This window comes from Mya arenaria, chromosome 6 (genome assembly GCF_026914265.1).
Source record: "Mya arenaria isolate MELC-2E11 chromosome 6, ASM2691426v1".
Lineage (NCBI taxonomy): Eukaryota > Metazoa > Mollusca > Bivalvia > Myida > Myidae > Mya > Mya arenaria.
In genome coordinates, this window is record NC_069127.1 from 28,551,402 (window position 1) to 28,612,543 (window position 61,142).

Below are 61,142 nucleotides of genomic sequence, written 5' to 3' on the forward strand. Positions count from 1 at the left end.
GATCACTCAACTTCATCATAGGCTGCAGATTCCGCTACCTGTGTGGCTTCATTTTCAAATTGTTCTTCAGGTATGGGTGTGATGTACATATCATTCTATGAAGACCCATTGTTGTACATTGGTCGTTTGTGGAAATGCAGTCTGTATAGCAACCAGACTACGACTAATGTTAAGATAATAACAGCAGATACCAAAATGGCACAAATTATGATAAAAAGCTGCCTAATGTTTGTGTTTGCACCATCGTTTGTCTCAGATACTGATGTGTTTAATATGTCATCCAAACAAATGAATGCATTTTCATTCGAACAGTTTTCCGTCTCCAGGTATATGGTTCCATTGTATTTTGTCATAGATAAACATGCCCGAGTAGCTTTGACATTGTTTCCACCATCATCCTCAATAGCTTTGAAAGCTCAAAAACTGCCAAGCATTACTGAATAAATTAAAGGTACTGTTCTGCCTGAAATAAACGGCATTAGGGTTCCATTGTATAACCAACATTTTCGGTAATGCTCAAGAAATGTATTTTCTTTGTTGAAGCAAAATTCTCTATACCTAGGTAGACATTTGTTACTCAGAACACTATCAACACGTTCTTTACATATGCTGTACATGGTAGATACACATTTAGTTGTATAGTACGTTGTTTTTCCACTGCCCTGAAATGAAGCTCCAAGGCAGTTGAAATTTGTTGATTTTGACTGGACATCAGAAAGGTGATATCCCGTTAGTCTGAAAACTGTTAGTCCCTTTTGCGTGTCCATAAAAGCATTGCCTAAACATTCCGATATATAAGGAAACCTGAATGAATCAGAAAGACAGAAGCACGAATCTTTGTAAATCCCAAGATAGCCTATCGATCGTAAAATATGATCACAGGACACGCTGCATTCGTAAAGTATGTTAGACTGAAATGTCCTGTTTCTGACAAAACTGTATATATCCTGGTTCCTAAACCTCATGCAAGTATGGAGAGCTATATAGGGTCCAGTTTGAGCTTGCGCTTGTACCCATACTGATTCCCCGTCCTTTAACACACTGTCGTTTACCTCAAGTTCACATGTTATGTTTATTAATCCGTCGAATTTAAGCAATTTCTGTGTAATAAGACCTCCGCGATTTTGACAGCTCACTTTTGCATTTGTGTACTTGCTTAAATGCTCTTTGTTCCCTTTAGCAATAATGAATAAATACGCATTTATAACCAAAACGAGAATTTTACTTGGCTTAACCAACGTAACCATGATGATCTGCTTCATTAATGCCGCAAGGAAATATGGCATGTGGGCACTGAAATACGTTTTGCGGTTGAAAATGTTTTCACAATGGAAGGATAGTACGTCACAAGCACCTGCACCGATGTTTCCTCGCATGCTTGGTAAATGTAAAGAAAACCGGTAAATCTCACCTTTTTGTTTTATTTCATTTTGGTTTTGGTTTAAGAAAAGTACATGCGCAATTAATATCTTTCTTCATTTATCGACGACGAATGTCTACTTTGCAAGCATAGTTTTTCTGTAGTTTTTCACATAAATATAGCCTGATGTAGGCCTGAACGCCGAATACGCTTTTGTCCCAAATAGGGACCTGGCGGACGATAAATATTTCATAACAATGTTTGCTCAGAAAGTTTATTTGGCGTATTTAAGAGAGGCTAGATTTGAATATGTCATTAGATAGCGATTACGTAGCTGTTAATTTAAATCATCCGTATGTCGTAAATCCGTTAACTGTTTAATTCAAAATTCTGGAATGAAAATATTTATTCGGACCAAAGCAAATAAACTAATGCAATCAAAGAAAGTGATTAATATCCCCGTAAGCAAAAGTGTTGGAATGCCAAATGATTTAACGTGACTTTATATGACAAAGATATGGAACGGACACAAACTGCCACCAGTCAGGCGTATATAGCAAATATATTAAGTTCAAAAAGGTCGCTGTGACCTTGACCTTGACCTCGAAGATAAGGACACATGTGTTGTGCGCGACACATCTCTTGCTTTGGTGGTCACCTGCCAAATAGTTTTTAAAATCCGACATCGAATGAGAAAAATATTGACCGGACACAAACTTTGATCGAATGTATTTATACCAGTCTTAAATGAGACATGCCTTTATACTATGGTGGTCACTTCTGCCGAATAATTTCATAATACGTGCATGAGATTGAGAAATATATGGAACGGACACGAATTATTATCAGAAAGGCGTTGCAAACTTTGCAAAAAATACTAAATTCAAAAGAAGGAAGACATGGTTCTTGTGAGCGATGCTTCCTTCCTGTGGTGATCTGCAAAATAATATAAAGATGCGACCATGAATGAGAAAGAAATGGACAAGTCAAAACGGGACGGACCGACCGACCGATGGACTGACAGATTGTTTTAACAATCGTTGAATACTAGTGCAATTGTTGCTTAAGTCCTATGCAAAACAGGTGTATCTGAAAGGATTTGGCACTAGTTGTGTTTGCAATAATTGTGTTGTGAAAGATATTGATTGTTTTATTAAATTGTAGAAATTTACTGCTGGCTTTGTCATTTACCTCTCTGGATGGCCATTCTATTTGAGGTAAAATGTATGTAACTAAACGTGTCAAGGACATCAGAATATTAGATAATGGGTTTGAGTACGGCCTTGTGTCTGCTCCATGATTCTTTCATGTGTTGAAATATTCCAATGAAACTTGAATAACTTGTTCAACTAATAAATTCAACATGTAGAATCCATGTTAGAACCTCAACAGGTGAATGTCAAGGTCACAGCTTGTGCGTTTATTATGTGTCTGATTCATAGGTCCTACATCAGGCTTTTGACCATGTCCATTTCCTAGCGTTTATCTAAGTATATTGCTGAGACGAAGATCAAGTGTTTCACCCATAAAGTAGGTTACGTGTTGAATATATGTTGCTTACACGAGATTCGCTTTATACCTCTATTTACCATTGAAAGTATTAAACAAATATTACGACACGTCCTCATTGAAGTGAAGTGCAGAATAAATTTTGTAAACATAACGGCTCAATATCACGGTGATAATACTAGGTCAACAGGTTGACAAAGCTTAAGCCTGGTTTGAAAAATGTGGTTTTTTTCTACTATCAAACTTCGTTTCGACAATGGTTATTAACAAATGGTTTAAATAGTTATTTAGTCAAGAAACAAACGTATATACACAAAAATTTCAATGTGATACACCCACATTGTTATTAATCAACAACTCCATCTCTTCATTAGAACACAGGATGACACAATTTGTTCACTCCTTCTGTATAAAGAATTGCAAAATGACTGCAAAATAGTGTCTAAATCTCTAAATTTAACTGCAGAATCACACAATGCGTCCGTTCCATCTCTTTATTTAACTGCAGAATGACAGCACTGTGTCCACTTTATCATAACATTAAACATCACACTTGCACAATGTGTCGACTATATCTCTACATTGAACAGCAGCATGACAACAATATATCCATTATATCACTACATAGATTTTAGAAGGGCAACACGACGTCCATTTCATTTCTTGATACAACTGCAGAATAAAAGTATCCACTCCATTTATACATACAATTGCAGGTTGCAAACATTATGTCCACTAATCACTACATAGAAATTAACAATGCCCACATCTTCACATTGAATTGCAAAATGACAACAATACGTCAACTTCATCAGCACAATATAAACTGTATCATTTACAGGACGGCAGAATGATATAAATGTGTCTTCTTCACCTCGTCATGTTCTCCATTCAAACCTCAATCTTTAAAATTGTAACCAACAAGCTCAAGTTTGTATACGCACATGAAATGTTGTTGTTTTTGGTGAAAATTTATGTACTTGTCTAACGTAGTTTATAATGAATATCATAACCCTGTTAATCAATTTATAACCTCATTATTACCTAATTATAAAATATGTTTACATCTGGATACCTAATATCGTAAACCTACATGAAACGTTTGTAACCATTACCATTATCGTAAACATATTATTGAAACTTGTAACAACACACATTTAGTTACTATCGGTTTCTTCTCGATTTTTTTTCGATCGCTTGGAACTCATTAACTGTAGAACTCAAGTTTGCAAACACCCTACGCGGATATCATCTAAGATGAACATAATTTACGGGCACAAAAGTTGCCTGCACCCATAGCCCCTGGTACGGCTGAGAAGTAAAAGAAAACAAATGCGATCTTGTCGTCATCCCCGAGAACGTTTTGTCAACTTAAATACAAGTAGGTGCATTCTGTCATGTTTTATGATATCTTTTTCTTCCATCCCATCTCAAATTACACTTAGGACACACTGGAACTGCAGCCTCTCCTAAGAACCACTAATGAATACATTTACCATGTGGTAGAGTACTATCAGCAATAAAACATTGTAATGGTAACATTCGTTCATTCAACAACATACTCTTCACACTCAAGTAAGGAGTATAAGAAATAATGTATGTAGCAGACATTTGATTAAAAGCTAAATAGTCAGCGTGTTTTTATCTGTACACAATCGACATATAAAGCATGTGCCATGCATATCTTTGAGTTAATTAATTAATACATGGGAGCTTGGCTTTATTATGCAAATATCACGAATACTTGCCATGAAATTCGTGTCTTTAAATAACTCTTTGAACAGCGTTTCAACACATGCGTACCTGACTTCAAAGTTCTTAAAGGTCCTATGACCACGGACACGGAGTTTTCTGGGGGCAAGTAGCCGAACTGTTTTTTTACAGGAAATTATCAGTATTATAAGTATTCATAAGATAATTTGATAATTAAGATAACGACATTGAATATTTTACACGAAGTCCCATTTTATCGTTTGGATACTTCGATGCTTCGAAAAACAGGAAATGTTTGTTCCCTTGCCCTTACCCTTACTGTTTGGAAAGCTTTAAGAACATCATTTATTTAAAACGGGTCAGTTTCGAGATCGTAACTTTACAACATGTTTACTGCAAAGAAGCCTGACTAGCGAAAATCAGAAAACAACGGAGAAAAACAGAGAATTCATCATGGCACCGTGTGTTAAACACATAATGAATACATTAATTAAAATTTGAGTGCGTTCAGTAATATACATCTTTGATGTTGAATTCGGTGCTCACACACCACAATACCTTAGGAGTGCCGACGTTTTGGAGGGGACGCCACTGTCACAAATTGTACTTCCCTATGTACGCTTGTAAGTAGTAAGTAGATTACTAATTTTCGATCATGATCTATTTATTTTACTGCCAGACACTGAAATGTAAAATACTGTTAAGACAGTTCACATATCATTCCAAGCTGTCGGTGATGATTTGATGTGCATGCATATAACAACACACACTATCTTTATACTGAAGAATCATGAGCATGTATCGTTTACATTATTAAATACCAGTTAACGTTATCGCTTACATGGATAAAACGTCTGGGGGGACATGGCTATGTACCGGTATACTAGGTATGTAACTGTGACAATATGTCTGGGGTAAGTATGTTTATGTACAGATACACTGGCTATGCTCTGAGATAATCATGTTCCTATCGTTTATACTGACTATGCAACTTAGAAAACAAGTCAGGAAAACCTATTGATGTACCTGCTTTCTAGTTATGCCAATAGGTATGGGAGAAAAATGGTCAAGAACCAGTTTACTGCCTTTGCAATTATACGATTGGTCTTGATTTGAGTTAATAATTCTGGGTAAATCATTTGTATGAGCATGCTTACTAGCGAAGCAACGGAACCACATTCATATACCGATAAAATAGCTAGTGTAGACAAAAGGTCTGACAATACAAATTTGAGAAAGGTTTATATGAACCGATTTACTACCTATACAACTGAAACAAGAATGTCTTGAAAAAGCATCTACTTCCGCCGCTCATCCTAGTTTACAAAATTGCTCGGCTTGGTAGGAGCTATATACCTGAGAAGCTAACGGGATATACACGAGGCTTACGGCAGGGTTTTAGAGACAGTTCTGTTTTTATCAGTCAGGATTGGGTTCTTAATAATGTTGATGTAGAACTCAGATACCAGAAGCATTTTGGTCTTTTTATATGGTCTTACTTTGGCTGTACGTACGTGTATGACTGTTTTAAAGGTAAAACATATGTATTTGAAATGCTTAATATTTGTCTATTGGAAATGTTACAGATAGCTGACGGATTAATGATTTTTAAAGGAACAACATTGTCATGATCAATCTGTATAATTAAATTATTTAACAAAAATGCATATATTCATTCTCTATCATTTGTTATCCATTCTTGTTTTACATAAAAAAAGATCGTGAGCTGAAACCAAATGTGTAAATCAGAATCCTGTCCGTTGGGTAAAGATTGAAGTGTAGTTGGTTGGGGCTTAAATGGGGATCTTTCCCAGTGGGATATTGAGGGCTTACTGGGACACAGCTCGAAATAATGGATTCATGGGTCGCTGAAGTGGTTGGTTCAAGTATTATACGAGATCATCCAATGTTACATAACTCTTAACGTTAAAATTATGTGGTTGTGTTATGGACTTAATAATATTTCCCACCCATTAATTATTTAGACTAACTGGGTGAGTTCTCTGTGCCACGGTTGTTGCCTCGCCCATTGATGTTGTGAAAACGAGCTACCAGGGCCAGTACAGTAATTTGCTGCAGTATGCCAGACTCCTTGTGTAGAAGTGTGTGCTTAAATTCGCGTCTCAGCAATCACGTTCTTATTATCAATGGAAATTCAATCATATGTAGAGCATCATGAAACATTCTAACGTCCGTGTGCTATGAACACTTGTTGAGAGTTTTGTCTGGGAAAAAGAGAATATTTAGTATTCAAATACATGAAATGTCACACACGAGTTTGGGCTTTCGGACATAATTCGTTATAATATGTATTACAATTGTGCTGATGATTTCCATTTTTCACATTTCACAAAAAATCATGCGATGTTTATTCAAGTCATGACGTATAGTAATTTAAGAGCAATATTGGTTTTAAATGGTTATACTTAAATTCACATCTTTGACGATTAATAATTATTATTTTGAACTTAAAGTCTTGTATCATTTTATATTTAATTGAGCTTCATTAAAATTACCTAATCTTTTTTATTATTATTAAACAGACAGTTAAAAAGAAATGGTGCGATGTTGCGCGTGACTCATGTGGCCGGTTTGAACGGAAATTTTCAGCACGGCTAAGTTCAACGGAAGTTCCGGTGTCTACAAGAATAATGTATAAGTTGTGCACATAATGTTGCCATTTAATTGAGCAGTTAGATCAATTTAGAACTCATTTAATGTTTATCTATATTTTACATTAAAACAGGAACCTGTTGGCAGAGCTGATCTCTAGGTCATACTGCTGAAAGTTACCTGTGATGAGAATGTATTGTCAATGGTATTCTTAGCAAAGTAATCTTACGCAATGAAATGTATGTACATAAATGCTAAATGCCTCGATCTTCAAACTAGAAAGTATTATGTGCTGTTCTTATACAGTGTCATCTGGGCTATTCATGTTTTTATTGGTAACCAAATCTAAGAGGGACGAACAGACAGACATATAATATTTTAAATAAAGATCGTTTGATCTATAAATACATAACTCCACATATTGAAGTATCATAACACAACTATTATTAAGCTTTAACCTTAACAATATGCAGTGTATCTTAATAAAATTACATTAGTATAAAAAGAGCACTTATGTTGCTGTAAATTGAACATGTCCTTCATGGATGTTGAAAATAAAAAGACAGTTACGGCGTGTCTGTTTTTTGAAGATTGTTACTAATAAGTGTCCATCGTTTAAACACGATCAAATATTTATCACATTTAAGTTCCAACGTATTATTGGAAAGAAAGCATTTCTCTCATATGTCGTGAAAATATACACTGCTTTCTAATATTGACATATCGTTTTCCCTTTTCTTATTGATAACCGTGTTGGTGTCTTTAAATAATGTTGATTCTAGTCGTATCGTAATTATGGGCAATAAGTTGGTCCCTGATTTCAGACTTTTTTGGCGAATAGAATTTTAGATACCGGTATCCGACTAGTACATCAACACCATTCATTTTAAGGGATTTTAATATTTAACGTCAGCCTTATCGCTTGCTGCCTGTTAAAGTGAACTAATAAGTTGTTCCTTCTCCATGTAGATTTTCATTGATGACAGCCCCTTTGTGTGACGGAGCTCTCTTAACCAGATACGGTATTTAGTATTTTACTTGACAAACGTTTTTCTTATTGAAGACTAAGTACTCGATTCCAACATTTCTACCAATGTCTTCTGTTGATCGCAGAACTTAGTTTTCTAAAGCTGTATTTAGAGCACTGCAAACTTCAACTATTACATCATAGACTACAAATCACCGTACTACAACTTCATCGTAGGCTGCAGATTCCTTTACCTGAGTGGCATCAAGTTGTTCGTCTGCTGTGGCCGTGATGTACATATCATTCAGTGAAGTATCGTTGTTGTACAGTGCTGGATTGTTAGAATGATGTATATATAGTGACCAGATCAGTGGAAGTGTTAACATGATAACAATAGATCCCAAAGTTGAACATATTATGATGAAAAGCTGCCTCATGTTTGGGTTTGTACAGTTTTTTTGTCTCAGATCCTGATGTGTTAAATAAGTCATTCGTACTAATGAATGCATTCTCATTCGAACAGTTTGCTGTCTCAAGATAAAAGGTTCGATTGTATTTTGTGATTGATAAACATGACCAAGTTATATTGTCATTGGTTTGGCCATCATCCTCAATGGCTTTGAAAGCTCGAAAACTGCCAAGCATTACTGAATAATTAAAAGGTTTTATGCCTGATATAAACGGTATTAGGGTTCCATTGCGAAGCCAACATGTTCGGTAATGCTCAATAAATGCACTAATATCTTCGTTGAAACAAATGTGTTCTCTTCGTAGACATTTGTTACTAAGTTCACTATCAACACTTCTTTGGCTATATATGCTATATAACGTAGAAGCACATTTAGCATTATAGTACGATGGTTTTCCACTTACGTTATTCCAAGCCCCAAGGCAGTTGAAATTAGCTGATTTTGATCAAACATCAAAGAGAAGTTCAGCCATAAGCCTGAAAACGATGACCCCCTTGTGTATGTCCATCTTCTTGACATTCCGGTGTATTTGGTTAGCGAAATGAATAAGACATGCAGACACATGAATTATTGTAAATCCCTAGATATCCGATCGAGCGTCTTATTACAAAACCACGCTTCATTCATAAAGAATGTTTGAATAAAATTATACATAAGTTATCATTGTAGTTATTGTATTGTGAACAATAATAATTGTTTTATTAAAGTGTAAACATTTGTGTAGTAAAATAAATGTTTACTAAAAGTCTCAATGTCTATACTAGGTGATTGGGTTGACCATGTCTTTGGTGTCTGCTCAAAGATTCATATATATATTGAAACTTGAATCATATGTTCAACTAATAAAGTCAACAAGTCGAATGCATGCTAGAACCTCAACAAGAAAATGTCAAGGTCACAGCTTGTGCCATTATTTTGTATCTGATTTATAGTTCATACACCAGCCGTTTGACCATGTCCAGATCCTAGTGTTTATTCAAGTATATTGCTAAGACGAAGATCATGTTTTCATTGAAGTGACATGCAGAACAAACGTTGACACAGCTATGACCTGGTTTGAAAAAAGTTTCTTAACAAATCGGCGTCATGCCTTTGATCATTTACAAATGGTATATAAAGTCGTCTGGCAAATAGACAAACGTATATATACAAAAATATCAATGATATTGTGTATAATATAGATTAAACTATAAATGTCACGTTTTAGTATAATAGATCTTTATGTATTATGTAACAGCGAAATACGTTATTCATCAAAAGAGCGATTGAATAAAATGTTTCCTACGTAGATCTCAGTATGCAGAACAGGAACGAAGTAAATGATATTATGATTTGACAAGTGGACACTTAGTGGAATCTGCAGTTTATGATGAAAAAGTTGAAATTTGCAGGGTTTGACTAATTCCTTCAGCCAACGTAGAGCTACGTTAAACGAACTTATCTGACACCCTCTGACATGGAGCATGTACGGGTAGACATTTTGATCCCGGTAAACGTCGTGCAATTTACCCGCGGGTCATCGAGTACCCATATATTTACTCACATTGCCAAAAATGACATGTAATAGTAACCATGTCGTCTGGAAAAAAACAGAACAGTTTGGATTGTTTTAACCGGTTGGCGGATGAAAAGCCAAAATGTCGTATCGATGCATGTAAGCTCTGTCATAATTCTGAGGGAACGACATCTATGAAAGGTAGACACGGAGAAGAATCACCTGATTCATTCACTTTAACAAGCAGCAGACTATAAGGCTGACGTTATAAACTCAAATCAACAACTTACTGAAACTGTACACGCCAAAAAGCACCCTGTCTTCGGGTACCCGTAGACCCGTCCATTCTCTACTACTCTTAGAGATCATTTCATATTCAGAAATAAGGAATAAAGCATAAGGAACCAACTTATCGGACATTATTACCATACGAGTTGAACCTGCACTGTTTAAAGACGGCAGCACGATTATGATTAAGAAATAGGAAACGGCATTCCACTATTAGTTTCCATCATCCATTGGGTTGATACTTAGTGAAAGGTAACGGCAAGTGTTTACGTGTATGTTTGAATGTGTATGAAACATGTACATTTGATTGTGTGCCAATAAATCCAATTTGCTAATAAAAAAGTAATTTTCTATCAATGAAAAAGAGCTTTGGAGGCCTTAAACATTGAAAAAATGTTTATCATTAATTCCAGTATTCAGTTGTATATCTATATCTATGTATTCGGTGTTAAATCAGTTGTGTCATTGTTGTTGGGCCCTTGCCTGGTGCCTCCTAGACATTTGCACTTATTGATATTGATATTGATTGTGCCTGTAGTTTTCATGGTATTATTGAAAATTCCCTTAAAAAACATGCGATCACAATCTTAAATATTGATATGAAAATGTCTTACATTGTCAGCTGCGACATCACGAAAAACATATTTGTTCTAAATTTCAACCAAAATCTTAAAATAATAAAAGGATTGTTATATCTTGTTTTAAAAGTAGGTGAATGGTAAATTCATGCCTCCAAATTAGCCTTATAAACACGGGAGTCTAATCTCCTATATGTTTTCCGTTTCTATTCTGTCTAAATAATTTTCATATTCATTGTATAAAATAGACAAAATACATGTATTATTCGGTTGTCATGTATTAAAGTTTCAGGTATGTTTGTTAGCCTTGTTGATTGCCAATAACCTACAATCGTAAACATCGGAAAGCCGCATTCAAAATTGTGCGCAAATATAAATATCAATGAGTTAATTTAATAAAGCCAATTATTCGTATTTAATTCTTGTTTTAAACCATTTAATAAAAATTAAACTATCTTAAATTAATTAACAAACATTGATCACAAGCCTCTTAGTTTGCTTCACTAAAAATAAGTTGCAAATTAGCAAACGCTTGGTTTGCTAAATTGTTAAAAGGCACAGGAACATATGGCAGCGTATTGATAGGATAATAACCTTTGAACATTTAAAACTATTAAGAAATATATATCTGAAACCAAATGCCTACAGGAGAACTTTCGGTTTCATCTTATGAATACTAAATGTCCGCAGTATATCCGTTTTAAACAATATGAAGACAATCAAGAAAACACCGTGACTCGACAGGGAAGAAAACGTTCTATTGTACTCACACATACATTGTTCTATAAAGTCGTAAAGGACATTCCAACCGCTATGAAGAATTATAATTAACTATAACTAGCTTAAAACCATATTGCAATGTGGCTAGAAGTGTGTTAAAACATTTATTCAATATGATGCTTACAATGTTTAATAATGGGTACCAAACATTCATACAACTATCTCCCTTATCCACTAACTTCTTGAGTCTGAGTTTAAATCTCAATACTGAAAACTTCAATTCGATAAGAGTTACTATTAAACGAGAAATTAATAGTAACAGTTGCTGTATCTGAACCAAATAACCAAACAGGAACATTAAATGACCTGAGTGTCACTATAATTAAACAGCCAGGGCCTGGAGACATAGTTAAGGAACTGTCGGAGGTCAAATAATTGCCTATGTAAAATATTTGAAGGAAATGACTTCACATGCCAAAACATTCCGAGCCGGCCAAAGACGGTTTAAAAATAACATGAAACTTAAACCTGAAAATGTTATAAAAGAATCACGGAGCGAACGTCAACGTTCGTATCTGTTTTCAATTCAAACAAAGCGCATAACTCGATAGCTATTAAAGCCAGCATTGTTTAATGCATGGGTATTCTTTACCATAAGCGGTTTTGCGTTATGACCAGGGTTAAAGTTTTGCACAATGGCACAAAGGCTATTTCACTTGAACATTATCAAAGACGTGTCTTTACATTTATTTCTGTCCAGATGTAACAAGTGCAATTTCACTGAATATATGCGGCGAAGGATATCATAAAAAACAAGCTAAGCTTTACCAGTCTACCGAGAAACATTTCTAGTGCTTTACTATCCAGTAAAAGTCTGACCGAGAAAAGTAGCGTGTCCGCGTCCAGAACGAGTTAAGCAAATAGCAACACTGTGAATAACACAGCGGACCCCGAATGCCCGACCTGTTCCTCGAAGTTGACGATGGTTTTTTCGCCAGTTATTACACATTCATGTCTTGAACCCATATTTATTTACATTTTTAAGAATGCGCATCCGAAAAGTGAATTCTTAATTGTTTCAAAATATGTTTAATATGTACATTTAACACCAAAATGTCTGTTCGTAATTAACAAACTGGTCATTTAATGTAAGTGTAGTTTTACCACGCACTTTTATATGACGCTTTGTGTTTTCAATTAAAACATTCTGATACAGTATGCAAATAATTTACGTGTTTGTATTTTGCTAGTTAAAGTCAATTAGATTTGATCGAAGGTTGGGGCGAAAGTTATATCTCTGGTTCTATTTGGAATGTCCTATAGAAATGTTCTCAGAACAATCTATGCGTGTGTCTGCATGTATGTGAAGCATCCTTATTAATACACAATAGGACGTTTCCGTCGCGGCCGAAGAACGGTTTTTATCAGGAGTGTTGTTCTTTTGTTTGGAAATCATCCACTGTAGATAATGTTTATTTATCTTGTGAAACCGAAAGTTCCCCTTCGTTCAGTAATACATTTCATTATGAAATTAAACGGATGAACTTATGGTTATATACTTGTTCATACCATTGTTTAAAAACAATGTAAACATAAACATGTATATTCAACATGTTCGCTCGTGGCCAATACTTTTGATGAGTGAGGAAACGAAACCAAAGTTTGGTTCTTGTCGTAAAAGGCGCTTTAATGTTACATAAACACTTTCACTCCATCGCAGATATAATTTAAACCTTATTTGAGTGTGTTTTTGATAACATTTGCGTACGCAAACTTTAAATTTAAATCCTAATCTGTAAGAAGAGACATACCAGTGTGTTAAGTATCAAGGTCTTACTGTTGATAGTTCAACTGGAATGCATGTTTAGCTGATATCAAACAGATCTCAAACGTATTTCGTTTTAAAACACCCCTTAAAACTATTTGCTGGAGAATAATCATAGATTGCGTGCAATGTATGTAAAATACTCACTGTCATAGAAATGACAAAAGTGTAGTCAGTTTAGAAACAATAACCGGTAATCTTCAATTTCGACTTCTTTGTATTTTGTTTTCTATTTTCTGCTATTCAACTTTAAGACTAAATACTTAAGATCTCATTGTAAATGAGCATTACGGTTTTCGTGTGTCATATATAACACAATTATCTCAAATTTGATATCTTAATTAAGTCCAGTCACTAATTATGTTAAAAATGTTTTCAGTAGTCTGTAACATTAGAATTACCAGTCTGTATTTTAGTATTTAGCATGTTGTGATAGATTTCAGCATTTAATCTTATGTAATAATTTATTGCATATTGTATATTTGTGTTTTAACCTTAATTAACACAAACTTAGCAACATTTGAATTGACCTGAACTGAAATCGCATAGTCTAGATCTTGCTAAAATAAACCCTCACAAAAGCAAACTACGAGAAACTTCGGCACTGGTTGCTCTAAGTAACATAAAGCTGATAGTATTCTGCACCACAGAATTTAAGATACTGCTGAAGGAAATAGTAACAAAATGAACTCAGTATGGCTTACTTTAGACAGCTAGGATATATGTCATGTGGCCTCGTTCTCGATATCGTATGAATATCATGGGTCGTTGTCCGAAGTGCAATATATATTTTTTATGCTATATATAAGTCAAGAAAGGATATTTGGTTTTATTGATCTATGCTTAATTTATTATATTTTATACATGTATTATATCAAATAAAAACTTTCGGCAGTACCATAACATTAAAAAAAACAGTTACAACTCTATATCGGCGTTTCTTTAGTTATTCAAAAAGTAAAGCAAAAAAGCATAACTCATATTTCAGAATTGCCATTTGTATGAAAAGTCAACTGAATACTAGTAAGGTAAAACTGATGCGCATGTGGCATTAATGCAACATAAACTTCCACGTATTAGAGCGCTAAAGCTCTATTAACAGCTAAACGTACAGTAAAAATATTATCAATATTAAATGTACATCCTTGTACTCGATCGGTAAAGCAATAAAACATGACTGGTAATTTGATATTTTTAATTTTAGCCAAACTTTTTATTTCAGATAACGTTGATACTAGATTGCGTGTTTCTGCTATGTAAATACCAGGGTACTCGCGGGCAATTGACGACCCGGTACCCGATCCAAGTTTTTTACCCGTCTATGTTCTCAGAGGGAGTCTGTTAGTTTGTTAAACGCATCACTACGTTTCTAAAGCTGTATTTCTAAAACTGCAAATTTCAACTATTTCATCCCTCAACTTCATCATAGGCAGCTGATTCCTCTACTTGTGTTGCAACATTCTCAAATCGCTCGTCTGTTTCGGGGGTGATGTACATATCAGTCTGTGAAGATCCATTGTTGTACCTTGGTCGTGTGTGGGAATGCTGTTTGTATAGCAACCATATCACGAATAGTACTAACATAATACAAACAGATACCAAAATTGAACATATTATGATAAAAAGATGACCAATAATTGTGTTTGAACAATCCTTTGTCTCAGGTCTTGTGTTTAATGTGGCATGTTTATCATCCATACAAATAAATGCATTTTTTTCTCTAGATAAATGATTCCATTGGCATTGTATTTTGTGATTGATAAACATGACCAAGTAAAATTGTCATTGTTTTTTAAATGGTCTGAAAAATATTTTTGTGATGTAGCATCAGAAGTTTTACCCCTACAGTCATGAAACAGCATAGAAATATTGGTCGGCATACGCTCTCTTCTTTCAATGTTCACTCCTTAATTCCACAACGCGACATGTAACCACAACTTTGTCCAAGTGGCGTGTAGGGGTATTTGTCTTGATAATAACTCTAGTTTTTCCATTGAACAGTAGGGCGGACATATGTATGACATACGATGAACTGTGTGTGTGTAGCAAACTTAAAAGCAAAACAGCATTGATGTTGACCATACAGCAATTTCACAAACCTGGTGATGATTTACTTGATATAGTTGATTAAGATGCCGCACAAAAATGTTGCAAGTGGGCACTTATGCAGACTTTGCGGTTTGAGCATTTCACAATAGTAAGAGACATAACGTCAAAAGCAACAGCTCCGATGAATCCCTACAAGAATACGTGGTTAATGCAAACACAACCGTTAAATGTCACTTTATGCATTGTTTCCTTTTGGATTTTTAAAGAAGCGTTTAAAGAAACATATTGATGTTCATATATGCCAACGTATGTCTTCTTTTGCAAGCATAGCCTGGTGTAAACATAAAAGAAGAATGCGTTATTGTTTCAGATAGTAACCAGGCGAACGTACTTATATTTACGTAGTAATAGCTCAATTTGCCTCCTATGTTTTTTTTGCTAACACAAGATCATTGTTCATTTTTTTGTTTCAAGGTTTTGGTCAGATGATGCAAGTGTTAAATGCTGTTCGTCTTTTTGTCTGACAATCTCATTTTAAAGGACTTTAACAAAATAGCGTTTGGAATTTGGATTGGAATTTGCTGATTAGACAATTGATCATAATGTCGCATTTGAAAATATATGGATTGTATAGGAACATGCCACTGAGAACATTATTGTCGAGTATTGGGGAAAAGAAACGTGATTTTCTATCAAAACACTTCTAGAACAAACAGCGACGTAATGGGCATCGCAGATCCAAACCGGTGTAATCGGGCCTCGTTTCGAAATGGAGGGGCACAAACAGTGAATAGAAACAAGTTCATTCATGCACTGCACAGGAAAGGCATTGGCATTAATGTATAATAACAAACCTAAAAGGACATGTGCTCGATTTGCTGAGCAACACGTTCGGTGAAAAGTTATTGTCGTTTGGAAAAGACTGGATACAGCAATTACATTCTACAGACCTTAGTCCCTTGGATTACTGTCAACATTAAGACCTTGGTATCTGTCAACAGTAAGACCTTGGTATCTGTCAATAGTAAGACCTTGGTTTCTGTCAACAGTAAGACCTTGGTATCTGTCAATAGTAAAACCTTGGTTTCTGTCAACAGTAAGACCTTGGTATCTGTCAACAGTAAAACCTTGGTAACTGTCGACAATAAGACCTAGGTAACTGTCAACAATAAGACCTTGGAAACTGTCAACAGCAAGACCTTGGAAACTGTCAACAGTAAGCCCTAGGTAACTGTCAACAGTAAGCCCTAGGTATCTGCAACAGTAAGACCTTGGTATCTGTCAACACAGAGACATAAGCAATTGTAAACAGTAAGACTTTGGTTTCTGTCGACAATATGGCCTTGCAGATCTAATTGGGATGCTTTAAGAGTGGATGTTTTAGATTTATTGTGAGAGTATATCGATTTAATATTATCTGTAAATACCGGATTATCCAACTTCAGAATATCATCAATATATTAAAGTGTTATTGAATTTATTGAATTTATCAACAAGGGCAAGATCTCCAGACTTATATATTTTAAACATTTCTTCACATAATAGCTGATATCTGTAGACGTTCACTACCAGACTGCGACACAAAGGTATTACACTCATGGGCTGTTCAGATTTACCATCGGTTTCTAAAGAAACACAACAGAATGTGCCTTCTTTAATAAGTCTCTGATGCTGTCTGATTTAAGAGTGCTCGCGTATCGCCCCGATTGTCGCTTCTGTTGTATACATGACGTACATGTACTGGAAATGTAACTTCATTAGCGTTTTCGGCTTTTCTATTATCAATTCAAACGACAGTTCATACTTTAATTACACAGTCTCCATTACTTCTATGATCAAATCCTTCAAAATATTCATTTAACTGTCAGAGATTACTGAATACACATGATACACATGATAACACCTGCGTCATGTGACCGAACCCTGGTTATAGATTGAACAATGATACCACACTGCGTATCTTAAATACATGTATGTGAAAGAATCGTACGCAGAAAATTTTATTACAAAATATAACAATATGTCAGCGGGGTCAAGCTTACACCATGCCCTACTTGCGAAAGTAAACCTTTTTCATGCATTAAATGAATTTCGTTCTTCGTTGCGCAACTATTATTCTTAAAAAATACAAAAGGACATAATACAGAAAATCATATTTACTGGTTGTTTTTTACATTTATCAATCATGCAGGGAATGATTAGAGCAGGTGCTTTTGACGTAGTATCCAACAATTGTGAAATAGACAAACCGCATAATGTGTGTACGTGCTTACATGCCACATTTCTTTTAGCAGCATTTTTTCCTAAGCATTTATTAAATAGATCATCATAGAAACGTTCGTAAAGCCAAGTAAAAAGCTTGTTTTTTGTTATAAATGCGTATTTATTAATGATTGTCCAAGGGGACAAAGAAAATTTAAGCAACTACACAGATGCAAAAGTGAGCTGTCACAATCGCGGGGTCTTATTACACAGAAATTGCTTAAATTCGGTGGATGGATCAACATCACATGTGAACTTGGTGTGAACAACGGCGTGTTAAAGGACGGGGAATCTGTATGGGTACAAGGGCGGGCTCAAACTGGACCCTTTATAGCTCTCCATACTTGCATGAGGTTTAACAACCAGGATTTTGCAAGAAAGAAGACGTTTTATTCCAACATACTTTACGAATGCAGAGTGTTCTGTGATCAGATTTTACACTCGATGGGATTTTTTGGGATTTTCAAAGATTCATGTTTGTGCATGTATCATTCATTCACATTTCCACGTACATCGGAATGTCTGGTAAATTATTACATGGACACACACAAGAGGATAGTCGTTTTCAGTCTGATGGGGACAAAATGCAGTTTGATGTTTGGTATAAATCATCAGATTACAATTGCCTTGGAGCTTGGTTTCGTGAGGATGCACCAATAGCTTACTTTAACACTAAATGTGTATCAAATTTACCTGGCATATGGACCAAACGTGTTGATAGTGATCTTAGTAGCAATTGTCAAACTAGGCTGGGAGAATTTTGTTTCACCGTAGACAAAAACACATTCCTTGAGCATTACCGACAATGTTGGCTTTATAGTGGAACCCTAACATCGTTTTTATCCCGCTTAGGAACAACTTTTAGTTATGTAGTAATGTTAGGCAGTTTTCGAGCTTTCAAAGCTATTGAGGATGATGGCCAGGAAAGCGTCAATTGGTCATGTTTATCAATTACACAATTCAATGGAATCATTTATCTGGAGACAGAACATTGTTCGAATGGAAATGCATTCATTTGTATGGATGGCATAGACAACATATCTAAAATGTAAGAATCTGAGACAAAGAACGATTTAAACACAAGAGTGTTTCACACATCTGGATGAGAGGCAAAGGATGATTCAATCACAAACATTAGGCACTTTTTTATTTTTTGTTCAATTTTGGTATCTGTTGTTATTCTGTTAGCACTTAGCCATGTGTGGTCGCTTTACAGACTTCATATCAAAAATCGACCACGTGACAACGACGGTACTTCTCAGAATGATATGTACATCACAGCCATAACAGACGAAAGATCTGAGAATGATGCCATACAGGTTGTAGAAACTGCAGCCTATGATGAAGCAGAGGGAACTAATGTTTATCATGAAATAGTTTATGATTGCAATGTTCTAAACACCCTTTATAAAACTTAGCGATGCATTCAACAAACTTAATAAACATAGTCTGTAACAGGGAATAGACAGGTATATATTTTAAACCTAGGTACCGAATCGTCAATAACCCGCGGGTATCCGGGACGTCTGAAACAAAATACAAAACGTCAATCGTTTACCAAATAATTTCACACATGTTGGGAGACGTCATCTTCAAGTTCAGTAATAAGAAACATTGACATCGACAAGCAGCGGGTGATACGGCTTGTGTTCAAAATTCAAATCAACGAATATTATGTGGAATTGCTTCGAGTACCAGGTTCCAACGTTATAGTAGACAAAACATGTCTTGCTCGCAGGTATCCTGGTTCCAGTCTATAAACAACTACTCTAAGAGATCATTGTATGAACATGCCCAGTAAAAACAACGACTATTTAGATTTGGGTGATAAATTAATTCCTTATTTTTTGTATCGAATGTATCGCCGTAGGACTAGTACCAAAAAAACAAACAAAAGTTTACAATTTAATTATCGACAAGTAGCGGTTCATTTTTTTGCTTTCTTTTTAAATTTCATTGTCAAATTGTTTTATAATGTCGTGTGTTATAGGATGTGTATATTTTGACATAGAATGTTATATTCCAAAGCACCCACACTACGATCCACGAAGAGAAAACGTTTTAAACTGTGTAGAAGAATTGTAAATGGGTCTTAACCGATGTCGAGGGAAAATAGTCCCCACTACCCCACCTTTTGTTATTTGTTTTCCTAGCTCTTTATAATAGTAGTGTGGTGCGAGAAATTCCTTTATATCACTGTGCGCGACCAGTGCCAAAATGACGTACATATGTAAGGGTTTATTTGAACTTGATCTAAAATGCGCAAATTTATTACATTGTAAAATTAATTATTTGTTTATATGTTTAGGTTCATTGTATTGATGTAAATGCATTGATTTTATGAAATATAACATCCTAACTAGTTAATACTTGTAATTATACTGTCATGTCGTCACCTCTGTTCTTGTTGGCTATGCATGTTGTTAAATTTAAAGCTTAATAAATGTAATTTCATGTTGTGTTATTCTGTATAATGAAATGTTCTGTTATTTTACGTTGTGTTTTATTACGAAGGCTCTTTCACATGGTCCTGAACAATAAAAAATCTAAAGATATTGCTTTGAAAAATTGAAAATTAACTTTAAGTCACGGTTTTAGATTTCGATACCAATAAGGTACATGAATGATCAAGATGACACTGTATAGAAGCGGAACATACCTTTTTCTAGTTTTAGAAAAGAGGAATCTAGCATTCCTAACAATAATATTAACAGTATTTTCTCCCGATAAAAACTGTCAACTGTCAGACCTATATATGTAACACTCTGTACGCGCTCTGCTTACTATGGTGGCATATTACTGCCGTAAGATAACCTGATAGCGTTCGCGAACTGTTTCGCGTTAACCACTGAATTTTCGCGATAATTATTTTGCTATCTAGTTAGTATTCGCGTTAGCTTTTAAGAAACTAAGATAAATAATAAGACTAAAACAGGCTTGAAAGTGTCCAGAACTGGCACCTAATACCCTTTTAGCTGTATAAACTTGACATGAAGAAGTATATGACCATTAAATTTTAAACTGAGGAGGAAAGAAATAGAACTGAAACCAAAAGGGTTTATGGGATCGTCCGGTTTCATCTGATAAATAAGCATTGTAAAACAATTTATTCACAATCACGAAGAAAACAACAAACGACCGGGAAGAAAATGTCCAATTGTGTATTGATTAGGATTCGCTTAACTTACCACGTAATTATTTTGTATTTACATTCGATAAAATACAGAAATACAGCCAAAATTCATATGCAGCCAAAATAGAAAAGTTTTTTTGCACAAACAATTTGTAAACTATTTCAATTTGAAAAGAATCACAGAAACATGTGTCCCTATATTAATTTGTGCCTAGAATCAGGTTACAAAGCCAGGTCATAGGGCTTCACTGTCCAGCCTGACCGAGAATAGTACACTTGATAAAATGACCACGTGGAACAGTTTAGTAAGAAGGAACACTGTAAATATCGCCACGGTTCCCAAAAGCCTCACCTGTGGCTTGCTTGGTTATAAATAATGATTCCTCTTCAGTTTTTTCACATGCATGTCCTGAACACAATACTCATAAACATCTTGTGACTTATTAGGAGACTTATATTTTAAAAATGGGACGTTTTACATGTTTAAAACCATCTTTAATATAACTTTATTGGACAAAGTAGGTGTTCCAGGCTATAAGACAGGTAATTTGTAACAGCTTTTTCTTACTTTAAACATCACATTTTGTGTGTTGTTGGTGTAAGTTAAGTTGTGCAGTCGATTTAATGGCAAATCAATCAGTCTTCAGAAATATGTAGCACCATGTAGTACCATGCATTTGAACACATTTGTTTAGATAAATTGGTTTTAAATAAAACATTTTGATTTAGCACATATTGTAAGTATCCAATGTCCATCCTTTCAAAATAGCTCGGTCAGGAGCATTTTTCACTACTCTGTGGCAGCTCTTATTAATTCTGATCAGGGATGAAAGAATTCAGTGAAATAAAAGAAATAGTCATAAAGGAAATGAAATAACTCTACTAACATTAAGTATATATTAAGTAAATATCAAATAAATGATAGCATACAAAATTGGTGATACAAAATTGGTCATAATGAAATGAAAGATATCTTAGCTGAAAAGAGACATCTTTCGACTTTTTTGGTTTAATATTCCCATAACGATTTCTTTTGTATAATATATGTGTAATATAGTAAAGACATTGTACTGTACTATAGTGTTTTTCATACAAATGATACTTTGGGTTCAATTGAAGCTTCAAAATAGGAAAACTAATATTTTTTTTTTTTTTTAGAAATAAGCTATATATCAGCAATATTGAAATTGCACCATAATTGTTTCAGAGGGGGATTATCGACTTTTACTACTCATCAAAATAGAAAGTATTTCATCCAAAAATACCCGTTTAAACAGAACAACACTTAAGATTTTATAGAAAATAGAACGACATAACAAATTGTGTTGCCAAACAGGAATATTGCTATGATATTTTTTTAAATGATTACAAGTGGGCGATTTGACTGTGTATGTTCGGCACATGAGTTAATTGTGAAAATATCCATATGTAATAACTATAATCATACTGAATTTTAGATCAGGAGCCTATCTTTCTGTAAAATTTCATTCATAATATTGAGTATTTCTCAAGTTATTCAAAAACCTCCAATTCCGGGAAAAAATGGGTCTCTAACCAGTAGTGTCTTTGTTGTAATTCTTAATCATCTTAGAATGAATTCTACTTATAAACAGAATTGAAACAATCGGATGTATTTGTTGTTATCATTTTGTTACGGGTACATTTCTACAGTGCATTTAGCGCGGGAAATGGCATTGCATCCCGGTAATCGGCTCATCAATAGAACAGATGAAGCAGGTAGGTCATGTTTTGCTATTTGTTACTGTAAAAGCATTTGAAAAAGAAATCTGACACTCATCATCATATAAAACACAATTACGTTTACTCAAATGCAACTTGTTGAATAAAATTGTACATTTTATGACGACTCGTGACCAATCCTATATTTCTTATATATTTCTTACCAATTCAATTCCATACTTTATTGCCTCCAATAATGAAGATATGTTAATAGGAAAATACATATATTATAAACTAAACACATGCTTAAGTATGTTAAATGGTTTATTTATGAACGAAATAAAAATATAAGCAAATGTGATCAACGAAACGAAATAAAAAGGTATTTGGAATGAACACATATAAACCATGTAAACAAAGCTCACAAGTTCGGCTACAAAATCGTTTGAACAAATTATAAAATCCATGCACTTAAAACTCATTAAGTAGGTGGACAGAGATATCACATGCGAGATTTCTTGTTGGTAAATACAATTACATTTTATACAGTACATGTTTCTTAAAAAAGCTGGTTTGCACCATAGTTTAGCAATGGCCAGCATCATGTTCATCGAAATGAGCCTTGTTTACTAACGACGTAAATGACACATGGTTAGATGCATGGATGCAATATACGAAACAACATATGTTCTGCATCGTTTGCTTTTCTAGGTTTCCACATGTCAATTTCATAACCATTGATTGTTCTTTTTACATGTGCTTTCAAGACGTATTTGGACGACAAAACAAATTCAACAATGCAATCTTTTATCATATAAACAATACTATTTGTTTTGTAGAATTTAGCAGATATCGGGGGTAAATCCTAATATTGCTGTGTTTCTATCTCGTATATACATATAATACTTGCAAGTGAATATTTGTTTGGTAATACAATGGTCAGGAAGTGATAATATTTTATGTCAGAATATAAGCTTTCTACTATCAATTTCAAAGTCACATATTCTGTGTAGCCCTAGCATAGACTGGACCATATCAGAACGTGAACGCGTTGATAATCCCTGAATTTTCTTTGATAATAAATGTTGGAACACATCAATTTTATTTTCATCGGATTTAGACATGTCAGTTCATAGTTCAGATCCATACAGAAGTGTTGGTAGAAAAAGCTTTTTGTACAAACTAACTGAGGTAACTTTTTTTATAAAAAATTGACATAGAAAACGCATGTTTGTACATAATGCAAAAGATCTTGCGTTTTTCCTGGCATAGCGACGCGTGATAATATTAATTACATGCTGATATTAATTTATTCCTTTTAAAATCGAATTTTTGACGATAATTTATATTTTTATTTACAATTAAAAGTCTTGCATAAGTTCATGTTTACGCTTTATTGAAATGACGTGGATGTGATCATCATAAACCATACAATCAGTAAAATAAAGAAAAACTGTTGCGATGCCGCGCGTGACTCATCTTGCAAATAGGATGGTAGACGGAATTGTTTAGCCTAGAACAAATCACCGGAAATACATGTGCAAGAATGAGGTATACGGTGTACAAATAAGGTAGTTTCAAAAGAATAAATGGTAATAGCGTGAAGCATTAATAAATAATGGGACGTTTTCTTCCTGGTTGTGTCTCGGTCGGTCTTATTGAATGTCTTTGTATTATTCGATTGTAATGTACTCTAGACTTTGCCTAGTCATCAAATGAATCCAGACTTTTGGTCTCAGTAATCAATTTCCTTATAAGTTAAAAAAATAAAATTAACGGTCATTTACTTCTTTGTTCCAAGTTTATATCTTGTCAATACGCTGACGATATTACTTTTATCTAAAATGAATACGGAATACAACAGTTTTCGAGTTTTATGATATCTAACGCTCGAGGTCAATACTTTTGATAAATAAGTAAACAAAACCGAAGTTTGGTACTTGTCATAAAATGGGGCTTAATGCAAGAGAAGTATTTTTAAATTAAAACAGTTATATCCTTAACCATATTAAGGAATCTTTCATTTTTACGCTAATGTGTATCTATTTAATTCATATTAAAACGGGAACCTGTTGGCAGAGCTAATACAGTGTGTTAAAGCCCTTAGTGATACTGCTGAAGAGAACGTATTCTTAATGGTATTGTTAACAAAGTAATCTAACGGCTGAAATGTGGATATATAAATGATAGATGCCTCGATTTTCAATCTAGAAATATTTTTTTTATTCTCATATAGTGTTATCTGGGCTATTGGTATCCAAATCTGAGAAAGGACAAAAAGACAAACATCAAATATTTCAAAAGAAGACTGTTTTATTTATAATTAGTAAAAATGGTCAAGAAAAAGTGTAAATATCATCATTCTTGTCAATATAACATAACAAAACATTACATAATATAACAAAATATAACATAACATAATGTACAATAACAAAACATGATAGGAAATATCTTTACATAACAATTATAAAGCTTTTAAATTTAACCACATTCAGTGTATCGAACCAAAGTGACAGTAGCATAAAAAGAGCACATATGTTGTTGTAAATTGAATATGTCCTTATTAGATTCTGAAAATATAAAAAACAGTTACGTCTTGACCATTTTCTGAAGATTGTTACTGAAAAGTGTCCATCGTTTTATCACGATGAAATATTTGTCACTGTTAAGTTCCAAATTATTATGGAAAAGTAAGCATTTCTTTCCTCTGTCGTGAAACTGTGCACTGATATCTAATATTGACATATACTTTTCCCTTTTCTTATTGATAATCGTGCTAGTGTCTTTAAAAAATGTGGGTACTAGTCGTATCGTAGTGATAGGCAATAAGTTGGTTCCTGATTTTGGACGTTTTTGGCGAGTACAATTTTAGATTCCGGTATCCGGACAGTACAGCAACACATATATTTTAAGTGATTTAGGTATTTAACGTCAGCCTTATCGCCTCCTGTCTGTTGAAGTGAATTATAAACATTTTCATTGATGACATCCCTTTATGTGTGACTTAGCTCTCATTACCAGAGACGGTTTTTAGTATTTTACATGACAAACGATAAAAAACACTCCCGAACTGATGTTGTTTTTGTTTCAGATTACATTGTTACTATTTTATGCCGTTTTTGTCATTGAAGACTAAGAACCCGAATCCATCATTTCTACCAAGCCATGCCTTATCTCAGAGCGCGTCTGTTTGTTTGTTGAACGCAGCACTTAGTTTTCTAAAGCTGTATTTGGACCACTGCAAAATGTACACTATTCCATCATAGACTTTAATTCACTCAACTTCATCATAGGCTGCAGATTCCGCTACCTGTGTGGCATCATTTTCAAGTCGATCTTCCGGTGTGGGTGTGATGTACATATCATTCTGCGAAAGCCTATTGTTGTACCTTGGTCGTTTGTGGGAATGCAGTCTGTATAGCAACCAGACCACAAGTAGTGTCAACATGATAATAACAGATACCAAAATGGAACAAATTATAATAAAAAGTTCCCTAATGTTTGTGTTTGCACCATCGCTTGTCTCAGGTGCACCATCGGTTGTCTCAGATCCTGATGTGTTTAATATGTCATCCATACAAATGAATGCATTTGCATTCAAACAGTCTTCTGTCTCCAGATAAATGATTCCATTGTATTTTGTGATTGATAAACATGACCAAGTAGCTATGTTTTTGCCATCATCCTCAATAGCTTTGAAAGCTCGAAAACTACCAAGCATTATTGAAGAATTTAAAGATACTGCGCCTGAACTAAACGCGACCAAGGTTCCATTGTAGAGCCAACATTTGTGATAATGCTCCAGGAATGTACTATTTTCTTCGTTTATACAAAACCCTTCTAACCTAGGTAGACATTTGTTACTTAGATCACTATCAATACGATGCGTACATAAGCTATATAACGACGAAGCACATTTAGTGCTAAAGTACGAGACTTTTCGACCTTCCTGAAACGAAGCCCCAAGACAGTTCAAATTTGCTGATTTTGATTGGATATCAAACAGCCGGTTTCCAGTCAGTGCAAAAACGATTATCCCCTTGTGTCTGTCCAGGAAATCATTGTCTAGACATTCCGGTGTATTCGGAAATCTGAACGAAGTATGCATGCACACACACACATTTTTGTAAATCCCTAGATACCCCATCGAGTTTACATTGTTTTCACAGAACACGCTGCATTCGTAAAGGATGTTGGACTGAAATGTCCTGCTTCTTGCAAAACTGTGTTTATCCTCATTGCTAAACCTCATGCAAGTATAGAGAGCTATATATGGTCCAGTTTGTGCCCGCCCTTGTATCCACACAGATTTCCCATCCTTTAACACACCGTTGCCCACACTAAGTTCACATGTGATGTTGATCAATCCACCGAATTTAAGCAATTTCTGTGTAATAAGACCTCCGCGATTGTGGCAGCTCACTTTTGCATTCGTGTAGTTGCTTAAATGAACTCTGCCCGCTTTAGTAAAAATGAATAAACACGCATTTGTAAATAAAACAAGCAGTTTAAATGATTTTACGAACGTTATCATGATGATCAACTTGATTTATTCCGCAATGAAATATGGCATGTAGGCACTGCATTACGTTTTGCGGTTGAATTTTTTTTACAATGGAGGGATACTTCGCCACAAGCACCTGCTCCGATGTTTCCCCCACATGCTTGGTAAATGTAAGGAAAACCGGTAAATCCAACCTTTTTTGTCTTATTTCCTTTTGGTTTTGGTTTAAAAAAGTAGCTTCGCAACGAATATCTTTTGTATATTTATCGACGACGAATGTCTACTTTTGCACGCATAGCCTTGTATTAAGCCTGAACATTGATTACGATCTATTTACAGATAGGGACCCCGCGGACGTATTAATATACTTCAAAACAAAGTTTGCTTAGAACGTTTATTTTGCATAATTAATAGAGTCTTAAATTGAAGATTAATTTGGATAGAGCTTACGTATTTGTTTGTTGTAAGTCACTTGTATGTTGTAAATCCCGTGTCTGTTCAATTCAAAATTCTGGAAAGGAAAGACTTATTCTGACTAAAAAAATAGAAAACTAGAGCTATCACAGAATGTGATTAATATTCCCGCACACCCAAGTGATGGGATGCCAAATAATTTAAAAAATCTGACGTTGCATGATAACGAGGTGGACCGGACACATTCTACCATCAGTTAGGCAAATATAGCGAAACATACAAAGTTCAAAAGGTGTCTGTGACCTTGACCTTGAAGGTAGGGGCATTGGTCCTGTGCGTGACACATCCAAATACTATGGTTGTTACTCTGCCAAATAATTGTAAAATCCGACATTCGATTCGAAAGATATGTACCAGACACGAACGTTTATGAGTAAGGCGTATACAGTAAAACATACAAAGTACAGAAAGTGCCTGTGACCCTGATCTCGAAGGTCACCGGTCTTAAAGCGACACGTTCACCTACTGTGGTGGTCACTTCTGCCATTTTGTTTAATCCGGCCACGAATGAGAACGATATGGACCGGACACGTTGTCAGTAAGACGTACATAGTAACACATACTAAGTTCAGAAGGCTACTGTAACATTGACCCTGAAGGAAGGGTATAAGATCTTTTGCGCGACACTTCCTTGTGCCTTTAGTCACTTCTGCCATATCATTGGAAATTCCGACCATAAATGAGAAAGATATGGACCGGACGAAAACGAGACGGACGGACCGACGGACTTACGAACGTGACGACGCGCGTGATTCCTAATAGTATGTCGTCTCCACTACTCCATGTGAATAGGGGGTATTACACAGATTGATTGAAACAACCAATGCAGTATTAAGATATAACAATTGTATTTCTTTCTTCGAAAGCAATGAGTATAGAATGAACGTCCGAGTGCTACTTAATGCTCAATACTCAAATTTAAGAGTTCCATCAAAAATACAGAAAAGTTAAGTTTGATATTTTTTAATCTACTTGTTTTTTATATCTGTAAGCATTATGTTACTTAATAAACACATTAATAACATTGCTATATAATTATCGTATTTTTTTGTTTTATTGCCTCCCTTTAATACATCATAACAGAAGCTTAATTATAGTTGTATTCATGTATTTCATGCAAAAATATAATGGTTAATCAATATAATCTTAACATAGAAATTATCTTGATGTTAATATCTACTATTCACTTCCACACCTTTGCATCCTAATGATGGATGGCTTACCTTAAATGTAATTTACAAATACATACAAATTCAGAACAAATTTGGTTATTATTGGGAATACTTGGCTTCTAAAGAAATTGTTTGGACAAGACCAATTTAAAATATTTCTATTCTTTAAATGAACGGCCTTTCGGCAATTGCGTTTACACGGCTGCGAAACAGTGGCTCCAGCTCTTTTCATCAAAAAACGTAAGTATGACTCGTTATTTTATCTAATAACACAATAACACAATTATGAGGGCTTATTTTAGAAATCGGGGAATGCAGTGCCATATCTTCACACGTATTTCGGTTATTTTGTAAACATAGTGTTTATGGAGTTATAAAACCGATTCTCCCATCAAACACATGCATGTTTACAAACGAAAGTAGTACATTTTCACCTATTGTCTGCTGAGCTTCACTCAAGAAGCTTACATTTAAGATAAAACCAATATTATCGAGTGCTTTTATTTTGTCGGGAATAAAAATGACCGCCTGTTTACCGGAATAAGCATGTTAATACTCTTTTTCTGGGTTGTTCTGGAGCCAAAAGCCAGGGACATACGTTTTGTGATGATATCCGTTCTTTTGCTCTAGCTCGAAAGTGTCATTGGCTGGAGCCACTGTTTCGCAGACGTGGTTAATCGATCGATGAACGCAGCATCTTCGGATATGTTCGGATCGCAATTCCTCGCATAACCATTGGGCTAAAATAACAGATAGTAATGACCAAAACTGTGACTTCTGTATGGTTCCTGAAACAGTGAACCACTACATTTTCCAATGTAAAAAAATTGTAGTGGCAAGAAAAGCTCTAGAAAAAAGAACTGAAGAACACCTACATCGTTTTGGAATAAACTGTGGGGCAATAACAATAGCCATACTTGCAGGAGAAATAGAAAATATTCATGTGTACGCAAAAGAAGCTTTAGTTGCATCTTTGGCAGACTATTTGATGGTAACGAAGAGGATGTAATGATAATATAAATAATTAAAAATCAAGTCAAAACAAAAAGAACACAGACTCAAACAACTTTCCAAATTAAGTGACGTTTATATCATTATAAGTAGCAAGAGTAAATACACATTCTGACTAAATTTGGTGATTGCACAAAGGCTTCCAATATTTTAGATCGGACAAGACCTATTTGAAATTTTTAAAGGTTGATAACTCTTGAGCGAAATAGCTGTTTATCGCACTTGTCCGAGATATAATGTCAACAATTCTAATTTTGATGATGATTGGACAAAGGCTTCTAATGGTATTAGCGGACAAAACTAATTTTGAGTTATTTGTATATATTTAAAGGGCGATAACACTAGTGTGACCTGAGTGATATAGCTGGTTATCATACTTGTTAGTTTATGCCAATTCACATGTTAAATAATTTTGGGGATGATTTGAACAAAACTTATAAACGTTATTGATTAGGACACCATACTGGACGCCGCCCTCCCGAATGCCCGTACGCCGCAGGCAAAACTATGATAATTAAGTCCCATCTTTAAACAGCCGTATAAAAATAATGAAAATACTTCTCTAATAGCTTAGCACATCAACTGGTAACGTCCAGCCTCCATGTCAAGTTTGAGGATCAAAAACCTATCTAGTGTCTAGTTATCATTCGGAAAAGCTTTTCGCGTTCAAGGTCACTGTGACTTTGACCTCAAAATCAATAGCAGTCATGTACTGGTCACCCCCCAACATAAATGCCAAGTTTGTGGGCCATAGATGCAGGCATTGTCAAGTAATCACACCGACATGCTTTTTGCGCTAAAGGTCACTGTGACCTTGACCTTCACGATTACCCCTACAATCAATAGGGGTCATCCACTAGTCAGGTCCAACCTCCATTCGGAACCACTATTGAGTCCAGGGACATAAACTAAAGGGATTTGTTAGAGAATCAATAAACAATGCTTTATAACAAATGCAGATCCTCTGGACCTTGCAGTTTTGGCCAAGAATGTTTTTTCTTTTTTTTTTTTGGGGGGGGGGGTGCCTCATCGTGAAACCACTTTGTAGGAACCTGGAAAAAGGATTTACCCAACAGTCCTGTTTTGAGGACCAAAGCTAGTCACAAAAGCTCCTCAAGAGCATGTTGTGATCATGTGGGTTAAAAGGCAGTATCCGTATATCGCTCCAGGAGTAGACAAAGTATATTACAGTTAGTAGAAAACATATTGTGGCATTTCTGTAAATGACACCCACATCAGTACAAATTAAACTTTCATATTATAAAGTAGATTTTTCATTCAAAATGTAAAACATGATCACTATTTCTTTTTCAAATTTATTAAACGGCAGTTCATCAAAAACATAATTGTACATTAATAGATTTATAAAACAACCAATAATAAATAAATAGCAATTTAACAACAGAACATCACACGTTTACATAATTGAAATTATAAGACCCTTGACGTGAGGTGAAAATAGATTAATGCATAATGTAACACTGATTCATAGCAACAGACAATAAACACAATATATGTGTTTATTAATGAAAAGCATAAACAAATGTGCAGTTAAACATGTTTAGCGTCAAGCTAATGTGAAAACAATTGATAACCAATCTGCCACCATAGAATGCTTCATCTGACTATGTTATTAAATTGTCTTTAACAGAACTTTGTTTTGTTTAATTATATTATATTTTGTATACTGACCCAGCCTCAGTTTGAATCAACCAATTCACCTGATAAAAATTCAACAAGGGCCAAGTGCTCAGTTATCAATTTAAATGTTCCTCACATTGAAAAATACTGCAATTCTATCAGACATATACTAATTTTGAACAATAATTTATGTTACAAATCAATCCCAAATTTAATAATACTGCTTGTGACAAAAAAAATAAGCTACAATGGTAGAAAACGATGGCTGAGACAGCACATATTTTGACATTATATTCTCGCAGATTGTAATCGTAACTTAAAGATGGATGCTTTTTATTATTTTACATAAAACTGACAATTTATTCAGCTTATTTATCTATTCAATATAGTTTTCAACAATTACCGAATTTAGCCCAGTAATTTTTCTTGCTTGTTTGAGAAATAGACCAACTCAAACAAATTAAATTAAAAGTTAAAATATTTGAGAGCAAGTCTTTAATCCTTGATCTCAAAGATATATTACATGTATCAAGAAACAACATACAAAACACTAATCAATTAATGTATTCCTACCAAAACTTATGCTTAGAAATATTTGGAAGATGTTGATACTTCAATATTGCACAAGATGACATGTTAATTTTTCCCAACATAAAAGTATAAAATGATTCCAAGATTAAAGACAAAAGGAAAACTCTACAAGATAAAAAAAAAATCATAAATGACACGGCAAACATCGTCATTATTGATATATATTTGATACATAACTAGTGTAATAACTCTTGGAGTGACGCCGTAAATGAATATTGTTGAAAATATGCGCACTTTTTAGCAAGGTCTAATGTATTTAGCACTGTAAATCATCATATTAGTATTAAAATATAAACGACATATCACATTTGTGGTCATTCATTACAATTAATTAAACCTGTTAACTAAACATTTTGAAAACTAATTTAATAAACTTTGTTTTGTATGACTACTTATATAGTATCTTCTGTATTGATCGCATTTATGCTGTATGAATGCAGTAGGGCGAGCAAGCAAATGACCAAGAAGCGTTAATGCCCTTCATGGAATTTGCTCATGTGCCCTACTGTGTCCATACAGCATAAAGGCAAGAAAAAATGTAACCAATCTTAACTTAAATAATAGTATAATTAATATGTAAATGAGGAAAACATGTCATTTTTTTATCTAGAAAAAGAACTGAATGCAATGCTTAAATGCCACATTAAAATTAATGGAGATGTCAATTATAAGCAAATGTACCTAGTAATTTATATAACGGTCACCTTGGAGAAATTCCATACAAGCAAATGAACATGACAATTTATATAACTTCCATTTTGGAGAAACTCCATACAAACAAAGGTATGTGGCAATTTATATAACCGTTACTTAATTGGGAGAAATTTCATACAACATGGTAATTTAAATGACCGTTATTGGGCAGAAATTCCATACAAACAAGGCAATTTATATAACTGTTATTGAGGAGTAATTTTATACAAACATGGTAATTTATATTACGGTCATTTTGGGGAAAAATTCCATACAAACAAATGTACATGGTAATTTATAGTATGTTATTTGGGAGAAATTTCAATAATGTTCTATTTCACTGAAAACGGTATCTTCTACTCTATCATAGTTAATCAAGGTATTGCTACATGATGTACTCATGTATGGAAGCCACGTTTATATTTCTACAGGCATTTTGAACTCTCTCTTGAGGATGTGTAGTACTACTAATAGCTTTAAAAACCTTACAAATATATTGGTACATTGTAATTTTAGGTTGCACTCTCATAGATTTACCGTTGTGACAGCTTGTTAATTTTTTATCTAGAAATGAGCAAATTTGTGCGTAAATGTTTTGAAACCAGTAAGACGGCTGACAAAAGATCAGATTGCAGTTTTTCATATTTATGCTTGAAAATTGATGATTAACGCTCTCAGATAAAAGAATTTGAAGGCATTGAAGTCAATATCTGCTCATTTGGGGGATTTGTTTTTAAAATACATGTATGTCAAAACTGTCAGTCTGTGAGAGCGCAGCTTTAAACAATACCAAACAACCATCTGTTTGTTATAATTGCAGCCACAGATTCATAATGTATAATAAACACATAAGCTGACACTTGACAATATTGTGTATGCTAAACATACATGTAATTTGCAATGGTATTTGAATATCATATAGCAAAACGAATACTGCATAATAAATATTAATGCCACTTTTTGACAATGTGTCACAGAAAGTTTTAGAAATAAGCAAATATAGAATGGCAATTCATGTTCATGGTCAAGGTTATCAAATGTTATAACCACAAGATGAGCATTGGAACTATTTGCATTACAAGCCACCACTACTATGCATTACTATTTTTCGGATAGCTTAATTAGTCATGAAATGAAATGGACATACATTTAAATAATTAAAACAAATAATTTATTAGGCAACTAGTTGACATCTAGAAATACACACAGTGAGCTGATTGTTCAGAATGTTGTTAAAGGTAACATTGTTGTTAACGTTCATATCTTTATTGCTCAGATACACTGGCACTCAGCTGAGGTCCTTAAACGATTTGGGACAATGTTTCAGCTGTAGTTGTTTATATTTAAATATGTGAGCACATATTCAAATATTACATGTTTTATTGTTAACAACGTTGTTAACTTTAACAATATTCTGAAAAATCAGCCCAATGTCTTGATTTACAAATACAAATTGTCACTTGTAACATGTGAACAAAGTTTCATGGGAATATGTTAAATGGCTGAAAATTTATGCACGCTTATGACAAGGACAACACCAGTGCTATGGAGAAAACTCTATTTTTTTATCTTCAATAAAAATAAAATTGCAAAATAAAATACTAGTAACAACAGACAGCAAAAATTCTAATAGCAACATTCATCAAAATTATAAATCCTGAAAACAGGGTGGTCTCTTCAACTTGTACTGTAACGAAAACAATATGGACGGAATCAATGTGAGATACAAACAAACATAACTGATATATGACAATGAAATCACGTTCATGTAAATAAAACACTTTTTCCTTACTTATTTCATAAATGACTGTTATTTCCAGAAAAAAGGTTTGTTTTTCTTATATATATATATTATTTATACTATTTCAGGCTCCTTTATTAGAAGCTTTTAAAAAACACATTTTCCAGCAGTATTCAAAATATTTGGTCCCATTCCCAATAACTTCATAGATGAGTTACAAATACATGTCAACGGAAATATCCATCCACGAATAAGAAACCACTGGCATGGGTGATAAGAATGTATGTATCTGCTAAATTGAGCCTGAATAGACCATTTCTGTCTATTACTACTCAGGCATAAACATCCCAAACTCAAAATCTTGAACGTTGTTATGTCTGTACCATTACTCCATTTTTTTTAATAATCAGGACTGTCACTTTCTTTTCAAGCAATAAATATTCACCACAGCCAATGAAAACAGAGTGCTATGAATATATTAGTGTCCAGAGCTTTGACAGTTTCACAATCTTAAACCAACAAACACCTGTAGTTCTCGTATAAAGCTCTCTTCAAAGCCTTCTCTCTGGAATGTTGCAGGCCAAGAACCTTTAAACTATCATTGTTGCCTGCTACAACAGATAGCCTGCAGTAAATCCCATCCCTGCATAGCAAGTTTATGCGGGCAACATATTGTGGAGGTCATTAACCCCTGGAGGATTAAAGATGACCAATGGGATATCCTATAGAGGTTCGAAGTCAGAGTTATGTGTCTCTATCCGCTGTAGCAGCTGGTCGGCCACGGGGCAGAACTGGCTTTCCCAGGTGTCAAGGATATAGTCCTGGAACTCAGGATCCATCTGCTCAAAACCGGGGTCAAACGCACTCTCCTTGTCTGCAAATATACCAACATGGAAATACACTAATAGTTCGTTTGATCACAACTTAGCATGCATGTTATAAATACCAAATACAAAATGCACCAATGATTTGCTTATAGGCTCATAGGAGAGAGAAAGCAGGCAGTTCCAGACATACATGATTTTAAAAGGCCTGGACAACTCCAACCCCAGTTATTATAACAACAAAAATTGCAGTGTTTCTGAACAAAATGACACTTAACAAGAGATACAAACGCACACTACAAACAAAACACACAGTTTTATGACTGAGATGTTTACAGCAGTTACCAGTGAGTTTGAAGTTGAACTCTTTAAAACTTAAGCATTCTATTTCAAAGAGATCTACAAATAAGACTAATGTAACCTTATTTCCCCCCAACACCTACCTAGAAAGTCAATAAGTATCTCTGACAGCTCCTGTGACTCTGTCTCACCGAAGCAGGCATTGGTGCTGGTAATCTTGCCACTGTAGTTCCACAGGGTCTGACAGACCATGCCCGCCAGCTCCCAGTCTCCACGTCCACAGTCACGCAACACCTCTACCAATCTAGAATAATCAATTTTTTGAAATATTACTTTATATTTGTGCCACTTTTTGGAAGCCGGCTTTAGTGCTTGTAACATTGCTGCTGTAGTGCACTTACTTTTTAATATATGTATTATTGTAGCTCTGAATGGCCACTTAAACTTGTATGCTTGACTTGCGCAAAATTGGAATTTTACAATGCTGGATTCTACAATTTGATTAAGCCCTTGAAGCAATGGAAGAATTCTTACTTGTTGACCTAAACTATTTTTTGATGACTGATACTTAAGTAATCTATCAAAATTAATTTATCAAATGACAGGGATGATAAAGGAACAAAGCTTTCTATTCTGAAAATCCTGAAAATTGAACTTCAGCTTAAGTGGTTTAGAATGAAAGTATGGTCACGGGTCTTAGACTGCTATAAAAATACTTAGACCCGTATAAAAATTCTTTCCAAAGCCTTTATATCCATTTCAATGTACTTCTTACACATTTTTAAAGCAAACGTACAGAGCAAAACAAACATTACTACTGTAGTGAAGTTTGAAAATGAAAGCTCCCAATCCTGATTACAGGATTAGTCCTGATTAAAGCATCCCTGCAAATGTATCCATGCCCTTACTTGCTGATGCCCTTTTCTTTCTTGAGCATGGTGCGTTTTTCCTCATCCACCATGAAGTTGATAAGCACCCCACAGGCAATGTACACCACCTCCTTGTCTCCGGAGTCCAGTAGCGTGCATAACAACACATCCACTGAAAAAACAAACATCCCATTCCGTATAATTATGATATAAGACTGTTTAGATATTTCAAAAAAAGAGATAATGATGATTGAGATATCAGGTATTGCATTTTAATTTCAGCAACATATCAGTTGGTCTTTGGTGTATAGAGCTGTTTCATTAATTGTGAACCCTTCTCATGTCTTTTTCCTTGTGTTGGTACACTGAAACATTGTTTCTGAAAAATACTCTTGACAGCTTCCCAAATATCCAGTCTTGAAGGTACTTAATCTTTATTTTTGTGGAACTGTTTCTGCCCGATCAGATTTAACATGCATGTGGGAGACTGCCAGCCAGAAGCCTTCAACCCCCTTGACCATAATCCCTCAACCTCCCAAACCCTCACCCCCAAATGTGTTACCTTTCTCCTTGTGGACGTAGTCTTGAACCTGTTTCTGCCTGGTGACCAATTACCCTTGACACTTCAACCTACTTTTAAAAATAGTCCCTTTCTCTTTGTGCAGTTAGACTGGAACCTGTTTCAGCTTGGCTGCCAGTATTCAATATTGATCTTATCCTTATTCTTAAGACATGTCTCTGTGATTCTATTCAGCCTATTGGTCAGCTAAATATACAGGCCAATCAAAACTCTTAGATTCTAATCTTAAACTTAAGTTCAATCTAAGTTGGTTATTGAATATGGCCCCTGTGTCAATAAACACTTGTTAGACTTCCAGCCAACACCCCCACCCCATTCCCTTACCCTATCTCCCAAATCCTCACCCCCCAAAATGTGTAACCTTTCCCCTTGTGTATGAAGTCCCTTGTGATACCTAGACACCCCTATCCCCCAATTCCCCCACCTAAGATGTTATACCTTTCTCTTTGTGAAGGTAGTCTCGGACCTGTTTCTGCCTGGTCAGATTACCAAACACTCGTGACACCTCCACTATTGACTTCATCATGTTCTCTGCTAAGATCAGCTTCATTAAGCCTGCAATGTGATCAGATATATAGGCCTGTATCAGAAAAACATAAAAGGGTATGATTTGCTGTATGTTTTTAGGAGGGGACTTCCAGATGCATATCAGGCACTTGTAGACTTCATACAGATAAGATGAAGTATATATTTTAAACATCCTCTTAAACTAGGAAGTTTTCTCCACAAGCAGTTGTATGTCTTAAGGTTATGTTCAAGGGCATGCGGCTCTTTAACATTGCTAGCATGTAAGCACAGCGGATGCAGCCCAACCTGGGCATGGGAGTTTGGTATGAGTTCAGCAAGCCGGAAAAGTGAGTTGTATCTTGGTACCCCAATTTCCCCCACACTATTGTGCAACATCATACCAATTTGAGTGACCTAGCATATGATGTTAATGAAACTTTCTTTAGAATCATTGAAAGATAAGTTATAGCCAAGTAACTTACAGTCACATAGCCTGATCTGATGGTGTGTGATGGCGCTGGATTTGTCACTGAAGTATGACAGGTTGTTGATACAGGCCACTGTGTTTAAAACTAGCTCCTCACTTGTCTCAACGTCCTTGTAGTCTGGAGTATAGGGAAAAGTAACACTTACAGGTATTTATTTTGGCCACTTTTATAGCTGATAGCATGAGTTCAATTCCCAATGCCAAGAAGTATGACTCTTCCCTTTAAATGCTGAAGTAAAATTTATTTTAAGGAATTCACGTTAACTTTTATACTATTATTGGTTACAAAAGTTATTGATTTTATTCAACCTATTTAAGTAGTCATAAAAAAGGTATCAATTTTGTGAAATATGATGCGAAAAATACTAAATTTGATCAAAGTTCCAAGAGTTTTATTGATTGAGATATAAGCTTTAACACATTCTTAATTATTGACCAAAACATTTGAAGATCAAACACTGTCAATACGACTCCTAACGCTCACCAAGTATTCGTATCAATAGTTCCACGCAGGCCTTGCTAGATGCGACCTGAGGGCCGACAGTTTCGTTGATGGAGATATTTGCTATAACGCGTACGACCTTGACCAGCACGTCCTCTGTCTTGCTGATTTCGTCCTTACTGCCACCGGACTTACGCTCTGGCTTACTGTGCGACTGAAACAACAATATAACGGTGTGGTATATACATGGTTTGTTGATAATAATTGTATATTTTTATAAAAACATTGTTTTAGACTTTTCTAATTTTGTGTTTTGTTCTGTTCACTATGTTTGGTTTTTTAAAGGGGCTAGACAACCAGATGATACAATTGTAAGAAAAAAGAAAATTGTCAAAAACTTACATAAATATGACATTGTTGTGTACAACGCATTGAATATTCCTTTCTGATGTATCACATCTCTTACAACACATGCATCTTTCGCATTTTTTGTACATTTTTCCAATTCGAAAATTACAAGGTTGTTAACGGTGACCATGTAAATCCAAGTAAGTTTAAAAATAGTGTCTGTATATTTATCTGTACTCATTAAGAGATTTGATTTAAACAGGGAAACACAGATGTAGAGACAGCAACATGATTGTTGCACTTACTAGCTGACAATTCAAATTTTAAGGAAATACTGTATTTGCCCATTTTTGGACCATCTCGTGTCTAGCCCCTTTAAGGAGATGGTAGGAAGGTTGCTTGAGCAGGAAAAGTGCTGCTGCAGCCAATGGTATCAACTTAGATAACTTGACTATTTGGCTAGTCGACTCATTTAAATGATTTGATTGGTTTAAAGTCATTATTGGATTGATACTGAATGAGTGGGGAGCTAAAAACACACATAGCAAACCTTATAGTCTGCTTCCAAGTATGACTTCAATACTGAGAGTACAATTTCTAATGACTTTGATTCCTGGTACAGGCAGACTCGGGCTTCGTCGTTCTTTGCTGTCATGTTGCCAAGGATGAAACATACTCGCACAACTATATCCTAGACACAATAAATAAAAAAAGTTTTAAGATTTCTCTAACCTTGCATTTGCAACGAACAACTCCTTATGCCTAAGATAAAACACAATCATGAAGTTTTTCAACAATTTAAAAGAGCAATTTTTAACAGTTTTTGAGTTAAGGCCAAAGTCAGTTTGCACCATGATGACGGCACCCAAGGCTTTCTTAATACATAGCCTTTTTTTTCTTCAAAACTCAGATAACTCAAAAATATCTAGGTTTGTTAACATCATTCTTGAAACATGTTACAAATAATCAAGAAAACAATGCAGGAGTTAAAAGAATTTTTTCTTCAATAAAAAAAATATAAATGGGCATACCTGTCGTTTGAGGTGTTTTTTGAGAAGATGTAGGAACACTTTGTATGAGAGGCTGTAACCAGAAAGCGCCAGACAACAGTCTGTGTGCAGGGTCACCTTGCTGGAAACATGGGAATATAAGGATTAATATAAGAGATGAGAACATATGTACATATGAACACTTTATATGAGCGACTGTAACCGGATAGCACCAGACAACAGTCTGTGTGCAGGGTCACCTTGCTGGAAACATGGGAAAATAAGGATTAATATGAGAGATGAGAACACATATACATAATTTTTTATGAACACTTTGTATGAGAGGCTGTAACCAGACAATGCCAGACAACAGTTTGTGTGCAGGGTCACCTTGCTGAAAACAGGAATATACGGGCGTAATACCTTTCAATTTAGTTCGAAATACTCGCTTCATATTTAACTGAAATTAACTGAAACATTTTTTTGCACATTTTTCTTTATTTACAGTAAGTACAAAAACATATTATACAAAACGAGCAAAGTACATGTTTGATATATAAATAGTATTTCTCTTTTCTAACTACGAAATAATTGGGAAAATTTTATAATTGTTTTATTTAAACTAAAATTCTTGACCTTAAGCAAGTTGATAAAAATGGCTATAGTATTATAAAGACAACTTCCTAAATGTTGATTTTTTTGTGTCAGCACTTAAGATCAGTACCTGAATATTCTTGAGACATTAAGCACAATCTCAGCGTCGCCAGAGTAGCTATCAGATGCCGCAGTGAGACTCTCCAGTAGACGACATCCGAGTATGCGGTCGCGACTTGAGCTGGCGTCGGCAAGATTGCGCAGTGCTGCAGTCAGCTGGACGAGGATGTTGCCGAGCTGTTCAGTGTTTGCCCCACTCTCCTGGGACTGCAATCATTCGATATTTATGACAACAATGAATACAAATATTTTATATTATTTTTTTGCCTGGTCTGACAATTGCTCAATTAACAATGATTTTGGCTGTTTTTCTGTTCCCATTTTTACTTTAGATAGATTGTGAATACAGCTATGTGCTAATATGTACCAGTCTTTAACCCATTTTTCATATTTGCTAAAAAAAAATATTGTTAAAATTGTCTTGATGCATAAAACATTTTCTTCATGATTTTCAGCATTTCTGAAAATGGCGTTACTCGGTCCATGTATTCCTAAATGCCTTTGAAATTTTGAACAGCTACAAATTCTAGCTACAAATTCTATTGATTTTTGTTATAACTGATAAGGCTTAGACTATCTGAAATTACTTGGCTAATTAAAAGATATCATCATTATAAAGATAATTTTTTGTTTCTAAATCGATGTACAGCTGTCGATAAATTTGGGGGAAAAAAAGTTTAACTCACCAATTTAATGATATTATCCAGTAAAGTTGAGAGTTTTTCTATGCACTGTTTTCCCACCAGCTGTTTAGCTATAGTGGCGTTTCCTGTGAGGAATTTCATGGACCCAACACAGTAAATCAGGGCCTCGTGTGTCGACACAACATCAACACTGATCATCGTCTCTAATAGTAAATCTGAAATGGACAGATTAGAATGAATATGTAATAATGCCCTAAATTTCTGTGTATAGAACACACTTTTTTCCCCTAAAACTCCCAAGAAAAAAATGCCTGTGTCTTATCTATGGTATTAGGCTTATGACATTTTCTTCAAAGTCAAATTCACGCCAAATTTGGCTCTTCAGAGAAGTAATTCGGGAAAATCAGTTTGTATACTTAATTTTATATCATAATTATATAAACCTTAGAATTGTCCATGTACATTATGTACCTTATAAAAACAATCCATAACAAACAATGGGTCATGCATCATCATATATTTGCATCATCATGTATTTTACTTATCTATTTGAAAAACTACTTTTGACATGAAAATAAAGAAAATTAAAAATTGTGCATTTAACTGAGCTAGAGCTTAAGCAGATGTGCAAAACATTACTTTTTTTGAAGAACAAGTCATTGCGTCATTTTTATTATAATTCATTTTTTTGTTATGGATCATTAATTTGTTGAAAAACATATTCACAACTTATGCAAAGTAAAAATTAAAATATCATGTTATGTTATTGTATAGATCTGTTGTATTTTGTTATAAGCCTTAAGTAACATTTATTCAGCCATTTCTTGAAGGAAATATAACTGTGCAGGGAAATATTCACACATTTTTTGACATAATTGAGCCATTACCTAGAATATTGCCATCGAGGAAGGCAGGATCATTTTTCTCGTTCCTGCTCACTTTGAACACAAGTTTGCACACATTTAGCAGGTTGTTACCACCCACTCGGAACTGAAAACACAATAATAGGTATTTACCGTATTATGATATTGATCATAAACAGAATCATGTACATGCATACACTTCTGATGACATCACCAGGCAATTTTGACATTATCCCAGGGGCTTTTTTAATGGGTTTAAAAAATGTGGCAATATCTCATGCCATATTTGTGGATTGTTTCTTGAAAAGCTTTAGTTTAGAAATCTAAGGTATTTTCGCTTCAAACAGAAGGAATTCTCATTAATGTTTTATTTGAAAGCATGTATCACACAATATCATACCAGCACTACTCTTTTAAATTTACAATACACTCAAGATGTCCAGCTTCAGTCTGGGTCTGTAGTCGGACTTAGGATCGTTGGTAATTTTGATTCTGACATCACAAAAGTCTTCCTGCTTTTACAAACCTGAACACTTTTTTTACACTTTTTGTTCTTTGTCTAGAGTAATTTTGGCAACTTTTTTTCTAAGTTCACTAATTTTTTACTAGCTGTTTGGGCAGGCAAGAAGGTTTTCCAAACTCAAAGACTTAACATCTTTTAACAAGTGACTCAGCTCTTCATGTGATACATACAGCAAGAATAAGCCTGGCAAGTTGGAGAAGTAGTTTCGGTTCTTCCAAGTCCAGCATTTTAAAGATGGCCTTGAGGATCCGCGACCGCTGCTTGTAAGTCTTTACCAGGAGGCCGTTCTTCAGTAACAGCTGGTACAGTTCCTCAGATAGTGAGATAAGCTTCTCCGCATCTTTACCTGGGAACAAGCAGACACAGAGATGTAATAATATTGAAACATGTGGATTATTTTAAGCAAGAGGCCCATGAGGGCTCTAATGGCATGACTTTTTTATCCAAAGCATGTACACAGTAGAAAACAAAATACTCAACCCACATTCAAAGGGAAGCAATCAGTGAATGATAAGTTTTCCTGCTTATTTGTATCAAAGGGCAAAGGAAAGGTAACACTACAATAATACACAACTCTGTGTCTCCCTTTTCTCATGTAGGTCAAAACTGAAGATTTTAATATGTTCACAAGCAATTGTTAACGGACAGACCCACAGACGATGGACACCGCGCCAGTAAAGCTAAACAAGAGGCCCAAAAGGGCCTATGCTCTACTGGCATGGCTTTTGTGGTCATATCAATCAAGAGCATGTATGTATGGGTAAAAGGCAACAGACATATAGTTTGTGTTTTGTGTTTGGGTTACCTGAAAACGTAGCACGTTCAACATCTGAGCCCAGAAAGTATTGTAAGCAGATTAGTTGCATGAACTATTTTAATATGTGCCAAGTAAAAGTCATCTGACAAAAAAAAAAAGCTTTCAAAACTGTACTCATAGTAAAAATTTCTGTAGTTTTAAAAGTTAAAAAAAGTTGGTCAAAAGGTCAAAGTCAAGGGCATCCTAGGACAACATTGATCAATTTGAACAAACATTCACAATCAGTTGTGCTGAGATGGATGCACGAACACACCAATGTTCAAACCTTTTCAGATTCATGTTTACCAAACCTGTGAACCCTGGGTGTGGCCAGTAATGACACCAGGTGCATAACTTAAACATTCACAACCAATTTTGTTAAGATGAATGCGCAAACTACAGAACTTGAAGCTAAAAAATGGCCTTTGGGCTTTCAACAAGAACAAGGCAGAGTAATTCACAAAATCAACTGCAGAAGCAAAAAGCAAATTGTCTCTCAAAATCCTAGACTTGCAAATTGTCTCCCTTAACTCTAGACTTGAATTTACATGTACATGTACATGTAAACTTGGCTAAAAATAGAATTTGCTCATGCAGACCTGGCTAAATATAGAAAGCATTTCTTTAAAACTTTCATGGCCCATAATCTAGGCATTCATGGGCGGATCTGGCTGGTTTTCGAAAGGAACTGAGCTCTAATGAATATCTAGATACTGTACAAGTTTCATCGAAATACAATCAAAACTGAAGACTGTATCGTGTTCACAACCAATTGTTTACACAATAGCATTTTTTTATACTATCAAGGGCCATAATCTAGGCATGCATGGGCGGATCTGGCTGGTTTTCGAAAGGAACCCAACTCTAATGGATATCTAGATACTGTACAAGTTTCATCGAGATACAATCAAAACTGAAGACTGTATCGTGTTCACAAGCAATTGTTTACAGACGCACGGATGCATATACTACGTACACATTACCATCGCATAAGCTATTCTGGCCTTTGGCCAGTATAGCTAAAAACAGAATGGTTTCATAGCTACAATTCGGCTAAAATGAGTGAAATCTAACAGGCTACTAGAGAATAACCAGTAATATGCAATGTAGGTCTTAAGTGTACATACTCTGACTATACTCTGCCATTAGGTCCAACATGGGGGCTATGTGATTCATGTAGAAATCCTGCTCCTCCCTTTCATCATCCCGCTTTCCTGCACTGCCTGAAAACATTTAAAGTGACACTCTTATTCAAAATCATACATACACATGTATAACAGACATAAATATTGAGTGATGTTTAACTACTTACTAAATAATGCATTTCTGGAAAATATTAATTACTGATAACAAGATCGTAACCGTGTATTCAATAGTTAAAAACGCAAACATATTAAATGATTGGTGAACGATAAAAGATTTACTGTGGTACTGTGATCTTCTATCGTGTCATAAGGTAGAAATACCATGTTTTCTGCACCTTTCTGTTAAAAATCCTTCATAAGAACCATTGTTTTTGACAATTAATCATCCTTTTTGGTAAATAAAGACAATTGTTTTAATTGTGGTAAATCTTATTTGGGAGTAATAGTGCATCTTTAAAAGAATATAGTAGTACAGTGGATTTGAAAATCAATACACTGTAAAGCAGTTGTCAGAAGACATTTAATCACTGCAGTATACAAACAGTTGTTCTCTATTGTGAGTATATCAATGTGCATAGCTTGACAATAAGTGAAGTCAGATTTATCGGCTTTGTTACAAATATTGTGTAAATAAATGATAACATAAATTCCATGTGAAAATATTGGACAGTTTTTTATTTATGGCCAAGGTTTCAAGTGTTTGCAGGGAAACCATACAAAGATTATGACAATAACTAAGAAGTTATTTGGTGCTATGATATATACCCGGTAACAATTAAAATGCAAAGGATTGTACGAAATAGACAATTACCTCCCCTAGAGCCTGCACTGGACCCCCTGTGTGTGCCCCCACTACTGACTCTTTCCTCAATCTCTGACCTCCGTACACCCCCACTGCCAAGGCGCTCCTCTCCATCAGCCCTTTGACTAAATACAAACATGCAACAGTTTGAGTTTGTAAAATGATCAAATGAGGCATAACTCCAGAACCATTACAGCCAAAGTTATGCTACAATTTTGCACATTATTGGTAACATGCGTTCTAAGTTTATGGGAATATCTTAAATGGTTATTGATTTAGCTATGACTAAGTTTTTGCATGACAATGAAATCAAGGCCATGACAATACTTAATACTTCAAGAAAACAGGTAAACTAAAAATAAAGATAAACAAAATACTTAAAAGACTTCAAGAAAACAGGTAAACTAAAAATAAAGATAAACAAAATACTTAACAGACTTCAAGAAAACAGGTAAACTAAAAATAAAGATAAACAAAATTTATCATTATCAAACTTTCTGTACTCTATCAAAAAGGAGAACTCAATCTGGGGATCCTTCTGTTACCTAGGTAAGGGAGTGTTGGCAGTGACACTGGGGGCCCGATGAGGTGGGGCTTCCTTCCCATCCCCCTCCCCTCTCTCTTCTGTGGGGTAGATGAGACTCCCGTCCTCTAGGGCACCCACACCCTCATACTCTGGGCTCAGCTGGCTGGACTGTATATCTGTATATAACCATTTATGACTGGTAAAACAAAAGCATGACCAAGCATTTAGTGTTCTTCCAGTAATGGTTTATAAGTAATTTTATATCAAATTATCATAATCATTTACATATAAATTCAAATCACAAGCACTCTCAATTTTATACATTTAAGAATTGCCAACCTGTCTCAGAGCCAGAGCTCCTGACCCTGTCTGCGGAGGAGTTATCCCCACTGTTAGCATAGCGTGCCCGGGCTCGTGTCTTACTAGGCTTGCCAGAGTCTGTGGGCGGCTTGGGCGGCAGTAATAAACTCTCAACCTCGCTCTCTGTTGGCAGTCTGGCAACCTGGAGGACAATGCAAAGCATTAACATATTATAACATATATATTTTCGAGTATTTGCCATCTGTTTGCGAGCAGTTTGGTATACTTAAGCACTTAAAAAAGATTTTGCATTTTCCAAACAAACCTTAAAGGTATATATACCATAGAAGCGCAATGTAAGCAATATGATCATTATGTGTTTCTTAAGAGAACAATAATTGTATACTGCAGATCAAAAAAAGTATCTTTATTCATAATATTGAAAACCAAAATAATATTATGCTTTACAAACTATATTTGAAGCTTGATTCACCATGGTAAATATCATAATCACTCAAGTATCTAGAATTTATTCAAAGCATTTTTTTTCCGCATGAAGTAAGATCATACAATTTATGTTCTATATGTATTACACATTTGAGTCAATTTTCATGGCGTATATTTGGATTAACATTTTCTTTTTATTAAAAAAATCTTGTTCTACAATATGTCAAACATTCAAACAGCTATAAATCATACTTAAATACAGACTGTACTAAAAGCTCAGGGCATTGTGTTCCCAGCATGCAAAGTAAAAGCTCTACAGAATTACCCAAACCACTATTCTCCACTCTTTCTGAGAGCCTATATGTTATCACCTTAACAACAACAAAACAGATAGAAGATGCTCTGAAAGTTAGATATTTTAATTCTGCACAAAAACATGAATAACGTCCAACAAAACATCATAAAGTTTAGCTACAAATGTAACCAAGAAGAACATGATTATGGCATTAACCAAGGAAACATGATACATTCTACTAGGCTAGTTTTATTTTAAAGGAAAAATAAAGTCACCACCTGAAGACATAAAAGAAAATCTGAGCACTCAGAGCACCAGTTTTCATGCATATGTCTGACTGTTTATAAATGTAGTTGTTTCATGCAATAAATTCCATTGGCTAAAAACTCATTTGTTGTTTTTTTTTCAGCCATACAAGGGGCAAAACTAAATAATTATGAAAGCCAGAGTTATGGGCCTTGCTGCGCATATTGTCGTTGGTAACAAAATGTACTAAGTTTAAATACCTGTATTAAATGGTTTTTAAATTATGGCCAGAGTTTATGTTTTTTTTGCACTACAATGATAACTATGACACCAACAACAAGGCTATTGTAAGAACCTGACTATTTTCGAGCTAAAAACAAATAATAATTTATATTTTTTTCTTTTCTTCACTTACATGTTACGACACTGGTGAAATCTTGTGAGAACTATAACATATAGATTAGCAAGCCAAGGATAGTGTAACATAGAACTAGAGATTAACAACACATTGCAAGCTTACATCTTCCTCTACAGTGGAAATTGAAGGCTTCTGAAAATTCAAAAATCAATGATACCCCCATTGTTTCCTTTCTTATCTTAATTATATTTCATTGCAGAACATTTAAATGTTTAAGTGTCAAATATTTCAGTAAATCTGCAGTCAGTCATTATTTAACTTTTAATCAGATAAAGCGGAAAATATAAACAGTGGGTGGCCTAGTAAGTTGGTAGTTTACACAATAAAATGTAGACCACTTAAAAAGGTTTTAGAACATGTACTTACACAAAATGAATAGTTATGTGACTGGGTCGCATCAAACCATTTACTTTTGTAAGTAAATACAAACAATCTTTAACCATTACTTAAACAAAATAAATGTATTAATGACTAGAATTCTGTAGCTAAAAACTGGAAAAGTTTTCCACAACTTTTGGCTTAAAAGTTTGCACATGCAATGTAAAAGCAAACTGATAGAGTCAAAAGTCATTAATGGATAAATGTTGACCAATCAATAAACATTTTGGCTTACTTCAACCAAACCAAAGGAACCAGTTTCATACAATTGACTGCTGACAACAAACATGTATGTCATGCCATACATGGTTTACAAATCTCTCCAATGACAAGCCATATATATAAATTTGGTGCATTTGCATGTACTTGAATACATGTAAAAATGCCATAATTTCTAGGGGAAAATACATTTTGCTTTAGATAATAACACAAGATTTTAACACAATAAAAATTAATTTAGATTTAATAACTAATTCACAATTTTGTTAACTTAACAAAATGATTATTTCAATGATAGTTTTTCTTTTAAAATTTTTTAAAACTTAATTGAAAAGCCCATGCCTTCAAGCTGTAATATTAAGCTCTACACTTGTTTAAAAATCTGGGTTGTGTCATATGTTTATGAATTCAGGCTTATGGGTGTCTACTTCTTATATATTATTTTGCATATATATTTAGAAATTGTTTATGTAAATCAATTTTTCAATACATGTAACTGTTAAAAAAATGACAATTTGATAGTAATAATGTGATAATTGATAATAAATGGATGCCCAGGGGCTGTATTCAAAATCAATCTCAACCTCAGACACGCCTCTGAGTGATTCCATTCAGTCCATTGGCCAGTTACCGGGTATTTTTACAGTCCAATCAAAACACTTGGATTCTAATTTCAAAATTAAGTGAAATCTGAGGTGTTTATTGAATATAGCCCCAGGGAAAATAGAATGTTGATCAAATCTCACTGCGCTCTATCTGATGATGGTAACTGTACTCACATGATCTAGGGGACTGAGTCTGGTGCCAGAAACTGGCCGGGAGTCTGGGTCAAAATGCCTCGAGTCAAGACTGAAAATAATCAGATAAATAACTACAATGTACATCATAATTATATTGAACAATAGAATATCGTTTCAACCATCATTCATTGATTATTTTGCAAAAGCATACACAGTTTTACTGAGTTCCACAGTAGACTGTGACTGGGAAATGATAATATTTGTAACTTTGAGTTGTCAGTTAATCAGTTTTTAATTCAACTTGGAGTAGCTGAATACAATTAATACAGAAACAGAAAAATAAGAAGGTAAGATATCTTTTTCATGAGATAATAAGATAGTTTGAAAATGAATTCTCAATTTCAACTTGTTTGATATTTTTAAAGTATAAAATGTAAGAGTTTTATAATCATACAAGATTTAACACAAGTTTACGATTGTATAAAATTGTTTAATTTGTTTTATGTACAATATTCCTATTAAATTTGTATTGAAAATTGCATTTTGGGCTGGAGGCCTTTATCTGCAATAAACCTATGTTATATTTGAAAAAAAGTTTAATTTCTTATTTACAAAAATTATCATCTATGTAATTCTATTGCAGCTCTTATTTTTAGATAACAGAAAATGGACTTGAAATTACCTATTTCGCAATCTTTTAAGCCAAAAAAAAAACTTGTTTGTAATGCATTTATCAGTATATTTTTTACATAATTTTTCTCTACTTATAAGTTTAACCCTTTCAAATAGTTCTTGTCTAATATGGGTTATCAGGCACCAAAAAATCACATGATAATATCAAGAACCACTCATACCCTAAAAGTGCCATGATTATCTCTAGTAATGGAACGATTATCGAGTACAATAAAATTATTTATTATTTGTCGCTTACAATGTAATGTCGACGACATCAATAGCAGTTGTCCAAAATTGATGTTGCTAATGTTACTTCTGGTAATTACGTAATGTGGTAACTTACATGTTCTTTATCCAGTGTGTATCCTTTGCAACATATATGCAATAACAATGTATGTGTTTTGTTGGTACGTTCATTCGTTCAAGTTATTCAAAACAGTACAAGTTTATGGAAATTTACTAACTGTTCCAAAATGCAGGACTAGTTATTATGTATCCCACTTATTAACACCATGTTAAATCATTTAAATGATCATGATAGCAGTGGTAGAAATTACACAAGCCCACAAGCCCTGCACTGATAAAATGTCTTCCGGGCTTGCTAAAAAATTTGATGCCAAGCAATAGTATAATACTTTGGGCTTGTTCATCTAATTTCAATGACTGTGATGGATCTTATAATGTATAAAGAATGTATTCCCAAATTATATTTATGAACTTTCGATTAAATGCCTGCATGCATGATACTATAAATCGAAATGCCTAGTCCGATTTGATTCGATTATCATAAGCAAATAAAGTCCGATTTTTTTATTAAAGCACTAATCATCTCTATTAAGGTGGGTCTCTGAATTATGTAAGTGCAATATTTGTACACACCCACTCTAACTGAATGTGTGCTCAAGGCTAGCCTTTAGTTTTAAATAAATTATATATACAAATACAAAAAATGTCATCATGGAGTGTTTGCTTCTTCCAATAAATAACAGTGCGACTAATATGTGAGAGTTAAAGTATTTAAATAACATGTCAAAATGGGGCTATTACTTAAACCCGTACCACAGTACCTTGTTCTTCCAATATCGCCTTTTAAGTATCATTATACTGCAATAAAATGCATCATAATAATAACAAACATAATACCAGTATTAACATTGAAGATGCACTCTCTTTTAGTCACGAATAAGTTATACTGAAATTAATACAATAAATATTGTTTTAATTTACCGAAATGGATGAATAAATTTCGAAAACAATGGTTCTTACGAATGATACCGTGTTGAATTTGAATGAAAGGTGCAAACTGTCTCTATTTCTACCTCATGAAACAATAGTTGATCACTGTTAATACTTTAGCATTCACCAGTTATTTGATATTTGTGAGTATTCAGCTATTAAATACAATGTACACGGTTACATTCTTGTTATCAGTTATTAATATTTTCCATAAATGCATTATTCAGTAAGTAGTTAAATTTATGTTTGTTACATTGTATAAATGTGTATGTATTGATTTTAAATATGAATGTTACTTTAATATATACAAATAAAAAACTGGCAATTGTATATATTTTATTGAAGTTTAATTGGGTTTACACTCTTCATGTTCAGCATATGTACAGCAGACAAATAATTATCAGCTTTGAATCTGCTTTTAAAAACATTAATTATGTTTTTTTTGTGAATAACTGCACTTTGTGACAATTTCACTCACATTCAAGACCATTAACAGACTCGCGATTATAAGTTTAGAAAAAGTGTCAGTCATTTGGACTGACAGTCTCTAAAATTTTCAGTCTGAAAGTAAAATTTACAAGTCTGACAAATTTTGTTTGAAAACTTGCATTTCCAAAGCCTTTGTTGCTTATTTTACATCTACAGGTAGGATTAAACCTTCTTTATTTTTTTACATCTGCATGTGAAAACTGTCAGTCAGAAGGACCTTCCCCATCACAAATTTAGTCGGATCAATTCAAAACTAACCTGTCATGACCAACAGTTTTCAAGAAGTCTGCGTTAAACATTTAAATAAAACTTTTAACATTTAAAAACATGAAAATCAACGAGTGTACGGTAGGGTAGTACTGTGGCCCGGGTTTTAAGTAACAGCCTCAGTAACAGCCTCAAACTGGGGCAATGGGCATTACATTTAAATAAATAAAAGTTACCTGAAAGCACTAGGAGGTCTATTATCTGCGGTATTAACAGGACGAGGTCCAAATAATGTTCTTCTGTCTTCCCGAGGGGTGAAAGGTCGTTTGGTTTTAAGTTCCTTGAGTGAAGAACGAGCCTCATTAATGATCTGTACAGCACTGGGCTTGTCTTCTGGCGGGGCATAAAATGGTCGATTTTCTTTAGGTTTTCTTGGTGGTGTGGGATCCATCTTTTTAGAACGCTACCGCAGTGCTAGTTGCTTTATTTCCTTCTATAACATTGATGCGTAAAACCTGTAAGTAGAAGAATTGTGAATTTTGTCCGTTAATTTCCTGTATAAGATTATAAGTGGTCAACATTATATTGTGTAAACTACCCACTTCCTGGGCCAGCCACTGAATATGTTTACCACTTCACCTGATTAAATCACAGTGCACATATTGTGTCCATTCCACTTGGTTAAAACATCATATGATCTTGATGCCCATTTCTGACATTTTTCAGCTGAAAAACAACAACAATTTTTACTAGTTTCTTTTTCCCAACTGTGCAATAATGCAATAAAAGTAAATTCACAATGAGCACACAGATGTTTGGTGTATGTGGGCACATGCTTACTTAAAACCAAGAATGAACAGTCTCAACGCAGGGGGGGGGGGGGGGGGGGACAAGTAGATGCCATTTTGGTCGATTTTAGCAAGGCATTTTATTAAGTGCCACATCAACGCCTATTGACAATGTTGCGATGCTATAAGGTACATGGACATCTACTTGATTGGTCTAGGACTTTCTAACAGGCAGAACCCATTCGGTAGTGACCTCAGCAATACATTTTTTATTTCGACCGCTGGACTTTAGCCTGCCAATAACTTTAAAATAATACAACATCCATTTTGCTTGTCCCACTGCCTCAATCAAGCTTTTGAATAGTTCTGAGTAGGCTTTGGCATTATAAGTCGCATAACTATAATCCTTACACATTTGGCTTTGTACATTTTAGGAAAAACACTATCCAGCTGAATAAAATCTGAAATACTCATATTAAGATTCAGTTTACATACAGGTATAATGTAAAATCATGTGGTATAATTTGCGGAATGACTGTGTGTACTACCACGTGCACTACCAACCACACAAATTTTGCCGATTTTGCTTATCGCCACGATTTTTCCTTACCCAAACGCTATCTTATTAATCTAATTTTCACTAAACCCTGCGATATACGCATAATGCCTACAGCGTTCATTTTAATCATTTTTACAGCGTTTCACCTCTTTAAGTCTAGTGGCATTGCGAAGTGTTAATAACTTAATTAACTGTATTCAATGTAGCTGGCAATTTTCTGAAGGCTATTAAATGTATTTCTTTGTTCCCGTCCTATAGATATAGTTCTAGTCAGTTTTATCAAACTAGTATGAACTAGACCCTTAATCTACAAATCACTTGGTTTGTTCTCAAAACTTAGATCCCTGAAGGAAGGCAAAAAGGCACAAACATTTTGCGCAGTCATGGCAATGATAACTTATGAAAACAAAATTCAATTTTTTTAAATTTTTTTGACAAATTACAAAAATGTACAATTATCTCTGCCGTTATAACAAAGACATGTGAAAAATGAACAGAGCTACAGGTGCAAACTCTTCATGAGGCGTGAAAGCTCTTTCGCAGGTATAATTTAGTATAAATTACCTATTTCCAAAAAATGCTTTAACTCAATATTCAAGTGACCTAAGTATCAAGTTTGGGGGGATGAGGTTGTTTACCCTCGCAATTAGATTAAAGCCCTTCCGCAAGCACAGTATAATTTACAATCTTCTATTTGTACTAATGGTACTTGTTAAAATACCTGCATATCGCGTTAAGCCACAGTGGCGATATGCAACATGCATGTTTAGAAAGTCGCAGGTAGCAGCAGATAAATGCACCGATAAGCACACCACTACATTCGCTACTTCGGAACATATCCTCTCGATTTACTGCAATGACACAATCTCTACCGCGAAGGCATTGAGTATTTTGCAAAAAAACATGTGGTTGGTGTACCAAGATATCATATATATTGAAAACAACAACTATTGCTATTAGCTGCACTGTAATGCTTTGTCTCTTTTTCAATGTGCTGTTAACTAAATAAATGCAATTTGTTGAATGCTTATTATGTGTCAGATATGCCATTATCATGACTAAAATGGTCACTACTTATAAATTTAGTGTAATAAGTGAAATCATGCAGACTTCACAATCTTAACATGCTATTCCTGGATAAACTACTTCAATTCTTAAAGACTGCTATGATCAAAAGTCTCGAATTTAGGCGTATGTACTCATTTACATTTTTTTCTATGGTTACTAACATCAAGCGTGGTACGAAACATTTGTGTACGAATCGGTTAAATTTTTACCTTTTCATCAACTGGAAAACTTCAAAGAAAGAACGAACTTTTTTGACAACACACTATCACAAATCTATCTTATTTCACTTGGAAGCTACATCACGTCGATCTGTTCTCGCTGGCATAAGAAAACCTATTACAAACGCTGATTGATATTATGTTGTCCTGTCAAATCAAGAATGCTAACTACTCAACTGCGCATGCACAACATCCAATTTCCGCTTCCTCCTGTCAAAGCATTGGAAAGCGAGAGGATAAAAATAAATTCACAAATAGTCTTTTAATCACAAATCAAACTGCATTTATTTAAGGTAACAAGAAAATGTTTGTCTAAAATGTATTCTCGTTTTGAGTGGCTGTTCTTTTGTTAATATGAACTGTGTAAAGACGTTCATTTACCGGCAAATACCGCCGGTTCGTACCCAAATTCTTTCATACCCACAGGGGTTTCTCTCTCGAAAAAACATTCTTATATATAAGATTTTTTTTTCGAGAGAAACCCCTGTGTTCATACCCGGTGCATGTTCCAAAATAATAATTGACATTGAGCACAATATGCCGTTGTAACAATTTATGTTATGTTTTTTTTTGCCATTTTTGCTTATATCAACTTTGTGGTCAATTTTGGTCATGGTTTAGTCATTCTTAAATGCCGTCCATGCTTCTTTTTTTAATGATGTTTAATGGATCAGGCATAACATCATTAAAAAAAGAAGTCTGGATGGTATTTTGGAATGACTAGGTCATGGGTAATGCCCCAGCCAATTGTTACCACGGCACCTCAGGTGTTGGGAATAGCGGGGCTTTGACTTTCAGTTCAGCCAATCCCAGGTAAAATCTCTGTCCTACGGGGACAAACTGCTGGTAAAATCCCTGCCAAATGCCCCCACACCCCAGGGACATCCTAGGTAGACCTATTATTATGTACAAATGGCCCCAAAACAAAACCACCGCATTCACTTGGCACTGCGGGACCACCTGGAAGGTAAAAACAGGGGCCATGATTACAATTGACTGGTGCATAAGTTCAGACATCTTATGCCCAAACAAATGATGTTACCGTTTTATGTTAGGGGTTTAAAATCTGCACTCTCACAGATTGACCATATTTTTTTTTGTCTTGGAATGAGCCAATTTTCTCGAGAATGTCTGGAAACCAGTGATATAAAATTGCTTACAAAAAATCAGAAAGCGGTTTTTCATATTAACGTTGGAAAATTGATGTTTAATATAGCTAAAAGCTTTACTATAAAGACCAAGGGGCCTAGACCAAGGGGCCTACTGTGTCCCCCATCGACCCACAGAATAGCATGTATGAATAATGTAACCAGAATCCAAAACTAACCCTTATATCTTATCTTACATTTAGCACAACCTGATTTAATTTCATTTATTATTTTAATTTTCTTAATCCAGTCCACTGGAAATCCATTGGTATACAACTGAAATAAATTTGACCAGTGGCATACCACTACGGATTATTGGTTGCCAGTGGAATACCAGTGTTATTATGTTTACCACTGAAATGCATTTGTATTCCACTGGTATAATGTGGTATTTCATTGGAATACCAGTGTATTTATGTAAACCACTGGAATACAGTGGTATTCCACTGACATATTTACTGGGGTAATGCTTTAAGAAAAATGAGTTTATCAACATTAAACATCTATTTTGACCAAACTCTGCTTATTTTTAAATGTAGAATATGAGCAAGTCCGAAAAGCATTTTACTAGCTAAAGAACTTCAGCAAACACGTTATATATTACCTTTTTGGACGACTGTTGTAAAAATAAAAAATAAAAATATCAACATTTAAGTTACGGAAGCCAGAACTAGCATTTTACCTGTGCATTGCTGGGCTTGTGCTAATTTCAATCCATGACCTTGGTTTCTTTGCTTTCAGGCATTTTCACTCCTAAACTGTACATTGGTTATTTCAGACTTTTGAAGGATGGCTATCCTGGGGGCCCAGCTGGTGTTCAGCCTGATTGTATTTAGCTTCCTACAGAAACTTTCCTGTTTCTACTCCTTTGGCCGCTGGCTCCTTGCAGGTACTGTCATGTTGTTGTTTTTTGGGGGTTTTCGTTTCAACTTCCGTTGTTTCATTTTGTTTTTAAAGGCAAATATCCCTGTTGTTACCAGGAATTTGAGCAGTGTCATTGATAAGTTGTATTTGACCAATCACTAATACACATATTTGAGGCCTCATGGTTGATTTATTGGTCTTATTGCCAATGTCTTTTTAACTATTGGTAGTTAATCAAAAAAAGGATTTTACCAGGACCTCACCAAATCTGCTGCAGTTATAATGATGGAACTTGTGCATCTAACAATGAAAACTATGTAATATTATACACTGCTTTCATTTGATTAAGATTTAAAAATGATTAGGACATTGTTTTCAGAAAGAAAAAAGTTGAGGTGTTGTCATGGCCTTGGTGTTGTTGTCAGTTTGCGAAAACTTAAAACCTTCAGTTGAAACAGTTAACAATGTTCAAAAGAAACATTTTTGAAAAATAAATTGCTGGAGACAATATGTGTATATTGCACTCGAAAGCTCATAACTCTAGTTTGAGTATATAATGAATTATGCTTTTTATGCTTGAATTTTGCACTGAAAAACAATTCCTCAGCACTTTTATAAAAAAAAAATCACTGTTTAAATGCTTCCTATCTCATGAAGATCTATCTGTATTTAGGTCGCCTTCTTCGATACCTTCACCCGTCCGATGAAGAACTCCGCAAGACTGCAGGATTGCCAGCCCCAGGAGCTGGGAAAGGGAAAGGACGACGCAGTGATGCAAAGAAAGGATCAGTCAGCAGAGACAGTGAGGAGACTTTTACCATTCCTCGCAGTACCCCCATAGAATTGGACACGGCGAAGGTTGAAGCCATTGATCTCATACATTTACACTACTATGGCGATTACTTGTGGATAGTGGATTTTGCCATCAGCGCTGTGGTGGTGTATATTTTGACTGAAATTTACTATGTGTATGCTAATGTGAACGAAACGAATATCAGTATTCTGTGGTGCTTGTTGGCCATTGGCTTTTGTGTACGGGTTCTGATAGGCATGACTGCAGCTTATTTCAAGGCCGAGGATGGCGGAGAAAGGATCCTTATTGTGACATTTGGGTTTTTCTGCCTTGTGCTGTGTATGGGTATACTGGTCATAGATGACGCAGTTTTGGAGTTTGGACTGGAACAAGGTTACAGAAATTTCTCAGAGGCTGCAACAGACTTATTGAAGGGACAAGGTATTGAATCAGCCGGGCCCGTACACTTCCTGACTTTTAAGATAATACTGGCATTTTTGTGTTCAATTATTGGAGCGCTATTGACTTTTCCTGGCCTCAGAGTCGCAAAGCTTTACCTTGATGCCTTGAAATACAGCAAAGAAAATCCTTTCAAACAGGTTCTTCTTCATATAAACTTCGCTCTTCCGTACATCGTTCTACTTTTATGGGTGCGACCCCTCAGCAGAGATATTCTCTGTGGACTTAACTGGAGAGTTACTACTAGAGTAATGACTGAGTCAGTATTTGACAATTTCAGAATATTCATGTTCGTAATTCTATGCATAATCAGAATACTTCTCTTGCCTATTCATGTGCAGTCCCACTTAAATATGGCCTATGACAAAGTTCAGAGCATACGCAAAGAGAGTGGCAGGATTAGTAATGTAGACCTTAAGAAAATGATTGCTCGAGTGTTTTACTTCATAATAGTTGTGACTGTGCAATATCTCACGCCTGTCATTATTCTACTATTCATGGCATTCATGTACAAGACTCTAGGACAGTTCTCCTGGTCTGGAACGTTAGGAGAAACCGCAGAAACCTTTGTGATGTCATTCAAAAGAACAACTGTCCCGCTCAACACAACAGCATCTCAGACTCAGTCAAACGCCACGCAGACAATTGTGGACAGGATGGGGGAGATTTCACACACGATCGGACATCTGCGTGCAGTGTTTACGCCCGTGTTCTACCGAGGCCTGCTCTCATTCCTCACCTGGTGGACGTGCGCCGCCTGGACCCTCGCCATGACCTTCGGCCTCTACTACCACTCTAGAGTTGAAAGCTGATCCTGCACTTTGTGTGTTCGAGTCGAGTGCTAAAAGTTTGAGGGGTTGTTAATATTTGTGATTTATGAAGCAGTTTGAACACAAATTTTATACCTAGCGAGGACTTTTTCAGCAAAAAATGCAAATAGGTCTGGCCATTTCATTTTAGGAAATTTGAATGTGTTAATGCTTCAGATTGAGAAAATTTTAAGCTTATTTATTAAAATTGATTTAAGATTGACAAACACTTAGAAACAAACACACATGTTATAACAAATAGTACAAATTTGTATGATTATTCCATGATTTCTTTGATTTTTTTTAAATCGGAAAAAGTAATCGTATTTCAGCCACTGCTAAATTTTAAGTTCATATTTTAGCCCTTCTAACTTATTATTTACTGCATGGCATTTAAAAACATTGCAAAATTGACTAAAATAAACAAATTCTCAAAATAACTCACAAAATTAAAACATTGTCTTGAAGCTACAATATTTGGTTAGTTTAGAGCTTACTGGTAACTCTTGTCAACTCTTGTCAAATTTGCAGTATTTCAAATCAGGAATCTCATACAAGTTCTTTGTACTAGGATTATATTTTGTCAGAACTGTAATTTTGTTTATTTCATATGTTTATTAAAGATAGAATATTGAATTTAATACATGCCATAAACTATTTGTTTGTATAAATGTACAATTGTCTTGTAATAATAACCAAATTCTCAACAGTACACAATGAGAGTGAGTGCTGAACATGGCTGGAGATCTCGTCAGCCTTGCATTGTGTTTGAAACCGCATATTTGTACATCTAGTCGAATTTATGTTTTTACATGATGGGTGTAAGACTGTGTGTTAATGGACAGTTAGGTTTCCCGATCCCCGCAACACCAATTGCACATTTGGTGACAATTTCCTCTTAAGGCAGGCATTAACAATTCCATCAGGTACATAATGATTACTGCAGCTATTTGTGAATGTTGTTTTTACTCATATACATGTATATTCTTTTTACAACTATGTTTACATATACAGTATATGATAATAAGAACTAGTTTGACATGGTTCTGGATTTCAAACACGGTCAACTCAGTAACTATTTTTTTGTTAGATGGATTTCAACAGGCAAACTCCTTTTATATATCAGTAGTATTACAGTGGTGCTTATTGAATCTTTAACCGTCCGATGGTCAGTGAGGATGACAGAGTGGTTGGGGTCAAACGTCCCATTTCGAACAGAGTGTCCCAGGCTCCTTCTGAGCTTAGTGTCAGTGATAATTTGTTTTATTACGCAGGAATGATCAATGATTGCTGATTTTAAAACTGTAATTTTATATTTGTCGTCATAGAAAGCTCTTAATAGCGGAATATTATAGTGCTTATATACATTTTACCTGTTAATCAACGCAACATTAAGAAAAAATTATTAGTCTTGTTAGTCATAGTTTAGAGGTGCAATTATCTTTGTCTGTTATATATATGAAATTTCCATTCTTTTAGATATGAGTTGTCATTCTTTTTAACACGTGACATAAGTCGCAAAAATAGTTTGTTTTTCGAAAAATCAATGTCAACTTTTATTACACTAGTGTAATTATGTAAGAAAATGTGTATGGTTGTATTACACTCGAAACAAGCAACGTTATGTGATTCATATGGATATATCTCAGATTTACATAAAGTGTATAACATTTAAAGGTACTCACTCATGTTTTGGTAAAATGCACTTTTTTGGGTATGACAAAATAAACTATGGCAAATCATTCAGGGTGTTAATACTAAGGTACCAAAAGCTGGAACCCTTTAGCAAATGTTGATATTTTCTAAAATATCATCTTTGAAGACCACAATTTTCATGAGCGTTAACAACGCTAATTTACAGCTCTCTTGTTGCGCGATTGGTTGATTGACATTGTCACGTGATGTTATCAATGTATTGTTGTATTTTACCAGTGTGGGATTGCACTCCACCAAAACTAAAATACTTTTTTGTACTTTTAATTGTATTTTTTTCTGCATTTTGATATCATAGAGTAAAATAATGATAAAATAAGTGTTTTCAGATGTATTACTGGGAAAACTAATTGTTGGTCCAAAAACATGAGCAAGTACCTTTAATTTGTGTTCATACATTGTACCATAAAGATGTTTAATAACATGATTGTGTCCCTTTTTTGCATGAAATGTTTGATCATTTTCAATTTTTTCATTGTCCGTTTTATACCAGATAAACTATCGTTCCTATGCATGCAGTCATTTTTTTCATTGTCCATTTTATACCAGATGAACCATCCTTCCTATGCATGCAGTTATAACATTCTTGTGTATGTGTATTGCCCTGATTTTATTGAACTGTTTATAATTACTGTATACAAAATATTCGGAAAGTTGTGTTTGTAAAAATGAAGTGAAAATAAAGAAAAATAAACCATTTAAGTTGGGGTTTTCCTTTTTTTCGTAACTGGATATATTATTAATGCTCTTTGGATGACTTTTAAATGGAATTCGTTTATGACTAGAAGAATAGACAAGTTATAGTTTAATGAGTACAAGACTTGTGTTGCATTGACCTTGTCTGTAGCAACTACATGACGATGTAGTTATTCCCCCTTTGACATGCAATTTATTAGATACAATTTTAATGTTGACTACTTTGTGACATAATAAACTTTTAAGTGAAAGTGTCAAGCATGATCAGTACCAGTAATAAGGTAAAATATTTTTCTGTGACAAACTCAAGTAGTTATGCCCCCCTTCGAAGAAGAGGGGTATATTGCTTTGCACAGGCATGTCGGTATGTCGGTCGGTCGGTCGGTCGGTCCGTCGGTAGACCAAAGCTTGTCCGAGTGATAACTGAACAATTCCTGGACGTATGGTCATCAAACTTCACATGAAGGTTGGGCCTGACCAGTAGATGACCCCTATTGACCGACCGATCATCTGGCCAAAGGTCAAGGTC

The 61,142-nt window shown here is 34.7% G+C and overlaps 2 protein-coding genes across 3 annotated transcripts; one reads left to right on the plus strand and one right to left on the minus strand.

Annotated features, from left to right (window-relative positions):
- Positions 1–31,125: 31,125 nt before the first annotated feature.
- Positions 31,126–54,285, minus strand: LOC128236639 (armadillo repeat-containing protein 2-like). Of its 2 annotated transcripts, XM_052951634.1 has the most exons (20): positions 54,123–54,285; positions 51,735–52,013; positions 48,931–49,000; positions 47,657–47,686; positions 46,188–46,350; positions 45,868–46,024; positions 45,332–45,447; positions 44,503–44,598; positions 42,750–42,925; positions 42,081–42,183; positions 41,236–41,408; positions 40,560–40,756; positions 39,878–39,977; positions 39,397–39,537; positions 38,541–38,712; positions 38,052–38,174; positions 37,501–37,617; positions 36,522–36,654; positions 35,757–35,917; positions 31,126–35,363 (listed from the first exon to the last, which is right to left on the minus strand). In XM_052951634.1, exons 2-20 carry the CDS (start codon positions 51,947–51,949, stop codon positions 35,212–35,214), a joined length of 2,595 nt encoding a protein of 864 aa, XP_052807594.1. In that variant the 5' UTR covers positions 51,950–52,013; positions 54,123–54,285; the 3' UTR covers positions 31,126–35,211. The 2 variants fall into 2 exon arrangements, with proteins under 2 accessions (XP_052807594.1, XP_052807595.1); XM_052951635.1 differs by lacking the exon at positions 47,657–47,686.
- A 46-nt stretch (positions 54,286–54,331) lies between these two features.
- Positions 54,332–60,602, plus strand: LOC128236802 (transmembrane protein 161B-like). The gene is made up of 3 exons (XM_052951913.1): positions 54,332–54,424; positions 56,058–56,168; positions 56,817–60,602. The coding sequence occupies exons 2-3, from the start codon at positions 56,069–56,071 to the stop codon at positions 58,205–58,207; spliced, it is 1,491 nt and encodes a 496-aa protein (XP_052807873.1). The 5' UTR covers positions 54,332–54,424; positions 56,058–56,068; the 3' UTR covers positions 58,208–60,602.
- Positions 60,603–61,142: the final 540 nt, after the last annotated feature.

Excerpts from the sequence above, each read along its gene's own strand:
- LOC128236639 (XM_052951634.1), bottom strand. The coding sequence starts at position 51,949 with ATGGATCCCACACCACCAAGAAAACCTAAAGAAAATCGACCATTTTAT. Across the intron at positions 46,351-47,656 it reads TTTCCACTGTAGAGGAAGAT|GTTGCCAGACTGCCAACAGA; the intron begins GTAAGCTTGCAA and ends ATTGTCCTCCAG. Across the intron at positions 39,538-39,877 it reads AAAAACACCTCAAACGACAG|GATATAGTTGTGCGAGTATG; the intron begins GTATGCCCATTT and ends TATTGTGTCTAG.
- LOC128236802 (XM_052951913.1), top strand. The coding sequence starts at position 56,069 with ATGGCTATCCTGGGGGCCCAGCTGGTGTTCAGCCTGATTGTATTTAGC. Across the intron at positions 56,169-56,816 it reads TGGCCGCTGGCTCCTTGCAG|GTCGCCTTCTTCGATACCTT; the intron begins GTACTGTCATGT and ends ATCTGTATTTAG.